Below are 72,089 nucleotides of genomic sequence, written 5' to 3'. Positions count from 1 at the left end.
TGCTATGTTCACAAGTCACAGGCTTTCGCACTCTTGTACATTATTTCAGTTCATAGGTGATAGTTTGAGTGTGGCTGCAAACAAGGAAAGTTAAAAACCAGCCGCAGAAATCCACTAAGGAGTAATTACATATGTACATATACGTATGGTGTATGTTTATCTACATAAAGAGAGAAACTTGGGCCTGTCTTCGATCTTTCTGCCATTCATGCAAGTGTTGATTGCACACACAAAACATTCTGGACTGTCCAGAATACAGACTAATGGGGGGAAAAGTCTTTGCCCTTAGACGAATTTCGTGTGTGCTTCATATGTGCAGGCTGAAGGAATTTGGTGTTTTATAATTAAGCCAGAGACATGTAAGCATACTGGTAGCTCCTTTACAAGCTGAGTAATCATTAATCTCTAAGCATGCCTTGCACTACATGATGAAGTATCATGAAGAAGAATCATATGCCTTGATTATACAATTATCAAGGCATATGTGGTGAGTATATACACTGTGAGTCAAGACTGCATAGGCTGAAGATACATACTGAATGCATTTTAAATTCATGTAGCAGATTTGGTTTATCCAAAATGTAACCAAGGATATTGTCCATTGTGTCTATTCTCTAAACTCTTCTATTCTTTTATCTTTGATACTTTTTATTGTTTTTTTTAATATTTATATTTAGATGTTTTATCAATTATACTATGTACAGAAAAAGTGGATGGCTATGCCACTATTATAGTGCTGATCATGTGTAAATGAAGAATACTGCACTGCAAAAATGATATCTTAGCAAGTAAAAATATTGAATACAGGTAAATTGATGTAATATTTCACATTATTGAATTATTATTATTAGTACTATGATTATCTAGATACCCCCTAGTGCACACATGAATGTGGAAATTGCTGGTGCTAAGGATTCCTTTAGCTGCAACTGCATAATAATAATAATAATAATAATAATAATAATAATAATAAGTAGAAGAGGAAGAATATTGATATTGATAAAGAAGTAAATAAACCTAAATGATTTGTCCATCATTTGGCTGTCATAGCATGTCACATATACACCAATCAGCCCTAACATTAAAACCACTGAAGTGAATAACATTGATTATCTCGTTATAATGGCACCTGTCAATGGGTGGGATATACAGTGGAGGAAATAAGTATTGGACGCATCAACATTTTTTTCAGTAAATATATTTCTAATGAGCCTATTCACATGAAATGTTCACCAGACATCAGTATTAACTCAAGAAATCTGGAAATATAAAGAATTCACAACATTAAAGTCCATAAATAATGTTATGTGTAATAAAGTGAAATGACACTGGAAAAAAAGTATTGAACACGCTAACTGAAATTTATTTAATACTTAGTGACGAAGCCTTTGTTTGTAATATGATCCCGTAGAAGAGCTACTATGGCACAAATTGCTGAAAAAGTTAATGCTGGCTATGTGCTCACTTGTGGGACTTCATACATCTATTTGCAATCCCACTAATCCATTTAAATAAACCCGACATTTTCCTGTTTAGTGTGAAGTCTCACTTTTAATCTCTGCCAGTGAAGATTCTGAGCCTTTTTATTTGTTTGATTTTCTGGTTTTTACTTATTATATATAGTTTCCAAGTTTTTCCTAAACTAGTGTAATCTCTGTGTGCTTCAATCCCTTAAGTTGTCTGCTTGATCTTAAACTTGTTAATTAACAATTTAACTAATTTACCGTTAAAACCCTATGGAGATTAAATCTCCTCACTCAGTCTGCCCAAGAGTCAGGATATAACAACAGCTAGCTGCCATCCACATTATTTTAGATGAGCTATCTTGCCGATTACAACAACTAACTCCCCTTCTTCATCTTCATTGTCTTCATTTAGTCGCCCTTTTTCTGTAGCCACTCAGGTCTCAACAACCTGATATACTTAGCTATTTGTTTGGACAAACTGTTAAAGGAGTGGAGATAAAGTGCTTCACTGCCTAACCTGCCTCACCATGATGAGAACCTGGAACCCATGCCGATTGGAGATTCTCAACTCACCCCCACAGAAAAAGAACACTCTTTGTAAGTGGATTTTGAGGGGACACTTATTCTTCTGTTAAGATTCCACTCCCTATACATCAGTACCCTAATCATCCTCTGCCTGTTCCCCAACATCTATGCATATGAACAGCCATAGCATTTGAAATTATAGAATTAATGTTTCAATGTCTTCAGATATTTTGGAATTCCTAAGGACACAAATTTACATTAGGGTTGTCACGATACTATAAACATATCTTATGATACTATACCAGCTGAAGTATCACAATACCGATTAGTATCATGATACCATGCAATATTGTGTTCATTCATAATTCAAATCTACAAAATGAACCATATTTATAGAATTACAGAGACATAAATGAAAACAGCCAAACTGGATTTCCCTCTGAATACTTTATTAATGAGAATAAATAACTGGCTATTGGACAAACTCAAGAACAATCATACAATCGGCAAGCAACTAATTCAATGTGTCACATAATTCATCTGTTGTTCCCTAGAGCAATGAAATAATGCAAATGGAAATTGTCCTCAGAGTACTAAAAATGAATTTAGAAATGAACTTCCAAAAAAATCATAAAATTGGGAATGTTAGCTCCCTTACTATCAAACGCGGGTAATTTTATTATTTACATATAGCAGTTATCATAACGTTAGCTCACTTTGGCTAATTTTAGTATTTACACACAGCGGTTAGCGTAATGTTAGCTCGCTTACTAGTAAACAGGAAATCTTTAAAGATTAAGGTAAAGAATTTAGGTTACTGTATATGAAGTATGAACAGTGAGATGTGTTGTTTTAGTGAAAATAGTATTAACTGACACACATACAATACAGTACTACAGTATTGATGATGCTACATTTTAAAAAATACAACGTCATTGGCGGTATTTAGGAGGTTAGTATAGTGTGAAAAACAACAAAAAGTCAAGAATTTGTAATAACAAAGTCCTAATTTAAGTAATTCAGGAAGAGGTAGGTCTTAAGTCATCATTTGAAGAAAGCCAGCTGTTTGGTTTTCTAGGCAAAGTTCATTATACTACCAAATACAGGAGGTCAGCAGCCAAAATGTCCCTTACCGCCATAGGGACCGCCGCCACCACAGCACACACAAATACAGGCCTACACGTGAATCTTGTTTGGAAAAACAAAGGGACGTGCCACTTGTAAAGATTTTGTTTTTATTAAACCAAAATTAGAGCTGTACATCAATGCATGTGTATCAGTGCGGGGGCGCATTTGTTTGCATTTTTGTTCTGTGATTTCACCAGATTCGAGAACAGCTGAGAAGTGCAGCACGTGAGCTCTGTGCATGTCTGCACGAGAAAGAATGTTGCCTGCACTGCTGATGACCACAGTGAACACAGCAAAACATTTAAAATGTTTAGAATGTTATAAATGATATTAAAATTATGCTTTTTTTAAAGACCTTAAAAATCTGGTTTTAAATTCATGTGGCTTGTGTGTAAACAAATTATATTTTCTGTATTAAAGAATCCCATTACTGCTGCCATCACACAAGAGGAAAAAAATTGGTTTTGCAGAAACCCAAGTGTTTGGTTGTCATGGAATTAAGAAATGAGTGGATTTCAATTATTCTTAAATTTTTCTCTAAACAAAATATTACATGTGACTTTTTATGCTTGGCAATAGACAGTGCTGTGTAAAAGTATTTCCTAAATCCTGATTTTTTCTGGTTTTGTGTATATCTCATACTAAATAGTTTTAGATCGAAACGAAATACAACATAAAACAAAGGCAACCTGAGTAAACACACTCTACAGGGTTTTACACAAAATACAGGGATAACAAAAGTTATCCAACACCTATCACCAATGGGAAAAACTAATTGCTCCATTAAAATCTGGTTATGCCACCTTTAGCAGCAATAACTGCAACCAAATGCTTCTGATAACTGGATATCAGTCTTTCATTTACTTCTAGAACTAGGATTTATTCCTATTCTGTAGATCATTATCTTGCTGAATAATCCAGTTGTGATTGAGTTTCAGTTTACGGACTGAAGACCGGATATTCTCCAGTATAATTCATGTTTCCCTCAATTATTGCAAGTAGCCCAGACACTGAAGCAGCAAAGCATCCCCACACCATCACACTGCCAGGTTTGAGGGTCATCAAGTTGGCAAAAGTCAGATGAGCTTTAATGTTCTTCTGGGTTAGCAGTGGTTTTCACCTCGCCACTCTTCCATGGATGCCATTTTTTGTCCAGAGTCTTTCTGATAGTGGAGTCATGAACAGTGACCTTTATTGATGCAAGAGACGCCTGTATTTCCTTTGATATTGTCCCTGGCTCTTTTGTGACTTGCAGGATGAGTAGTTGCTGGGCTCTTGGAGTAATTTTGGAAGGTCAGCCTCTTCTGGGAAGGTTCACTACTGTGCCGGGTTTGTCCATTTTGAGATGATGGCGCTCAGTGTGGTTCTTTGGAGTCCCAGATTCTTTGAAATAGCTTTGTAACCCTTCCCAGACTGATGTATTTCAATCACCTTCTTCCTCATCATTTCTGGAATTTCTTTCAACTTTGGCATAGAGTGTTACTGTAAGACCTTTTAACCAAATTCATACTGTTGAAAAAGTTCTATTTAAGTGATGAATTGATTGAACAGGGTTTGCAGTAATCAGGCCTGGTTGTGTCTAGTCCAGCTGAACGCAATTATGAATTCAGTTTCATAAATTTGGGGAATTAGTAACTATACAAATATATTTTCACACAGGCCCAGTTGTAAAAAGCGCTATACAAATAAAATTGAATTGAATTGAATTGAATTGGGATTGGGTAACTTTTTTTGCTTCAATAAATGACAGTATCTTTTAGAAACTGTATTTTGTGTTTACTCAGGTTGCCTTTATTTTATCTTCGATTTTGTTTTCATTTCTGAAACAATTTAGTATGAGATATACACACACAAAAAAGAAGAAATCTGGCGAATACTTTTTCACAGCACTGTATTTGAGCTTATACATTAATAACAGTTTGAGTTTTAGACAATCTACTCTGTTTATTCCTGAAATGTTCTTATTTCTTAAAGAGGGGGGAGGGGGTGGTTGGTGTGTGATTGTGCCCTGCGATGCTTGACACCCTGACTAGAGTGTCCCCTGCCTTATGCCCCAAGTTCCCTGGAATAGGCTCCAGGCTCCCTGTGTAGGATAAGTGGTACAGAAAATGGATGGATGGATGGTTAAAAATGCAGGTGCCTGTGGGCAACAGCTTTCCTTGGGGAGTGTAAGAACTCGATGCACTTTCGGTCAGCGTTGGTCATGTGGAGGAATCTCTGGAAAACTGTCTTCAATATAAAGTGCCTTAGGGTCATGGGCAATGCAGATTTGCCCCTCAAACCATCCCAGTTGCTGGTCGATACCCACTCTTTATACTGCTGCTCTGGTAAAATAGCATGGAACAGCAAGCAACCATATTGATCCAGCCGTCCCCGACTCCACATCATTAGGACAAGAAAGCTGGAATTCGGGATGGCAACTTCCAGCTGGTGTTATTGGCATTAGTCCCATGGTGACAACAGAAGATGATGTTTGTCTATTGTCTGCAATCTGTAATCTTTTTGTATAGGCATTTAGAATTTTTACCTTCTTTGTGTTCCTCATCCTGCCACCATTTGTGGTGTTCATTTTCACTTCACTGAAATGGTACAGGTACCCTTTAGTTTTATTAATAATATAGAATTAATAATCAGTCCATACAGGATTTCACAGAGTTTTGTTGTGAACCCGAAATCATGGAGGGACTGAGTAATGTGGCATGCGCCACTCTTATGTACTGTAGGTCTAGGCATTTATTGTTTATGAAAGTTTATATTATTATGAATGTGTTTGATGACTTATGTTGGTGTTTTATTGAGCATTTTTTAACATTATAAACAGTGTTGATATCAGCAGTTATCAGTGTTTTTAACATACTGTAAGTATATTTTGTCTTGTGCTGGCAGAGGGTTTTTTTTTTCCACCAAGACCTAGAAATGTCAGACATCAGTTTCTGTGTCAGCATTTTCTTCAAGATCAAGATACCATTGTTTGTTAAAGCTCTTGATGATCTAATGAATGAGGATGATGAACAGTCTGCTAGAAATATTCAGAGTGAGTTCAGTCCCGATTGCAATTGCAAGTCTCAACCAGCACCATAAATCAACTTGGGAAGACATATGACAAAGCCCAGTGAGCAGAACATTACTGTGCAATGCAGCTTATAGATTTAATTTCTGTGTTTACAAATACTAAATCTTTTATCTTGTAGGATAGACGCTATGATCAGTGACAACAACAAGGCCCTGCATCTTACCCAAGTTCAGCAATGGATGGCTGGCAAAGAGACCTTTGACTTTGACTTTGACCTTTGCCTTGAATTTGATGCAAGCTGCTACAGGAAGCCAGTGGGGGGAGATGAAGAAAGGTATGACCTCTTAAATACTGCGTTTGTGAATGTGTGTGTGTATGTGATTGAGTGCAGGTGTCCGCAATCAGAATTCCGGAGAATGTGAGTGTGTGTGTTTCTGGGAAGTGTAGTCCTCGTCGGCCATGTTTGTAGTTCACATTGCACTCTGGGAACTGTAGGCACGAGTTCGCTGCAACGTGGCAGAGCCCCCCCGAAGGGCTCACTAGGGAGCCGAATCCCTTCGAGGCCTCCCTCTCCTCCACGGTCCTGGTTATGCTGGGTGAGTGGCATGAAAGTCCCTACACAGGCTTGGGTCCAGAATGTCCTAGGATGGGATCCAGCACTGCTCCTCTGGGCCATATCCTTCCCAATCCACCAGGTACTTTAGTATACCTCTCCAACGAATGGAATTTAGGATGGTCCGGACGCGGTAGGCTGGTTGGCCATCGATTTCTAACGGCTCTTGTGGAGAGTCACCTGGCACCACCATGGCTAATGGACCCGGTATAACTGGTTTAAGGAGAGAGACATGGAATGACGGGGCGATGCGGCTATACTTGAGCAATTCCAGTCAGTACATGACCTCATTAACTTGTTCCTTGATTCGGAAGGGGCCGATATACCTGTGGCTCTCATGGAGAGCCACACTCTGTCCCCAGGCTGGTAGTTGGGATGGTTCCTCCGTTGACGATCCGCCTTTCATTTGGCGGTGCGTGAGGCCTGCACTAGATGTTGGTGTGTGCGTTCCCAAACCTGCTCACTCCGGTGGAACCACTCATCAACCGTGGGCGAGTTAGTAGGGTTGGCGTTCCAGGGGAATAAAGGTGGCTGGTAGCCCAAGACACACCGGAAAGGGGTGAGCTGTGTTGCCGAGTGTCGCAGGGAGTTCTGTGCATACTCCGACCATGGGCGGAATTGGCCCCAATCCTCCGGGTTCGTGGCACGAAAGGTTCAGAGGAATCTAGCGACTTCTTGGTTTGCCCACTCTACCTGTCCATTAGCCTGGGGGTGGTAACATGAGGTAGGGCTAACGGCGATGCCCATCTTCTCCATGAAGCTGGCCCAGACACTTGACATGAATTGTGGACCCCTATCACTCACGATCTCTTCTGGGATCCCGAAGTACCTGAACACATGTTGGAATAGCAGCTCGGCCCTGGCAAAGGCAGACGGGATGGTGGGCAGTGGGATGAGACACAGGGACTTTGAAAAGCGATCAATGATAGGCTCGTGGTGTTCCCCTGTGACTCCGGCAAGTCGGTGATGAAGTCTAGGGCCAGGTGGGACCATGGGCATGCCAGGATGGGTAAGGGCTAAAGCTTACTGTCTGGCAGTGTACGCGGTACCTTAGCCTGGGCGCATGTAGAGCACGAGGACACTATGCGTTGTTCCTCCCTAGACATATTGAGCCACCAGTACTTGTTGGCCAATAATCGGTAGGTGCGATGTATCCCCGTTGCTAGTGCCGTGTGGGCCCAGGTGGTGAGTTCCAGTCGGTGTCGCTTCGGGACAAATTAATTGCCGGGTGGGCATGCTGCCAGGATTTGCGACCTGGGGAGGCTTGCTAGGGCCTGGTCCATAGTCCACTCAATGACTCTGACAATGCAGGAGGGGGCAGGATATAATCTCCATGGTCCGCTCGGCTTTTGAGGCAGTGGATTCGTGACAGGGCGTTGGCCTTAGTGTTCTTCGCTCCTGGCCTATATGACAAGGTAAACTGGAACCTGGAGAAGAACAGGGACCAGCGTGAGATGTTTGGCCATCCTCAGATACTCGAGGTTCTTATGGTTGGTATAGATAACAAACAGGTGCGTGGCACCCTCCAGCCAGTGCCTCCACTCCTCCAGGGCCAGTTTGACTGCCAGGAGCTCTCGGTTCCCCACATCATAATTGTGTTCTGCTGAAGATAACTTGCGGGAGAAGAACACCACGGGGTGGAACTTGGGTTAATCTCTGAGCCTCTGTGAGAGAATGGCCCCTACCCCTGCTTCCGAAGCATCAACCTCCACGATGAAGGGTCTGGAGGGATCAGGGTGCCTGAGGATGGGGGCAGTGCTGAAGGCCCTCTTGAGCTTGTCCATTGCCTCCTGGGCAGCTGGAGTCTAAATGAGCCGCCTTGGCTTGCCATGTAGGAGGGACATCAGGGGGTGTGCTATGGTACTGAAACCTCGAATGAACCGTCGGTAAAAGTTTGCAAAGCCAAGGAACCGTTGCAACTCCTTGACGGTTCGGGGCATGGGCCATTCTACCACCGCTTGAACCTTACATTGGTCCATGGTGACCCCTTTCTGGCTGATGACATATCCCAGGAAGGAGATCGTGTGTTGGTGGGATTCACACTTTTCGGCCTTTACGTAAAGCTGATGTTGCAGGAGGCAGCGCAACATCTGCCAGACGTGGCTGATATGCTCCTCTAGGGACGCAGAATACACCAGGATGTCATCGATGTATGTAATGACACTCCTCCCCAACATGTCTTTCAGGACGTCATTAATTAGACACTGGAACACCAAGGGGGCGTTAGTAAGCCCATAAGGCATGACCAAGTACTCGTAGTGCCCGGAGGTGGTGCTAAATGCCATCTTCCACTCATCCCCCTCCTGGTTTCGGAACAGGTTGTATGCATTACGCAGGTCCAGCTTCGTAAAAATGGTCGCGGATCTTAGCTGTTCAAGGGCTGCAGGTGCTAGGGGCAGGGGATACCGGTATTTGACTGAAACTTGGTTTAGGCCCCAGTAATCGATACAAGGTCGTAGGCCCTCTCCTTTTTTCTCAACGAAGAAGAATCCGGCGGATGCGGGGGACGTGGAAGGTCTAATGTATCCCTGTTGGAGTGTCTCCTGAATATATTCCTCCATGGCTCTATGTTCAGCTTGGGAGAGAGGGCATACAGGACCTCGAGGTGGGCTGGTTCCAGGAAGGAGCTCGATTGCGCAGTCATAGGGGCAGTGGGGTGGTAATCCGCTTGCTCTCTCCTTGCTGAATACCTCATTGAGGTCCCAATATTCAGGAGGAACTGAGACTGGGACAAGAATCATGGGGCTCTCTACTGTCGTGGCAGCCAATGGGACCGTGGGAAAGTTCAGGCAGTTACTAAGGCAGTACAGGGACCACTGGGTAACCTGCTTGTCTGCCCAAGAAAACTTGGGGTTGTGGCGCTCCAGCCAAGGTAGGCCTAGAATGACGGGGTGCCGGGCAGAGACAGTGATGTACAGGAATATGGGTTTGTGGTGGAGGGCACTAACTTGGAGTACGAGAGGTGCTGTACAGTGGGAGATGATTCCCCCTTATGGGAGACCCATCAATGGACTGAATCTGATGTGGCTGGAGCAGGGGGCGAATGGGAAGGCCGAGGTCCGGCACAGTTTTCTGGTCTATGAAGTTGCCGACACCCCCTTGAGTTGATCAGCACTGAAAGCACAATATACAGCCCTGAGTGTTCTATTTTGACAGGTAACACGGATACATGTGACCTGTGTGCTTGGGGTGGACTCACCGTTTGAAAACGGGGTCGGCTGTCCGCACTGCCCTCGGCTGGTCGCGGCCTCTTGTGGGGGCACTGACGGACGAGGTGGTTGCCTGCGCTGCAATAGAAGCAGCGGGACTCACGACGTTGCCTCTCCCTCTCCTCCTCGCAAAGCTGGGCCTGGCCTAGCTGCATGGGCTCCGCTACGGCTGTCCATGTGGGGGCCCCACAGCGAGGGGCGGTTGGTACGGAACAGCCAGATCACAAGGTCAATGAGCGCATCAACGGTGAGCTGTTCATCCCGACATGCCAACTCCCTCACCAACTCAGCATTTAGCCCCTAACGTAACGCAGTCTTGAGGGCCAGCTCGTTCCACCCACTCCTTGCCACAATGGTGCGGAACTTCAGGGCGTACTCCACCACGTCACACGAGCCTTGCGTGATCTTCATGAGCTCCTGGCCGGTCTCTCGTCTGTCAGGGGAATGATCCAAGGCATGCTGGAAGCGGGAAAGGAAGTCCACGAGCGAGGGGTGAGCGCCACCCCCTCATTCCCACTCGGCCGTAGCCCAGAGCAAAGCACGTCCTGTTAGGAACTCCATGAAGTACATGATCTTCTGAACCTCCGGCATGTCAGGGTAACTATCAAAAAACAATGAACAGTGGAGTAAGAAACCCTTACATCGCTCCGGCTCCCCTGTGTACCTCTCCAGCATGGGAAGTGGTGGAAAGTGCGCAGCTGGCGGTGGCTGAACATGCGCCGGCGCTGGTGATGGAATGTGCGCAGGCGGCGGTAGTGGAATGTGCGCAGGCGGCGCAACTGGGTGTGTGGGCTGACCCATGCGCATCAATTGCTCCGTTAAGCGTGATATCTGTTCCTGCTGCACATTTATCGGTCGGTTCTATTCGAAAATGTAGTGTTGCTATTCCGGGGTGCCCGCTGCCTCCATAGTGAGGCGAGGTAATCTGTTACGGTACCATGTTAGGAAGCAAGTGCGGGTGGTGCAGAAACAGGAAGGCGAGGAACAGTCTGAAGGCGAATACAGAAGACAGAAGAAGGTCAGGTATATATATATATATATATATATATATATATATATATAGAGAGAGAGAGAGAGAGAGAGAAAATTCTAAAACTTCACAAACTTTCAATTACCACTGTATACAGTATATACTCTACCAGTCAAATGTTTGAGGTCACTTAGAAATTCCTTTTATTTTAAAACAAAAACAATCTTTATTTCAATTTAAATAACATTTAATTAATTAAATTGACATTTTACACATTGGTAGAAACATTAGATTTTTCACATTAGATGGAAACTGATGATTATAATGGAATATCTACATAGGCGTAAAGAGAGTTTTTTTCAGCAACCATCACTCCTATGTTCGTATGTATAGCACATTATGATAGCTAATCCAGGTTTATAATTTTAAAAGGCTAATTTATAATTAGAAAACCCTTTTGCAATTATGTTAACGTAGTTGAAAACCATTGTGCTGTTTATAGAAGCAATAAAAATTGCCTTTTTTAGGCTAGTTGAGTATCTGGAGCATCAGCATTTGTAGGTTCAATTATAGATTCAAAATGACCAGAAAAAAAACAACTCTTTTCTGAAACTTGTCAATCTATTATTGTTCTAAAAAAGGAAGGCTATTCCATGTGACAAATTGTCAAGAAACTGAAGATTTAATACAACATGTGTGTATTCATCTCAAACTGGCTCTAAGCTGGATAGGAAGAAATGTAGGAGGCCATGGTGTACAACTGAACAAGAGGACAAGTACATCGGAGTCTCTCGTTGGAAAAACAGACATCTCACGGGACCTCAACTGGCAGTTTCATTGAATGGTACAAACAAAACACTAGTCACAACCTCAGCAATCAAGCAGCGACTCCAGGATGCTGGCCTTCTTGGCAGAGTTGCAAAGAAATCCATATCTGTGACTGGCTAATAAAAGGAAGAAATTAAGATGAGGTCAAGAACATAGACATTGGACGGAGGAAGATTGGGGGGGAAACGTCGTATGACAAATCCAAGTTTGAGATGAAGTCAAAGAAGAACATTTGTGAGGTGCAGAAAAAATTAAAAGATGCTGGAGTTATTGATGACATCTGTCAAGCATGGTGGAGGAAAGGTGATGGTCTAGGGGTGCTTCGGTGGTGCTAAAGCTGGTGATTTATACATGATAAAAGGGATCTTGAACAAGGAAGGCTATCACTCCATTTTGCAACATCATTCCATGCATACCCTGTGGACGGCAGTTGATTGGAGCCAATTTACTCCTATAACATGACAATGACCCAGAGCACAGCTCCAAACTAAGCAAGAACTGTTTAGATAAGAAGCAGTCATCTGGTTTTCTATCTGTAATGGACTGGTCTGGGCAGTTCCCAACTCTTAAACCTGTTGAGCTGTTGTGGGAGCAGCTTGACCTTATGGTTCATAAAAAAAATTCCCCTCACACCAATCCACCTTCTTAGAGGTGCTTCAAGAAGCATGGGGTGAAATTTCACCAGACTACCTCAACAAATTGATCGTTAGAATACCAAAGGTAATTGCTGCAAAGCGAGGATTCTTTGATGAATTTTCAAGCAAAAATCATTATTTCTTATTTCAAGCAAAAATCATTATTTCTAACCTTGTCAATGTCTTGACTACACTTTCTATTCATTTTACAGCTCATTGGTGAATAAAACTGAGTATTCCTGGAAAACGTGAATGTACACCCTTGGCCTCAGAAGCTAGTATTGCAGAAATAACTTCTTGTAGGCGTTTTGCATAATTGTCCACCTGGCTTGCTGGAATTTCTGATCACTCTTCCATGTAATATTTTTTCAGCTGCAAGATATTTGAGGGTTTTCTTGCATGTACTGCCCATTTCAAATCCCGCCACAACATTTCAATTCAAATCTGGGCTTTCACTAGGCCATTCCATAACCCTCCATTTCTTCTTTTTGAGCCATTCCTTGGTGTATATGTTAGTGTGCTTAGGATCATTATCCTGTTGATCCTTTCGGTTCAACTTTAACATTTGAACAGATGGCCTCACGGTATCTTTGTTATCTACTTTGATATGATGCAGAATTCATAGATGAATCAATGAATGCAAGCTGTCCACCACCATGTTTCACAGTTTGCATGAGGTGCTTCTCCTGAAAAGCAGTCTTTGGTCTGCGCAAAACATGTCTGCTGTTACTGTGGCCAAACAACTCTATCTTTGATTTCTCTGTCCAAAGCACATTATTCCACAAGGTCTGGCCTTGCCTATGTGCTCATTGGCAAACTGTAGGCTTGCAAAGGCTTTCTCCTGGCACCCTTTCCATGCAGGTCAAGCTTGTGCAATCTCTTTCTGATTGTAGCACCATGTATTTTGACACCAACCGTTGCAAGACTCACTAGCAAATATTGTGATGAAATTTTGGGGTTCTTGGAGACTTCTTTTTGCATCAGAAAGTGTATTCTTATGTTTTTCACATGACCGCGTGTGTATGTATATATTATATGTATGTGTGTGTATATATATATATATATATATATATATATATATATATATATATATATCATATATTGTATGTACTCTCACTCTCACAGACTTTTATAAATAAAATTCCCCACGTGTTCACCCGAAGCAGCCTCCTGTGTGTCTGTGTTCTGCCCACCGCTGACTAAATTCCCTACCATATATAAATATATATATATATATATATTTATATATATATATATATATATATATATACTGTATATATAACCTGACTCTGTGTGTGTGTGTGTGTGTGTGTGTGTGTGTGTGTGTATGTATATATATATATATATTTATATTTATGTGTATGATTTGTTATTTGTAATCTGTAAAATTACCCGATTTACTTCAAAATGGCTTACTTTTCTCCCATAGATAGCACTCTGGTCTTCATGTTTGTTAATCCTTTTCATCCTTTGTATTGTGCATGAATTTGGTTTAAATTTCTTTCCCTAAGGTTCTATCCCCTTCCACTTTCCTCTTAGTTTCCTGCTGCCCACTCAAGTGGGGATGCGTTTGTTTTATTCAGGGGAATGCACTCTGCAGTGCTCTCTGTGATTTTCCTACCCTGCTCTTTCCATTATTCAGGTGCCAATGCTGTTAAGAGTCAGATCCCCAAAGTGGCTTTGCTTCTGCTTCATAGAGTTTTTCCAGACTCCCTGCAACCACCACCATCACTACCTCATGACTCTCTCTGTAAAAACATGCATGTAAAAATACACCAAGCTCCCCCAAGATCAGTTTACATGCAAAATTTGTATTGTTTCTGTGCTTTTTTATTCATATTGCTAGAACAGGAATCACTTGGAGGTCATTTGAACCAAGATGTTTTGACAAATGTATTGACTGTGTCATATATATAGTATGTGGTAGAGCATACAGTCATTCTGAACTGTTTTTAGTAACCATGTTCAAGAAATGTGGACATTTGTATAAACCGTCTTCCCATGAATCAGCTGGAAATCAAATAGACTGTTCTACATAAGCCAGATAACAAAAACAACACTATGATAGTTGGAGGAACAGGTGTTCAGCCCCTTCAGTGATTGGTCATCAGTGATTATTTCTTTAGATCGAGTCCATTTATTTTAGATATGATTTTTAACCATTATGTACCTATAGGACCTTGTAGCCCTGCAGCCTTACATATTGCAAGTTACGAGGTAGATGCTATAGGGTGGTTCTTTTTTCTTATAAATGCTGTTCAATATCATTTACCAGAGAGGCAGTTACATCTCAATGTGTGGCTTGTGAATGATCAGGATTTAGGCACTAAATTACATGAAATGTGGGCTAAGATTAAATTATTGAGATTATGTATTTATAGCCATGTATTTAGAGCAGCTGTATATATTTTATGTGTGTATTATACAGATATGAATGATGTTTGAACTGTGGATGTCTCCTATGCTCATGCTATTCTATATTATTTACAATATGGGATTATTTTGATAAATAACGTTTGCCTGCAGAACTACCTAGAGGCCAGCCCTTTTTTTTAAGGAAGACTGGATTTTTGTCACTGATATTGGATTTCCCAATTATTCCTAGAATTTGAATTTATGTTTTATTATTATTATTATTAGAGGGGAAAAATGCATCTTTTTTTCTGTCTAAAAAGAGCCACTTGGGGGTAACATAACCTAGTAATATAAGCAAATTAATAAGCAGCACAAGTAGCAACATTACGTGATAAATAGAGTCCCCTCTGAAAGTATTGGAACAGCAAGGCCATTTACATTGTTTTCGCTACACATCGAAACATTTGGGTTTGAAATCAAAAGATGAATATGAGATGATAGATCAGAATTTCATGTAGATGTGGTAATTAACTTAGAACATGGCACCTTTTGGTTGACCCAGACATCTAACAGGTCAGCCAAAGAAACAGAAACATTGTGAGTACTGTGAAGAGAAATCCAAAAACAACAGTGACTTCTCCAGCAACCTCCACAGGACAGGGGTGAAGGCATCACTAGCCACCATTCAAAGAAGACTTCAAGTGCAGAAGTGCAGGGTTGTCGGTCATGTAGAACTATATACATATATATATTGGGAAGATCTTCATCATGCAGCAAGGCATGCTAAAGAGGAGACTGAAGGAAGAACCCCCCCCCCCCCCCCCCCCCCCCAAAAAAAAAAAAAAAAAATTTAAAAAAAACAACAACTGAAAGAAGCTGCTGTAAGATCCTGGAAAAGCAACACCAAAAAAAGCAACAGTTTGGTGATGTCAGTGGGTCACCAGCTTGATAAAGTTATTGCTAGCAAGGGATATGCAACCAAATATTAAGTGTTATTTACTTTAAAACGATCTGCTCCTATACTTTTTTCTCACCTAAACACTGGATGGTCTGCCACCAAAGGTGCCATGGTTTAAGTTGTTTAACATGCCCGGATGTAAATATCAGGAAATGAAAGCTGAAATTCTGATCTATCATCTCATATTCATATTTTGATCTCAAACTCAGTATTTTCAAGCACTGAGGACTGAATACAATCATATTGACACACACACACACACACACACACACACACACACACACATATATATATATATATATATATATATATATATATATATATATACACACACACACATATATATATATAATGTACACACCATAAAATAACTCATCTGTTACACCCTGTTTTGTCTCCATTACTCTCCTGTAATACCAATTAGTGCATTTTTAAAAATTTGTTGCACCAGGAAATTTATGAAATGTGAGAAACTGCCAAAACTGTATAATCCAACAACAATATACAATACATATTTTTCTTGCTATATTTTAACATAAATAAGATGAATAAGCCTTTGAAATATGACTTTATCATCAGGACACTTTTTTTCTATCATGACTAGTTTAGCCACTGTATGGTTGGCTATTTTCAGCAGTCATTGGTAATTTTGTACCAGTTCAAATCCAAAGCTACAATTACTCTGCACAAGGCTGCTCTCATTATCCAAAATTCCTGTGATTAGGATTCAGAGTTAACATCAGTAGTCCTCAAGCCCTTAAAATATCTTGCCTCTATGCCTGGTACTAAATTATAATTTTTTTAATTAAAAAAAAAAAAAGAAAACATAAAGCCAGGCACATAGTACTTCTGATCATTGATTTAATCATCAGTTTCATCACAAAGTCTGGCCTCTGTAAACAGAAGCTGTATGCTTATCTTACCTTGATTTTGCATCCTGCACTAGCAGAATGGTTATTTAAAAAGGGTTATGATTATTTACTATAAGTTTGAAGAGAAAAGCCCTTAGGAAAGAGGTTGTTCCACCTGATGGATCAAAATCTATATTACAATATGCAGTAATAGCTTTTCAGAAATTCTTCCTTCCCATTCACATTTTAACTTAACAGTAGAGTTTTCAGAGTACTGTAAGATGACGTAAATGTGAAATGTTTTAGCATATACAAGTTGTGCAATTGATCGTTTAATTTTTCTATGTTCAAATATTTTATCCCAGCAACACAAAATTCCTAACAATTTCACTGTGTTAACTTTTGTATTAGTTTTTTGTATTCTGATATTGGACAGTTAGATCACATTGTACATCCATCAAATGTACAATGTGACATCCATCAAACATCCAGGAAATTATTTGGAGAGAGAGAGAGAGAGAGAGAGAGAGAGAGAGAGATGATAGGGTCAAAGCTTGGTTGGATGAGTAGATTGGTTGGATGAGCATTCTTAACACCACTGCAGCTGTACCTCTGTTTCTCTCTCCTGCTCTTTGTCAGAGAACAATTGTATACAAAAAAAAAACATTTCTTTTTCAAGGTATGTATTAATTTTGTGTTGCATGAATTAATTGAGTGTTGTATGGAATACATGTAGCTCGATTCAGTGAAGTAAGCAGCTGGAAGTCAGTTCTTCTCCATCCTGTTTCTTTGTGTGTCGGGGTGAAATAACCACTTTCCATTGAACCCATTACTTACATTTTGTGATAGTGGGATCTTTTTTTGTTTTGTTTTGATTACTTTTGTGTTACCTATAAAATAACTTACCACTTGGATTTGCACTCCTTAAGTCAGCTGATGAGTGAACACCTTTCGCCTTTTGGAAATAATAAGCTTTTTGTGCAGTTTTGTCTATTCTTGAGTAATATATCAAGGGGTTTCTAGTACTTAATCAGAATATCTTAGTATGATATAGTATCAGGGCAGTGAGCAGCTAATTTGCTGCAGCAACTGACAACAGTGGATGGCAAAGTTGAGCATGCCGCAGCCCCACACTATGTATATAGCACACAAAGAATTTCAGGAGCACCAGGTTAGCCTGGTTAAAGCTAGCCTTTCAGTCAAATGTTTGTGAGATGGGTATGACCTGTATGAGGAAGCTGTTACTATTTCCAGGCTCAGCCAAAGAGAACATGCTACAATACTTCTTGCCGACCTTTCCCCAGACCCCAGATCAGATAGCAAACATCATTCATGAGGTTTACTCACCTGACAGCCATTATGCCAGAGCATCCGAACCCTGCCATGAGCAATGTCCTGCTACTATTCTCCAGAGCACCCATTATTCTCCAGTCCACATGTGGTGGATGACAACCACCTGCAATGTACTTCCAGTCCTGCTTCATGGAGATTCAGTGAGATGAACCCTACCAACAGACACATTGTACAGGATCAGCCACACAATCATACTCTCAGCTCATCCACTGGATCACATGATTCACAGACTGACAGCACAGTATTAGCTATCTTTCATGCTTATGTTGGAATCATTTGAAGTATCTGCTAAATTACTCTTTTGTGCTTGCTTGCTCAGTTAATGGAAAAATACCCCTACCACCATTTTCACACCAATTTGGTCACCTGCCAATTCTCACTCGCCAGACAGCTATCCCCTATCAAATGACAGCTATAAAAATGTGTTTCCTCAGAGACACATGAAGCCAGATAACTGCATCCTTTCAAGTTACTGTTCATGTTGCATAACAGCTTTAACACACTCAGGAAAACATTATCTATCCTCTTCCACATACATAATTTCACAAATGTCTACAATTACTAGTCCCTGTGATTGAAATAGGAGAGAGAATATCACCCCTCCCATCCATAGAGCATGACAAGTTTTCCTCCTTTGGCTCCAGGCCATGGATGGCTGTGGCACTGTCACAATTTGAACTTGTGATCTCCCAGAAATAGGGTGAACACTTTTCTGTTGCGCCAAATGGGAGCACACCAACATGACTTTCATGTTGTCAGAGGAGGCCACCATTCAGTCACAGGGATGGAGTTTCCTGAAAAATACCATGCCCTTCTTGATACCTCTAACAAAACTGGCTTTCCATTGAAAACATGCCCAGATTATGTGGATAATGTTTTCATGATCCTTTAATGATCATTTGTGGCTTCTAAAAGATGTTTTCTCTCAATTTCAAGCTAAATCCTGAAAAGAGTTGTCTAGGCAAAGATCTTGTCTAATTCCTATATGTTATGTTGTTTCTGAAGATGGAATTCAGTCAGATCCCTGTAATGAGTGTGAATATATTGGTCAACACCACAGAAGTCAGAGCATTCCTAGGACTTTGTTTTTACTTCATTAAATTCATTAAGAACTCCATGCACATCATGCTGCCCCTCTCCATGAACTCACTGAAAAGAATGTGGCATTCCAGTGGACTTGACAGTGTCAGGATTCATTAATTTACCTAAAGCAATCCCTCTTATATCCCCCAGTTGTTGCATTACCTGATTTTTCACTAACATTCTGTCTCTATACTGACGTTTCTTGCTATGGAGCTGTACTGTCTCCGAAAAGTGGAAGTCATGAACCTGTGATTGTATATGCTAATCACAAAGGCAGAAAGTGGTCAACTTATGACAGACAACACTGTGCCATCAGGTGGAGATTTCTCTTCACGATCAACTATTCCATCTATAGTAGCAACCAGTAATGATAATAGTCAGTAATTGCCACTGACCACAAACCTTTATTAGGCCTGCAAAAATCCCCATTGGATATGACAGAACTGGTTATGCAGGCTGGGTGCTTGAACTCAGTTCTTTTGAGTGGAAAATAGTCTATAGGGAAGGACACATTCACATTAGTTCATATATATATACAGTGGGGGAAAAAAGTATTTGATCCCCTGCTGATTTTGTACGTTTGCCCACTGACAAAGAAATGATCAGTCTATAATTTTAATGGTAGGTTTATTTGAATAGTGAGAGACAGAATAACAACAAAAAAATCCAGAAAAATGCATGTCAAAAATTTTATAAATTAATTTGCATTTTAATGAGGGAAAAAAGTATTTGACCCCCTCTCAATCAGAAAGATTTCTGGCTCCCAGGTGTCTTTTATACAGGTAACGAGCTGAGATTAGGAGCACACTCTTAAAGGGAGTGCTCCTAATATCAGTTTGTTACCTGTCTAAAAGACACCTGTCCACAGAAGCAATCAATCAATCAGATTCCAAACTCTCCACCATGGCCAAGACCAAAGAGCTCTCCAAGGATGTCAGGGACAAGACTGTAGACCTACACAAGTCTGGAATGGGCTACAAGACCATTGCCAAGCAGCTTGGTGAGAAGGGGACAACAGTTGGTGCGATTATTCGCAAATGGAAGAAGCACAAAAGAACTGTCAATCTCCCTCGGCCTGGGGCTCCATGTAAGATCTCACCTCGTGGAGTTGCATTGATCATGAGAACAGTGAGGAATCAGCCCAGAACTACACGGGAGGATCTTGTCAATGATCTCAAGGCAGCTGGGACCATAGTCACCAAGAAAACAATTGGTAACACACTACGCCGTGAAGGACTGAAATCCTGCAGCGCGCGCAAGGTCCGCTGCTCAAGAAAGCACATATACATGCCCGTCTGAAGTTTGCCAGTGAACATCTGAATGATTCAGCGGATAACTGGGTGAAAGTGTTGAGGTCAGATGAGACCAAAATGGAGCTCTTTGGCATCAACTCAACTCGCCGTGTTTGGAGGAGGAGGAATGCTGCCTATGACCCCTGGAACACCATCCCCACCGTCAAACATGGAGGTGGAAACATTATGCTTTGGGGGTTTTTTTCTGCTAAGGGGACAGGACAACTTCACCGTATCAAAGGGACGATGGACGGGGCCATGTACCGTCAAATCTTGGGTGAAAACCTCCTTCCCTCAGACAGGGCATTGAAAATGGGTCGTGGATGGGTATTCCAGCATGACAATGACCCAAAACGCACGGCCAAGTCAACAAAGGAGTGGCTCAAGAAGAAGCACATTAAGGTCCTGGAGTGACCTAGGCAGTCTCCAGACCTAAATCCCATAGAAAATCTGTGGAGAGAGCTGAAGGTTCGAGTTGCCAAACGTCAGCCTCGAAACCTTAATGATTTGGAGAAGATCTGCAAAGAGGAGTGGGACAAAATCCCTCCTGAGATGTGTGCAAACCTGGTGGCCAACTACAAGAAACGTCTGACCTCTGTGATTGCCAACAAGGGTTTTTAAACCAAGTACTAAGTCATGTTTTGCAGAGGGGTCAAATACTTATTTCCCTCATTAAAATGCAAATCAATTTATAACATTTTTGACGTGCGTTTTTCTGGATTTTTTTGTTGTTATTCTGTCTCTCACTGTTCAAATAAATCTACCATTAAAATTATAGACTGATCATTTCTTTGTCAGTGGGCAAAAGTACAAAATCAGCAGGGGATCAAATACTTTTTTCCCCCACTGTACCTCAAAGAGATCGTCAGTAGTCAGTGCTGCAGATTACAATCCACACTGAGCTAATTCGGACTGATATATATATATATATATATATATATATATATATATATATAACACATATACACAATACCGGTCAAAAGTTTGGAGCCACTTGACTGAAATGTTTGTCATGATCTTAAAAATCTTTTGATCTGAAGGTGTATGATTAAATGTTTGAAATCGGTGTTGTATATACATACACGTGCATCTCAAAAGATTTTAATAGTTCCATTTATTCCTCTCTCAAAACTAATTACGGTGATTACGGCAAACTATAACTGTTGAATATTGCCTAAATTAATCAACTAGGATTATGTGCTCTGTGCTGTAGTGCCACTAATGCTGATAGACAGTGGCTTGAATGGTCTGTGGAGCAGCATGATTTAGGACTGACATTGTTGAGCCATATGTCCAGCTGACTGGACCTGTTTAGTTCCAAGGCACTATACTATATTTTCCGGTTTAGCTGTGGCCAACATTTAATAGCAAATTTTTACATTTACTTTGTACATACTGTTTATCTCCATAACCTCTGGTGATATACTGACTGCTTTTAAGATCCAATTGTTCTATCTATTCAGGTGAAGTTAAAAAAAAAAGACACATTGGACATTAGCAACTAGTTGCAAGCATCACTTTCCTTCCACTTTAAAATGATGCTGTCAACAAGGATCCTAAATCGAGAGATACGGGCTATTTAATAATAAGCTTCATGCTGCTACAGTGTCGTACAGTACAGTACAAGTATTTGCCCCGTCTTGATTTCTTCTGTTTTTGTGTACATCTCATACTAAATAGTTTTAATAATAATAGTTTAAAAATATAATAGTTTTCTTCCAACAAAATATAACATAAATCAAAGGCAACCTGAGTAAACACACAATACAGTTAAAAAAAAACAACAACAACTTTTTATTGATTTAAAAAAAAGTTATCCAACACCTATCACCCATGTGGAAAAACTAACTGGCCCCTTAAACGTAAAATCTGGTTGTGCCACCTTTAGCTGCAATAACTGCAACCAAACGCTTCCGATCAGTCTTTCACAGCACTGTGGTGGAATTTTGGCCCACTCTTCTTTTCAGAACTGCTTTAGTTCAGCCCCACTGGAGAGTTTTAGGGCATGAACTGCCCATTTAAGGTCCTGCCACAGCATCTCAATTGGTTCAAGTCAGGACTTTGACTAGGCCACTCCAAAACTTTAGTTTTGCTTTTTTGAGCCATACATAGGTGGACTTACTCCTGTGCTTTGGATCATTGTCTTGCTACATAATCCAGTTGTGCTTGAGTTTCAATTTATGAACTGAAAACCGGACATTCTCCTTTAGGATTTTCTGGTAGAGAGCAGAATTCTTGTTTCCCTCAATTATTGCTAATTGCCCAGGCCCTGAAGCAGCAAACCATCACACCTCCACCACCATGCTTAGCCGTATGTATGATGTTCTTTTTGTGGAAATCTGTGTTTGGTTTACGCCAGATGTAATGGGACCCCTGTCTTCCAAACAGTTCCACTCATCCACTTGACTCATCTATCCAAAGAACATTCTCCCAAAAGATTGAGGATCAATCTGTGTGTGTGTTTGGCAAAATTCATCCAACCATCCAAGCATTATCTTTACTGCTTATCCTATAGGGTTGGTCCTAACCTGGAGCCTATCCCAGGGAGCATGGGCCACAAGGCAGGGTACACCCTGGACGGGGTGCCAATCCATCGCAGGGCACAATCACATACACACACCCATTCATACACTATGGACACTTTGGACATGCCAATCAGCCTACCATTTATGCCTTTGGTCTGGGGGAGGAAACCGGAGTACCTTTATTGATGCAAGTGAGGCCTGAAGGTCCTTTGATGTTGACTTGAATTTTGGAAGGTCTGCCACTTCTGGGAAGGTTCACTAATGTGCTGAGTTTTTCCAATTGGAAATAAAGGCTCTCACTGTGGTCCTTTGGAGTCCCAGAGCCTTTGAAATAGCTTTGTAACCCTTCACAGACTATTTCAATCACCTTCTTCCACATCATATCTGGAATTTCTTTCAATTTTTCAACTGGTCACGTATGTTGGTGGTTTATGACCCGCTTGGATGGAAGCTCACATCAGATTCATCTTCTCCTTCCCTCTCTCAGATACTCATACACTTGAATGTCAGCAAGGCTAAGATGCAGTATATTCCTGCAGATTTGTTCCCACATCAAGATCTTATGTCTCTGGAGGACTCTCTAATCACACCATCTAATGCACAAGCCATTTGTGTCATTCCGAGCAATTAACTATCATTCTCTGTTAATGGTGTTAATCTGACTTGGTCAAGTAGTTTCCTGCTTTAAAAATTCTGGAGCATCTGTCTATGTCTATCTATGAAGTCTTCCCAGGTGCTTCATTTTAAAATCGGAGCAATGCAACGTGCTCATGCAGGTCTTCCCCTGAAAGAATGCAGGCTGTCAGGCTGTGTTTTCAGTTATCCCAAGTACTATTAAATCACCTCATTATTAAGTTTCCTCCTCTGCCTTTCTATGACTACCTGCATCATATTTAAAACAGTGCTCGCCACACACAAAATGCACGAGCCCCTACCTAATTGAAGACACAATTGGGCACACCCTTATCTGTACCTTGTTAGTTTCATGCCACAAGCATGGCTCAAGTCATACTATGTTGTTGTTGTTTTTCTAAATTAATAATTGATTCATACTATGTGTTTTTGTTTTTAAACCAAGTCAGCTATAACAAGTCACCTATAATAGTCGCCTATTTGTACTAGTCTAAGGGTATAAAGCACTTCTGCAATGCATTTTAATAATAATTTGTAATAATGTATTTCTGGAGGCTGAGTGAACTTGGGCTGTGTTGCTCCTTCCATTTGAAATGCCATGACTATACTATAGAAGGTTATTTTAAATTTGGTGTCACTGTTTTATTAAAAATCAATTTTACAGTTGAGGCCAAAAGTTTACATACACATAGGCTAAAGATATATCATCTAATTCTTCTTTCATGTAACATCATACATTTCATTTGACCATACATTTCTTTTAGCAAATAAATTAGGCCATCAGAGTTAATTTTAAAATAACTGATTTGACACAGACTTATTTCAGCTTTAATTCACCATATCAGAAATCCGATGTTTAAAAGTTTGCATACACTAAGTTATCTTTTTCTTTAAATAGGCTGGACAATTCCAGAAATTGATGTAATACCTTTTAGAAATTTTAATAGGCCAGTTTTCATAATTAGGAGTTAATTGGGAATGCACCTGTGCATTTAAAGACAAGACCTCAGAAGAAAAAAAAAGTGGAGCGCCATAAGTCTGGTTCCTCCTTTGGAACAATTTCCCCCCAAAAAATGAAGGTACTATAAACAACTGTACAAACAATTGTATGCAAATATAAACATCTGGGGATCAGACAGACACTACATTGATCAGGAAAGGGGCACAAAGTAAAACCCAGGAATGTACAAATTTTGCTCAGAAAGGTTTAATTGAACCTCAAGAAAACAAAAAAGGAACTGGTGAAGGAGTTGGAAGCATCAGGTACCAATGTATGTACATCCACCATTGAGAAAGACCAGCATAAAAATCCAGACTGAAGTTTGCAGGTGATCACCAGTCACTGTGAGGAGTGTTCACTTGTCAGATGAGACAAAAATTTAACTGTTTGGCCATAGTGATCAGTATTATATATGGAGGAAAAAGCATGAGTTTTTTAATCTGAAGAACACCATCCCAACTGTGAAGCATAGGGGTGGCAGCATCATGTTGTGGGGCGGTGTGGGGGTGTTGCTGGGAAAGGGACTGATGCACTTCAGAAAATAGATGTCATCATTAGGAAGGAAGATTATCTAGAAATAGTGAAGCAATACTGAGAAAGGAGGCCCACAGTCTGTGTGACTGAGTTACACCACTTCTGTTGGTTAAAAAAAAAATAATTCCAGCAAAGCATTGTGAGAAGTTTGTGGATACTTCCACAAGTGTTTGATTCAAGTTAAAGCAATTAAGAGCCACTGCCGCCAAATACTAACAAAGTGTATGTAAAATTTTTATCCGCTGAAAGTCTGATGAAGTAAATAAAAAATATATTTTTTTAAAAATTCTGTCTCTTAGCTATTATTTTGAAATGACCTCTTATGGAAGTAAAGTAGATACCTAAATTGTGTCTAGGAATAGTCTAGGAATATGTCAACTTTTGGCCTCAACTGTACTTAAAGTGAAATGTCTGATTCTGTTCCATGTTCTTTTTCAAATGTAAATGTAACACTCATATCATGGTATAATGGTAACTATGCTGTCAGGCTTTAGCTCACTTCATCTAAACACTTGTTAGCATATATAGTACTGAATAGATTGTTTGTAATAAATCCAAAGCTATCAAATATTCTATTGTTTGGGAAGTTGAGGTGAAATGGGTTCGTTATTGCACAAAAAACAAATGAAAGTAGGTAAAAATCACTTTGAGGAAATAATGCACAGCCTTTACTAGTTGTACCTCAGCACATCATTGGTCAAATGGTTTTTCCTTTTGCCCTAAAAAGCTTTCAGTCCGTTACTGAGGGTTTAATTTGGTCAATATTGTTCTATGGACTGAGTATTTGTATACCTACAATGTGCAAGTACATGGTGAGTTTACCTGAGAAAATGTACACTAAAGCTAGGTACAAGTTAGGTGTACTTAATAATCAAGCAAATAAGTGGAGACCCCAGTTCAGCAGAGGAGTAGGGAATATGTACAGAAATAGTTACCTGATAGATTCACTTTCCTGTAAACTCACTGAGTAAGCTGTACTTAATTTTTGCATGAACACTGTTTGATGGACGGCCTTGAGGACGGCTCCCTCTGCTGGTTGTGATGTGAAATGCTCTTGTGATGATTGTGCCTCGTCAAATGAGGCCAAAATTGAAGAAAACAGAGCAAAGTGGTATCTTAGCAAGTGAAGATATTTTGAATAGTTATCTTGTATTAAGTTTTGAAATATTGGGCTTATATTGGGCTCTATATTCTAGCTATTTCTACATACTAACATATAATTTTTGCAGTGAATCAGCAGTCCTTCTGTAAGGATAGAGTACAAGTACATTTTTCAAAAATTGCACCTTAAAAATCTGCACAAACCATATGAATATTAGGACACCTGAACTTTATTCCAATACATTTTCCATTTAATTAATGTAAACCCCCCCCCCCCCCCCCAAAAAAAAAAAAAAAAAAAAAACCAGAAACAAATATATATATATATATATATATATATATATATATATATATATATATATATATATATAATTTAAGACAACACTGTATATAGTACTAGATGTACTATATAATTATACTATATATAATTTTGGCATATTGGAGGTTTGTACATTAGTGTATTTTATGTATATTTAAATATTCACTTTTTATGTATATAGATTTTACATTTTGTAAAGTCATTTATTCTAGTGTTATGGGTAGACCTATATTCCATTTTTTAAGACATTATAAAAATTAAAATATCTGCAATCATATTTCTAAACAATAGGCCTGAATAGATGGTAATGCAATTCAAACACACATATAATTCACACAACCCTCTCATGCATGGGTTTTGTTGGAGCATTGTGTTTGGTGTAACAGTGCAGTATTATTCTAGGCTTTGTACGACCATGCATTGTTCCTATGGCCTCTTTTGTTGGAGTAGCGGTGATGAGGCTGCATCCTCTCTTTATGCTGACACAAGCTTGCATGAATGACACGAGCCTGATATGGCCAGATGACTGAGCTAGAGAGAGGGAGCAAGCAAGAGATACAGAGAAAGAGAGAGGAACAGTATCAGGAGCTCAGGAGGGCAGAGAGAAGAGATGGACTGAGGAGTCTTGGGAAGCAAATGAACATTTATATACGCACTGCTCAAGTACAGAACCCCAAGCCCAGGGCTGAGCGCAGATATGCAGGAGTCACCAGGTTCCATAGGTGTGGATGGAGGCTATGCCAACAATGTGCCGGCGTTCCTCACTAAGCTGTGGACGCTGGTGGAAGACCCAGAGACCAACCATCTTATCTGTTGGAGCACTGTGAGTCAGACCTTATGGTTCCTATTGAACAAAGAATAAATTTAATTAGCAAAGCTAAATCTTTGTGAATTATAACACATTTTGTAGTTCAGCTTCTTATTTAGAGAATGAACACCTGGTATAGGCATTGGTTGGATCTAGATATTGGTTTTACATGTGATGATTTAAGAGAAACTACATACATCATACATTCCAATATCACTGTTGAGTTATGATAAGTGTCTGCTTACAACTTTTAATAATAACACAGTGGCAGAAAAAGTATGTGCATTAAATTATCAGCAGCAAAAATTATTTGCTAAGGGAAGAGTTTTCACAATTTACGTATACAACGCGCCCTGAAAACAAAGTTATTTTACTTTTATAACAAAGAACATGTTTGATGGTGGCTTAGTGGTTAGCACATTCGCCTCACACCTCCAGGGTCTGTGGTTTGATTCCTGCCGGGGCCGTGTGTGTGAAGTTTGCATGTTATCCCCATCATGCGGGGGTTTCCTCTGGGTACGCTGGTCCTGAAGAAGGAGTAAGCGGTAGAAGATGGATGGATGTGTGTGTGTATAAAATCTTGTCACATTAAATATAGATTTAATGTGTCATCAAATATGTAATATGCAGAACAATATCATTATAAATGTTAATAAAGTGGTTGACATAGGTTTAGTAATGAATTTGTTTATTTTATGCTTCTAAATTGAGGAAATACTCTGAGGTTCTATGTTTATGTCATCTGAATTTTTATATTTCTGTGGGACTTTTAATTTTATCAAGATTTCTGCCTTGGAAACAAAGTTGAAACCCATGACCTTGAAAAAATATTACTTTACATTGCTTTAAATATACATAGATTTTTATGAGGATGTTGAGTGATGTACTATGAATAATATACATTTTTACAGGAATATTCAAAAGTGGTCAATAAAAGAGTGTGTGTAGATCTTCTATAATAAATAAGCAGTCAGCAATACAAACCTGAGCATCTAAGAGATGACACATTTTCAGGTAATAATGCCATCTTGTCTCATACTGACATGCACCAAAAAGATAGATATTAACACCAAACATTAAAAGAGGCTAAATGCAAATTAATATGGAATTAATATTAACCAAGGTGTGGATGAAATACTTAAATGGTTGACCAGTGGTAGATGTGAGTGTATGTATAATGATTTAAGAGAAAGGACACTCTTAAAGAAAAGAAGAGAGTATTGGGTTATTACTTGCTGACCTGAAGGTCACCTTTCATTATTTGGGCTGATAATGAAACCAGGGAGAAAGGGAACATGGTTGAGACTCTTTAGCAAACTGGAAAAGTATTGGGTTTTTTTTTTATGGTTCACTTTTTATTCCTAATACATTCCTCTTTTTTCACTGCGTCCTTTGCTCATATTTTAAATATGCTTTTAGTCTAATAATTTCCAGGATCATTAACAAGCATAATCAAAGACCTGTTCATTCCTTTTGGAAATATTTGAGTTTTTATATACTTTATACATAATTCATTTGAACATAAATAATCCTGTGAATTCTGTAAATCTGTTTGCCACTTTATGTAATTATTCAACTTATATATATATATATATATATATATATATATATATATATATATATATATATATATATATATATATATATATATATATATATACACACACATATACAACCCCAATTCCAAAAAGTGAAAGCTGGGACAGTATGGAAAAATGCAAAAAAAACAAGAAGAGTCATCTGAAAATTCAGTTCACCCTGTATGATATTGAAAACACATTATTTGATGTTTTACTTTGTGAATTTAATTTATTTTTGAAAATATACACTCATTTCAAATCTGATGACTGCAACACACTTCAAAAAAGTTGGGACAGTCGACTGTTTACCACTCTGTAATATTACTTTTTCTTTTAATAACACTTATTAAGCGTTTAGTCACTGAAGTCACAAGTTGGTTAAGTTTAACAAGTGGAATTTCTCCCATTCCTCCATTATGCATTTCTTCAGCTGTGCAACTGTAAGGGCCAACGTTGCCTTATTTTGCACTTCATAATGCACCACACATTGTCAATCAGAGACAGGTCAGGACTGCAGGCAGGTCATGCTAACACCCGCCCTCTCTGCTTACGCAATCATGCGCAGAATGTGGTTTGGCCTTGTTCTGCTCTGGATTTTCAGCATATGTTGCTCCAAAATGTGTACATATCTTTCTGCATTAATGGTGCCCTCACAGATGTGCCAGTTACCCATGCCATGGGCACTGACACACCCCCATACCATGACAGACGTTGGCTTTTGGACCCAACGCTGATAACAGCTTGGGTGATCCTTTTCCTCTTTGGCCTGGAGAACACGACAGCTGTTTTGTCCAAAAACTATTTGAAATGCTGACTCTGTCTGACCACAAAACACAATTCCACTGTGCAATTGTCCATCCCAGATAAGACCAAGCCCAGAGAAGTCAGCAACGCATCTGGACAGTGTTGATGTATGACTTCTGCTTTGCATAGTAAAGCCTTAACTTGCATCTGTGGATGCAGCGGTGTATGGTGTTGCATGACAAAGGATTAACAAAGTATTCCCGAGCCCATATCAGGATATCCATTACAGGCTCATGACGGATTTTAAGACAGTGACGTCTGAGAGATCATACGCATTTAGAAGTAGTTTTCGGCCTTGCCGAGATTTGACCGGATTCCTTGAATATTTTAATTATTTTGTGCACTGTAGAAGGTGAAATGCCCAAAATCCTACCGATTTGTCTTTGGGGAATGTTGTTCTCAAAGTGTTGGATTATTCGCTGATGCATCTGTTGGCAGACTGGCGAACCTCGACCCATCCTTGCTCTTGAAGCACTAGGCCTTATTTGGAGGCTCCTTATGTACTACGATTAGACGATTGCCTTACCTGTTTCACATCACCTTCTTATTTTAACTTGTCACATCGCTATTAGTCCTAAATTGCCCCTGTCCCAACTAAAACAATGCAGTTGATTAGGTAAAACATCAAATACCTTGTCTTCATAGGTTTTTTGTTTAAATAAAAGTCAAAGTACATTTACAAATCACTCCTCTTTGTTTTTATTAGAATTTTCCATACTGTCCCAATATATATTTATATATGCAGTTGCAATCAAAATTATTCAACCCCCATTGCAACATGAGAAATCATTATAAGTTGCATTTTCAGTTGAATTTGGGGAAACCACTTGAAGCATTTGTTGTGCTGAATTATTACAATTGTTTTTGTTTGATATGTTCATTGCAAACAGCTGAAAGTCTGTAAATTTTGACAATAAACCTGATTTACAATGGGGGTTGAATAATTTTGATTGCAACTGTTTGTATAAATCTATTTCATCCATGGTTAAGTTTACCTAGGAGATATGACATATCAAGACTAGGTTTGTTCATAGATATATGATAGAAAAATAACATGGCATTTGCCTACATAAATGTAACTAGAATATTTGATATTCCATTAATACACAGACTTTTTTTCTTGGATTTTTGTGTCTAGACTGGTACCAGCTTCCATGTGTTTGACCAAGGCAGGTTTGCCAAAGAGGTTCTGCCCAAATACTTCAAACACAACAACATGGCCAGCTTTGTGCGCCAACTCAACATGTGTATGTACTTTTACACAGCATAGCAGAAATCAAGCTATTTGTCACTTGACAGGTCGGGTTGCATTTAGCTATAATTATAACCCTGATGCAATGTTAAAACAATAATTATAACAACTGAAAACTGTACAGTCAAGTATTCGGACAGTGAGTCAATTTTTTGTCATTTTGCCTCTGTACACCACCACAGTGGATTTGAAATCAAGCAATCAAGATGAGATTTAAGTGTAGACTTTCAGCTTTAATGCAATGGGTTTAACAAAAAATATTGCATTAACTGCTTAGGAATTACAGCCATTTTTTCAGAGGCCCTCCATTTTCACAGGCTCAAAAGTAACTGGACAAACTAACATGATCATTTATATTAGGATTATTTTTGCAAATCCTTTGTAGTCAGTGACTGCCTGAATTCTTGTATCCATAGACATGACTAAATGCTGAGTTTTCTTCCTTGAGATGCTTTGCCAGGCCTTTAATGCATCAATGCCTTCAGTTGTTACTTGTTTGTCTGTCTTTCTGACTTCAGTTTTGTCTTCAGTAAGTGAAAACATGCTCAATTGTGTTGAGGTCATCTGACATTTAAGAACATTTAATTTATTTGCCTTTAGAAGCTATTGGGTGGCTTTCGCAGTCATTATCCATCTGTACTGTGAAGCACCATCCTATCAGTTTTGCAGCATTTGGCTGAATCTGAGCAGAAAGTATAGCTTTATACACTTCAGAAATCATTCTGTTACTTCTATCAGCAGTCACAACATTAATAAGCACCAGTCACCCAGTTCCACTGGCAGATATACATGCCCATGCCATAATACTGCTCTACCATGTTTGACAAATAATGTGGTATGATTTGGATCATTAGCTTTTTATTTCCTTCCCCAAACTCTTCTCTTCCCATCATTCTGGTAAAAGTTAATCTTGCATTAGAATTAGTAAGGACTTTTTTTTAAAAGAGTTTTTTAAAAATCTAATCTGGCCTTTCTGTTCTTGAGTGTTACCAGTGGTTTGAATGTTGAGGTAAACTGTTTGTATTTACATTAATGAAGGTGTCTCTTGATTGTAGACTTTGACAATGATATGCCTACCTCCCTGAGCAACAAATCATTCACTTTAGTTGACTTCCGTGGTTTTCCAGGCCTTTTGGTGTTTTTTTGAGCGCGCCATTGCATTCTTTCTTTTTAAGAATGTCCAAATGGTTGATTTGGCCACTCCTAAAGTTCTGCTATCTCTCTGATAGGTCTGTTCTGTTTTTTTTCAGCCTAATGCTGGCCTCCTTCACTTGTATCAACACCGCCATGGACCGCATATTAGGAATTCCCATGAACAGCTACCAAATGCAAATTCAACACTTGAAATCAACTTCAGACCTTTTATCTCCTTAATTTGTAATGAAATAATGAGGAAACAGGCCACACCTGGCCATGAAACTGCTTATTAGTCAATTGTCCAATTTCGTTTGAACCTGTAAATATAGCAGGATTCTGTAAAAAATGACTATAATTCCTAAACGGTTAATACAATATTTTTGTTAAACCCCTTGAATTAAAGGAAAAGTCTACACTTCAATCAAATCTTGATTACTTCATTTCAAATCCACTGAGGACAGAGAAAATTGTCCTTGTTGTATTACTTATGGACTTGACTGTACATCCTTCCTATTTTATAAAATGTGGGAATCTTTCTATATATTTCCTGTTATGAATTTTAAACAGCAGCTCCTGATATAAGTATTGTATCACTAATTGGGCTGTAATAAATACATTTACATTTACATTTATTAATTTAGCAGACGCTTTTTATCCAAAGCGCCTTACAAATGAGGAGCATTCTTTCAGCATTAGCATTCTTCATAGCATCACCTCAGTGTGGTTACAATAAAACTTTACTATAACCTAGTAACTTTTCTCTCTATAGTAGCTTTTTTTTTTTTTTTTTTACACAAGCTGTAGCATAGATGTTACTCAAACCTATAATTAAACTAATAATAACATGTATGTATCATGCACAGCCACATGTGTATGTATCTATCATATCATATTGTTTCAGATGGCTTCAGGAAGGTGGTGAATATTGAACAGAGTGGGCTTGTGAAGCCGGAGAGAGATGATACAGAGTTTCAGCACCTGTACTTCCTCCAAGGCCATGAGCATCTTCTAGAACATATCAAGCGCAAGGTATGACTAATGCATGAATATACACATACACAATTTAGTGTTACACATAGTCACAATGGTTTTATTGGCACGCATGACATGCTGATTCACCAAACTGTTTCTTTTTGTATGTGTTCTCTATCAGGTGTCTATAGTAAAAAGTGAGGAAACTAAATTCAGGCAGGAGGACTTAAGCAAGCTCTTGTATGAAGTACAGGTGCTTCGCAGCCAACAAGAGAACATGGAGTGCCAGATGCAAGATATGAAACAGTGAGAGCCCAACTTTTTGACACATATTTTGTACTTGATTAGAATTTGCTATTATTTGCGGTCTGTAGTGGTGAAGCAGGAGCTCAGTCAAAGCTCTCATTGGTCAATCTACAGCCCTGTCCTCACCTATGGTCATGAGATATGGGTAGTGACTGAAAGAATAAGGTCACAAATACAGGCAACAGAAATTAGGTTCCTTTGCAGGTTTTCTGTGATTACTCTCTGTGATAGGGTGAGGAGCTCGGCAATCCCGGGATATTCCAATGGACTGAGCCCTTGGGGAAGACCGAGGAGCCACTGGAGAGATTATATCTTTCAGTTAGATAGTGGACACTCTGTGGATCGCCTAGGAGGAGCTGGAGTGTGTGGACAGGGATAGAGAAGTTTGCGCTCACCTTCTCAGCTTGTTGGTGCTGCGACCCCCCCAGCAGGAAAAGTGAAAGAAAAATTAATGAATGAACGGATGCTTTTTTTTTTGGATAGCTGTCTCTGGACATTCATTCTTTATCTGATGTGACAGTTTTTAACAAATGTGATCAATTTAGTAGTAACTAATTTAGCCTATGAAAGATTATATGGGTATGAAGGTTTCTACAGTTTAAATGAGTTAGTGTTTGTGCTCCCCTCTATAATAACAAACAGAACGCATTCTCACCCTAAAAGGATTTGACCCTTTACCTACATTCACTCTCATTCTTCACCTACATTTGGTCTCTATTCATTGAGCCTGTGGCTTTGTGCATGCTGTTTGAATAGAACTCTCCTGACCTTTTAGTGGGTTACAGTGAAGGTCATGTGCCTTGCTCATGTACTGGACCCTCAGGTAGATCAATGGGCTTGTGTGTCAACAGTGACAATAGACTGTGCTAAAGCTGTGATGAAACTGAATTCATTTAAGCTTTAACAGGATATCTTTCTATTTGTGTAGGCAGAACGAAGTATTGTGGAGGGAGGTGGTGTCACTGAGACAAAACCACACACAGCAGCAGAAAGTTATGAACAAGGTAAAAAAAAAAACAAAAAAAAAAAAACAGTATATATGTAGACAGTTTGGTGTTTGAAACAGTTTAGTAATGCTGAATCACTCTCTGGCTTTGTTATTAGCTGATTCAGTTCCTGTTCAGCCAGATGCAGGCGAGCCCCCCCAGCACGGTCGGAATGAAGAGAAAATTGTGAGTACACATACTGACTTCAGACTGATACCTACCCACGCTAGGATGATGCAGCTGTGCTTGGATTATCACACCCACACATATTCACAAAAAAGGCAACAAAAAAAGAAATGCAAATCAACATATACGGGCCAAATAAACACAGCTGTGCGAATGGCCAACTCAGCTGGATTTGGTCAGGTGATACAATTCATTGGTTCGGCTACCCTGAATGGAGCTGAATGCTGAATCTGCTGAGCTCTATGGCACACACACATGCGCACACACATGCGTGCTCACACACACACACACCAACCCACTGAACCACAGCGCATGACCCTCTACCCTCTATGAAGAAGTGCACTGTCAGCTAGGGAGACCTGTGAAAATGAATCAGGTGAGAGAGAGGACAAGGTCTAGTAATACACTGCACAATAATACAACTTTTTTTCAGCACATGCAAGTAAATTCAAGCTGACCTAAAACTAACATTTAAGAAACACTTTATCCTGAACATGCCAAGGAAGAAAAATCTCTGACTATATTTTACAGCCTATAATAGCATTAAGTGAATCGCAGGTTTGAATGTTGTGTGTTGTTCATGACTTCCCTCCTATTACTCAGGCCCCTGATGTTAGATGATGGCGCCACCACTCCTCCTACCTCCAAACTCAGTCACAGCCACTCCATGGAGTCCATACAAGAGGCCTTCTACATTCAATCGGTAATATAGGATACAAGTATGAGCAGTAGAGAATATTCAAATGGTTTACTGATGTGTAATGTCAATGTCAGTCAGCAAACATGATAAAGTCTAAAAATATGACGAATGTTTAAAAAGTAAATAAATAATTACAATATCATTGCGGCAGAATAAGGACCATAATACAAAATAATAATAATTTCATTGCAAGGAAGACAGTTTAAAAGAATCCACAGTGTAATTTTGGGTTGTAAAGTTTCTAAGCAACAAGCTTTTTGGAAGGGTTGCAGAAAAGATGCCCTAACAGTAATACAATGCCTACAATGTGTCCTTCTTTTGCAATGGCCTCGGAGTCCACATGTACAAACCGAGGAATAAAAGCTTGAGACATGGAGGAATATCCAATAGCCTCTCCAAGTGTACTTCGCTATTTTAGACATTACAGGCAGAGGGTAGCAAAGAAGTCTTTTGCAAAAATATTTGGACTATTTGTTTGAAAAATATATTCTCTTCAAATAATATTAAAGAGTGTCCGCATACGTTTCTGCTTGAAATATCACTCATTAAATGTTATTTCATTTTTTTTTTCTAATTTGGTCATTGTTAATGTTAATTTTCCTAATGGTTCCAATAGTGGCTGTGGTGACATGGATCTATGTCTGGCCAACAAACAGTTACAAACAAAAAAATCTGGTAGATATTATAGATCACTACAATATTAGATCACTATAACTGTAGTATTTTAAAGTATAATTTAGACTTAGTAAGTACTGCAAAATCCTGTCACCCTATGATGACAGAATAAAATAATTTGTCACATATTATAAGTCAGCAAGTGGCTTTGTTTCTCTTACAAAGCTCTCATCTCATTCCTTTACTCTTACTGTCAGCCATCCACAGAGGCTGCCTCCTGTTCCACTAGCAACACAATGACAGTAGGACCGATCATCGCTGATGTTACTGACATGTCACAGCCTAGTGCAATGGCTATTCAAATGGAGGAAGCACGGTATACATATTTGCACGTTTTGAATAAAAAAAAAATCTTATGAAAAGGAATTCAAGTATGTATAAATTTAATATAAACATTATTTAAGAAATGTTAATTTTATGTGGCTAACCTATGGATAATACTTCACATATTATAGTATTTGACATCCTATGTTCACATGTTGTATTAAATAAATAGTATGTTCTTATACTTTGCAATATGGCCTATTCATATAGGGAAAGGTGTCCAATGATTATTAAAGAAGAGCCAGTGAGTCCAGGTGTGCACAGATGGAGTGAGGACATGTCTTGTGGTGTGTGTACGGAACCCCCGGTTCTCCCCTTGGCCATGGTACAGTCCGTCCTAGAGGGCCGAGGGTCAGGTCCTGGAGAGAGGAGGGCCAAGAGAACCATAGACAAGTTAGTGTGTAATAGATTGATACGTTTGATTTGAATTATATTGTATTCATAAGTATGATTTAATATTGTGTGTGTGTGTGTGTGTGTGTGTGTGTGTGTGTTAGGCCAGAACCTTCTGAAGCTGTTGAAAATGTGGACATGAGCTTTGAGGAACTACAGCTGCTCCTGAGAAACCACCAGCAAAGTATAGAGTCCAGCTCTGCCAATGTGGATGTAGGTACAACAGATAACCACATAAATACTTGGATAAAAAAGAAAGCACCACTTAAAGGGCCATTGAATTTCTTACCGGTAAATACTGCCTTGCCTGGCTCATTACATACTCATTCTTTGGGAACAAAACACTTTAAGTCTCTAGGCAATATATATACACCACAGTGCTGATGAATTCTCAATTCTGTTTGGCTGACAGGTGTTTTGAGGAGTGCAATTATTTTTCAATAAATGCACAGCTAAAGTAGTTCCAGTCAGGTCTTCACCGCATTACAGTTCCATATCTCTTCGCCAAGTTAACTGAAATAACTTTAAAGTTAGCCTACTGTCCACCACAGCCCATACATTTAACAAAATAAGTAAGATATAATTGGCAACGGGCCACTGAATTATTAGAACAATAATGCACACCCGAGGTGGTAATGTGGCCATGAGGTGAAGTGGAGGTTTGGGCCATTGATGAAGTTATTGGGGGGAGAGAGAGAGAGAGAGAGAGAGAGAGAGAGAAGAAAGGGAGAGTGTGAGAGCATGTGTGATTGCTATATTGATATTTATCTGTTCCATTTTTATATTAGCAGTATGAAACAAAAAAACACAAAAAAAATCACATGAACACACTCTCTCTCTCTCTCTCTCTCTCTCTCTCTCTCTCATACCTGCATATCAATGGCTCAAGCTTCCATTACTAGCTATAAAATTATGTTTTGGAATTAGCAACAGGCTTGAGATGGTATGTGTCATAAATTAGTTCCACACACAAGAGTGTTTTAAGGACAAAACCTGACATATGTCAAAGGTCTTGAGGTGTGGTAACTGTGATATAAGCGGAATTATTGATCCCGGTCCGTTACACATGCATTGCAATTCTATATTTGAATTACACACACACACACACACACACACACACACACACACACACACACATATATATATATAATATATATATATATTCAAGTCTAGTGTTATTTTAATATATGATGCTGGCTATTCACTAATGTTAACTGGTTAACTTATCTTGCTAGCTATTCATGGATATGAGACGATAGATCAGAATTTCAGCTTATATCACTTTTAGTGGCAGACCACACAATTTGTGGATGAGCAAAAGTATTGGAACTGATAGTCTTAAAGGAAATTTAAATAAATGACACTTAATATTTGGTTGCATATCCATTGCTTTCAATAAGCCGGTGACCCACTGACATCACCAAACTGCTGCATTCTTATTTTATGAACTTTTCCAGGGTTATACCACACCTTCTTTCAGTTGTTGTTTGTTCAGTCTCCTCTTCAGGAAGTAAAATGCTGCTCAGTTGGGTTAAGGTCTGATGATTGACTTTGACAGTCTAAAACCTTCCACTTTTTTCCCTTAATAAAGTCCATTGTTGTTTTTGGAAGTGTGTTTTGGGTCATTGCTACATGATGAAGTACCTCCCAATTAGATTGGATGCATTTCTTTGTAAATTGGCAGACAGATTGTTTTGGAAGGCTTCTGAACTCATTCTGCTGCTACCATCATTTATATTTTTGAGTTACATCATCAATAAAGATTAGTGAGCCTGTTCCAGAACCAGCCATGCAAGCCCAAGCCATGACACTATTTCCACTGTGCTTGAATGATGAGCTTGTATGTTTTGAATCATGAGCAGATCCTTTCTTTCTCTACACTTTTGCCTTTCCATCACTTCGGTAGAGGTTAATTTTTGTTCCAGAACTTTTCTCTGTTTTTTTTTTGCGAATTTCAATTTGGCCTTCTGATACTTACTGCTGATGAGTGGTTTGCATCTTGTGGTACACTCTATATTTCTGTTCTCTATGACTACGTTTACACAGACAGCAATAATCTAATTATTGACCTTATTCTGAATAAGACAATATTGTGATTAAGGTGTTTACATGAATCGCTTTTAGAATATTCCTTTCATGTTGCTGTTTTACATGTTATAGATCATAGATCAATTAACGGCACACATCATTACGTCCCCACACCATGCCGTCTGACGTCCCTCCAGAATTTCACGTATCAACATACAGTTCATCTCCGTTATGGTACCGTATACAGTTTTGGGTGTTTCATTTTTAATTTTATGAAAGCTTCAAGTGCAGTTGATTACTAGTCATGCTTTACGTGCAAATAGACGGCTGCTTGAAGCCGTGGGCTGCGTCCCAAACCGCGTACTTACCGACTATATAGTAGCTAAGATACATGTATTTGTATATACTACTATATAGCAGGTAAGTACGCGGTTTCGGACACAGCCGTGCTCTCTTGTTTGCCATCAAACGGTTGAGCACTGCCGTGTGTGTATGTGTCCTGTCGCAAAATGCAGTGAAATCTCAGACACAGTGTTAATAGTGTGATTAAGGTGTGTACATGTCTGTAACACATGTCAATAATGCGACTAAAACAGGAGTACTCCACATATCTTAATTCGATTTGTGTTTACTTCGAGTATGATTTTAGTCGGATTAAGGTAATTAAAAATTGTTGTTTACATGCTAGTTTCTTAATCAGAGTATTGTCTTAATCGGGTTAATATTGGATTATTGTTGTCCATATAAACGTACTGGATAAGCCTTCTTTGAATGGTGGATTGTGATACCTTCACCCCTGCCCTGTGGAGGTTGTTAGTGAAATCACTGACTGTTGTTTTTGGCTTTTTCTTCACAGTTATCACAATGTTTGTCATCAACTGCTGTTTTCCTTGGCTGACCTGTTTGATGTCTGGTTGTTAGTACACCAGTGGTTTCTTTCTTTTTCAGGACATTCCAAATTGTTTTATTGGCTAATCTCAATGCTTGTGCATTAGCTCTGACTTATTTTCCCTCTTTTCTCAGCTTCAAAGCGGCTTGCTTTTCTCCCATAGACAGCTTCCTGGTCTTCATGTTAATTTATCCTTTTTAACAACAAATGCAGTCTACACAAACAAAACCCAGGGTTTAAGCCAAGAGTAGACATTCATTGCTATCAATTGTGTAAATAGTTCATTTAACAGGGCACACCTTGGCAACAAGAAACACCTGTCAATCACATGTTCCAATATTTTGATAACTTGAAAAATGGGTAGGGTCAAACAAAAGGTGCCATGTTCTAACTTATTTTATTTATCTAGATGTAAATATCAGGAAATGAAAGTTGAAATTCTGATCTAATATATCATATTAATCTTTTGATATCAAAGTCAAATGTCTTCAGTGTATAGCAAAAACAAAATAACTGGTCTTGCTGTTCCAATACTTTTGGAGGAGAGTGTAAATTACTTGCTTATAGTTAGAAATGGCCTAGCTCACTTGCTTATTCTCTCGCTCTCTCTCCTAATTGGCTGCAGTCTCCCTTTTGCCACATTGTAGTCTGAGTGCTTTTGTGCCTAAAGTTGGGTCGCGATGACACTTGCTGTATTCATGCATACAAATTTCCAGCCAACTCGGATCTGACACCACTGACAAAGTGCTGACTGTGAGTTACTATTGCAGGATTGTCAGGGTGACTCAGGAACAACATAGAGTGAGCTTTTTTGTCCAGTGACTCAGTAATTATGGGTGTGTGTGTGTGTGTTTCCCCCCCCATTTTTGCAAAAGAACCCTACATACTACACCTTTAAAAAAGCAAAGAAAGTCTAATGTGTCAGACTTTACATCACTGAAACACATGCTGTGTTTTTTATGCACCTAATATGCAATACATAATAAGCCCTTATTTTATTCCCAATGTATTGTAATTTCAATTTCTGTTTGCTACATTATCATCATTTGCTACAATGATGTTTACATACATCATTACTTTTTTACTGTGGAATCTAAATAAATTTCTTAATCATGAACTCCCTTTGCTCTCTTAAAGGCATTCACTTTTAGCATGCCCATCAATGAGTGGAACTTCACAGAGATGGACCCAAATCTCAAATCAGTGAGTGACTTACTCTGAATTAGATCATCTTAAAGACATTATCCATCACCACTGAATGATATACAGTACTATCATCTTAATTATCTGGTCATACTGAATTCAGCTAGTTAGTTGGTACCATCTTGTCTATCTGTGTATTGTATGTGTAGGAGTTGTCCAACATCCTTGTCCCTGCTGCTATGTCTCAGTACATGTTCCAGTGCCAGGAGGGTGAAGTGTGCAATGCTAATGGCTGTGAGGAACAGTAAGATCCTGACAGTGCATCTGGCACAAGTTCCTCCTCCCAGAACATCAGGTATCACCTGCTATTCAATCCATTTTATTTTGGATAGCTTTAATTGTAGCTGCCAGCATTGTCTGGATATGCTGCAACACTGAGCTAAAATAAGCTGCTCTGGTTTGGGGAAGGGAGGATCTGCTAAATGTAAAGCATTTAAATCTAGTGTGTAAAATAACCATAGTGACATGATGGGGCTGAATTTACTGGAGTAAATAAAGTATTTTTCATGGTATTCCCAGTAGCTGGTAGAATTCAAGATGCCTATTTTGTGCAGTTCTAATTCCTTACATTCCAGGCTGCCAGGGCAGTTTCCTTCTGGAGTTTTTCTGACCAATTTTGTGGTATATCAACCCAAGCCAATGGCTGGATTATTCCACAGTGTACTACTTTCATAATTGTTTTGCAAATTCTTTTAGGAATAATGGCAGATGCAGATGACTGGTGGCGTCGATAGTAGTACAATAGGTTGAAGCATTGTGGGCAAATCCAAATAGAAAATAACTAACTCTCTCTCTCTCTCTCTCTCTCTCTCTCTCCTCTCTCTCGATTGTGGGGAAAGTATACACTTTTATTTTTGGTTTATTATATTTCAAGTGCATATATCCACTTCAATTTTACACACAAAATATATTTAGACTTTGTATGAAAACATATGCATTGATAAGTATACACTGAGATACATTTCATGATTATCACACCTATATGAGCTGTTTGCACATCCCATTCCAAAACCATGGGCATTCATATGGAGTTGGCCCTGATTTACTGCTATAACTCATGTGGGAAAGCTTTCCGCAAGATTTTGGTGTGTGTCTGTGGGAATGTTTGCCCATTCAGTCAAAAGAGCATTCGTAACGTCAGGCATTGATTGGACAAGAATCAATGTTCCAGTTGATCCCACAGGTGTTCATTGGGGTTGAGGTCACTTTCACCAAACTGTTGCCCCAAATTGGAAGCATACTAAAATGTATAAAATGCCTTTGTATGCTGTAGTATTAGCATTACCCTTCCCTGGATCTAAGGGTCCCATACCCTTAAAACCACCAAACATTACTGTTGGCACTATGCATTCTGGTAGGTCCATCAGACAGCCAGATAGTGAAGCATGATTCATCACTCCAGAGAACATGTTTCCACTGAGTCCAGTGCTGGTGTGCTATACACCATTCCTAGCTTCCATTTCACAATAATAGCAGTCATAGTTGACAGGTGCAGATCTAGCAGAGCAGACATTTCACAAACTGACTTGAGGCAGAGATGGCATCCTATGACAGAGGCACATTTGAGGTAACTGAGCTCTTCAGTACAATCCATTCTACTGCCAATGTTTTTGCATAAATATTGCATGGCTATGTATTTGATTCTATGCACCTGTTAGAGATGGGTGTGGCTGAAACACCCGAACTCAATAATTAGGAGGGGTATCCACACACTTTTAGCCATATAGTGTATGCTTAAAAAAAAAAAAAAAAAAGATAGACAAAAAGGTATTTGGATACAAGAAAAATAACAACATTAGTAATTTGTCGCAAAGTCATTGCTGGCAATTACAGCTTTGAGACCTCTGTGGTAAGTATTAATTATTATTTTTTTCACTTTTGGCAAATTGTCTTCAAATGTCCAAGTTAATGAGAATCCCACTTATGCACTCACAATTTCATGATCCTACATAAATAAAGTCTCGGCTAGGCCATGCAAGCATCTTCACAGTGTCATTTTGGCTGTAAGTTCGAGGTCATTGTCTTGTTGAAAGGTCCATCTTCTCTCCAAATTCAGATTCTTGGCAAATGTGTTCTGATTTGACTACATGCTTGTGTGCAAATCTTAGATGCACATCTTTGTGCTTCTTTTTTAGCAGAGGAGTTTTAAGTGGGGTGTAGGAACGGAGATGATTGCGGTGCCGTTCATTGCTTATTGGTCTCTGTGTAACTGTTGTTTCTGCTGCTTTCAGGTCATCCTTCAAATCTTATCGAGTGACTACTGGCTTCTCTTGTACCTTCCTTATCATTAGTGAGAGAACATGTTGTGAAATCTTATATGGCGCACCTATCCGGGGATGATTAGTTGTGGTTTCAAAAACTTTTGACCTGCATTTTATTGAACCAGTTGTACTGACTGGATGTTTAAGATCTTTGCTATAGCTCTGTAGATTTTTCCATTTAAGTGCTGCGGTCCCATTAAGAAGCTCCTTAACCTTCACCATGATTGCTACTTCTTGTGTGAATGGCAACATTTATTTATAATGACACCCAGTACAATTTGCATGAGAACTTTTTTTGCAGCAGCAGTAGCAGCAGCATTTATATTTATTTTAATGTAACCTTTATATATATATATATATATATATATTATACAGAATACTGTCAGAAGACTTTTTCCCCTGTCAATTTATTTTTAAACTTTGTTTATGCTTATGAATACATACATTTTTGTTCATATTTCTAAGTATAAAGGGTGTGTACATTTGAACTGGATATATGTACTGAAAGTATATTAAATAACAAAAAAAGTGTCTGAATACATATTTCCCCTCACTGTAAAAAGCAATAATTCACCGGTGCATTTCTCAAGGATTAATTCCTTGGTGTTGAATGGCAAATTGCCCCACATACATTGATAACACAAAGCCAAAAGCAATCAGAAAATTTTTACCCTCATCTTGAAAATACATAATCAGTAGTGGATTGCAAAAGAACATGTGGAATCCATAGGCAAAGCTGTATTTTAGGGAGAAGTGAAATTCCATAATCCCAAATCCTTTCCTAAGTGTTGGGACCTATTTTTTGCTGAGGTAACCACATTTCTGCCAGTGAGGGTATATGCATTATTGTACAAGTATGTGAATGCACTTTACTATATGTTGGAGTTACTGCTTGTGGAGCTGGGTCCCCCCAAATAATTCTTAACTGTAAATATAAATGTATATATTTTTTGATTGAGCATACTATATTTGTATTTAATTATATATTTATAGAATTATAACAGTTAAATCTTTCTGTCTATATTAATGTGAGAGGTCTAGGGACCTTCATTGTGGACCTCACATTTGGGGAGAATGAGGGATGGAAGCATGCACTGCTATTTTTGCACAATTCTGTGTCTCTACTCAGTAGCAAACTATAGATCTGAAATTGATACAGAGGCATCATTGTCTATGATATACAGTATTCTCTATTTCAGTATTTATGGTACATGTCAATGTTAGTTTTGGAAACTAAAGTGATATAGCATACTCTACTTTAGCTTGAAGCTAATATTTAAAAAACAAAACAACTCAGTATACTATATTATGAAAATCTATTTATTTGCTGCCAATTTTGCAGATGAATGTGTCACTTTATTTTTGCCACTTTGTAAGTTATTAATCTTAAAGCTTCACGTGTAAAGAAAAGAGTATTTAAGATCTGATTTCATTTCCTATTTGTACAAAATTACAATTTTCTTAAACTCATTGTATTTAGTCGCCTAGTACACAAATCCAGTTGCTCAACTGCGAGAAGATGAATGCTTTGGAGTAGTCTCTCAACAACTTATTCTGTATGGGTTCATCTCCATACAGACTTAATAGGAGAAAGAAAGTCAAAGGAGTCAGAATAGCACAAGAAAAGTGCAATCCCACATGCTTATTAAAGGGACCATAATAATGACAGCTACAGTTATGACCATATGTGATACAATCACAATCTGGCAGAAACGTGTTTAGCTGCCAACTGGACACAAAAAAGTTATTATAGCAACCAACCAGTAAAACTAATCCCATCTCCACCGGGCTAAAGTGAAAATGTGTTTGCTACTGATCTGCTGAGAAAAAGAACTTTATCTTTCTGTGGAAGCCCTATTAATCAGAAAACACCCTAGATCTCTTACAATCTTTTTTTTTTTTTTTAAATAATTTATTAATAATATACATTTTTTTTTCCTGAAAAGTGCAATATGTAATAGTGATTTATATCATTCCCAAAGACACAATACATATGTAACCATTGGAATGTATGCACTGTAGTCCAGCTATACTATATACAAAAACCTTTGTGTGAACACTTGTTGAAAACATGCTGGCATAATAATAATTGCACTAAGATTGTTTACTGTATTAGAAATAGCAAGGATTGTTTTCATGTTTTATTACAGCTGTTCTACTGTAAGAGGCTTTTATAATTTGTTTTGGAGAGGAAATTTTTCTTTATTCTCTGAAGGTTTTTTCAAACATTTTCTTTCTATCAGCTGTTGATTTTTTCCCCCTTTCTTTTTCATTTGATGAATTGCACTTTAATTAATTGGTAAATGTATCCTAATGCAATGCAATGAAATGGTTAAAAAAAAACAAAAAAAAAAAACATGCTTACTGAATTTATATATGCACTTTTTCCAGATTCATTAATGGAAAGGCTGTCAAAAAAAATAAATAAAAAATCAATGCTGCTATACTTTCACACTGCACTTTTTCTGTCCATAATTACCATCAGCAAAGTGTGTTGTGTTTAAACATTTGAACCATGTACAAATAATACACGGAAACTAGAATACCTACAAAAAAGAAACATGTTTTCGGCTCAAAGTGTCATGGTATTCTTGAAATAAAACATTTCTGGCACAGTATCTTGTGAATGCATTATTTTGACACCACTCAAAAAGCTCAATAATTTTTAATCCAATGTAAAATGTCAATAAAATGTCAATAAATACAATCCAGAATGTCAATCAGACAGAATTGTCTGTGACAGAAAGCAGTGAGACTCGAACAGTAAATTGTCTGGGATATATAAAGGGATTTGTGTGGTTAGGAACAAGTGTTCATAACTTTATAAATGGGGCCATGAACAGGGATAATGGTCATCTCGGCCAGATTGCTTGAAAAACGTGACACAAGCTTCACATGGCAAACACCACCTTTTAAACATTCCTAGCCCTTTCTATTTATTTATTTCTTTTTGTCTGAGCATCATGAGTCATTCAGAGCTTCATAAATAAAGGCTGTTACTTTCTGCACATGTTGCATGCCATTTTTGATTAACATTGGTTAGCTTTGAGTAACTTTAATGCAGTGACGAATGTGGAGTTGGATTGATCTATGAATTCTAATCTGTTCAGGCTGAGATTGCATTTTAGTACCACATATGAATGTGGCCCAAATGCAGTGAGTTTTGCTGTTCACACTGTTATGGAAAAGGAAAAATGTGTGTCACATACAGTGCATCCGGAAAGTATTCACAGCGCTTCACTTTTTCCACATTTTACATGTTACAGCCTTATTCCAAAATGGATTAAATTCATTATTTTCCTCAAAATTCTACAAACAATACCCCATAATGACAACGTGAAAAGAAGTTTGTTTGAAATCCTTGCAAATTTATTTAAAAAAAAAAAAAAAAAAAAGCTCATGCACATAAGTATTCACAGCCTTTCTCAATACTTTTTGAAGTACCTTTGGGACCAATTACAGCCTCAAGTCTTTTTGAGTATGATGCTACAAGCTTGTACAAGAGTGACCATCTGGCTTTTGGTCACCTCCCTGACTAAGGCCCTTCTCCCCCAATCGTTCAGTTTGGCCGGACGACCAGCTCTAGGAAGAGTCCTGGTGGTTCCAAACATCTTCCATTTACGGATGATGGAGGCCACTGTGCTCATTGGGACCTTCAATGCTGCAGAAACGTTTCTGTACCCTTCCCCAGATCTGTGCCTCGATACCATCCTGTCTCGGAGGTCTACAGACAATTCCTTGGACTTCATGGCTTGGTTTGTGCTCTGACATGCATTGTTAACTGTGGGACCTTATATAGACAGGTGTGTGCCTTTCCTAATCATGTCCAATCAACTGAATTTACCACAGGTGGACTCCAATCGAGTTGTAGAAACAGGATGCAACTAAGCTCAATTTTGAATGTCATGGCAAAGGCTGTGAATACTTATGTTCATGTGCTTTTTTTTTTTTGCATTTGTTGTTTTTTATTTTTAATAAATTTGCAAAGATTGCAAACAAACTTCCTTTGTCATTATGGGGTATTGTTTGTAGAATTTTGAGGAAAATAATGAATTGAATCCATTTTGGAATAAGGCTGTAACACAACAAAATGTGGGAAAAGTGAAGCGGTGTGAATACTTTCCGGATGCACTGTATGAGGAAAATGAACAGATTTGACCCCATGTTTTGCCTGCAGTGTGAACATCACAAAGGCAAAGGAACACTTTCTGTAATGAAATTTTAGAGAAGAGGTGATTAACAGGAATGATGCTCCTCCTGTTCTAAAGATTTCTCACAGATTTCCAACGTCCAAACTAAAAAAAAAAAAAAAAAAAAAAGTCCAGACTAATATAGGACTTTAATGAAAGAAAAGCTTTGATTTGTTATTTTTGTTTGATCCGATTGCAGTGCATGTTTTTTCAGGTAAGAGTAGTATATTCTTTGCCTGAGGTATTGAAACTACCTGTATTTAACCCCAGACTTTATGACCAATTTTTCTTAGCTTCCCTCTAGATTTTATAAAGTGGCCAAAAAAAAAAATCAATAACTATATCCGGCCAATTTTTCCCCACATCCTTTCACCAAATACTAGAAGACTAAGGAAAATATATTATAACTTATTGTAACAAATGTGTTATGTAAAACTGCAGCACAAAATTTGTTTTGGCCATCATTCTGCTTCCTCAGGGTGCAATCATTTGTGCTCTAATCCTGTAAAGCTTTGCTAAATGTGTCTAAGTCACAGAACTGACAGTTTAAGCACATTCATTGCTGTATTATACCCCCAGCTAGAGAAATGATTAGGTCAATATCATTTAGCCAAAGGATGCTCAAAGAATCCTAGCATAAATACATCTCAATCTTATGCGGTTGGTGTGCATGTGCTCTATGCGAGAATCGATTACTGCCAAAATTAAAATATGCAAAGCAGTGCTAATGGTAACCCTTAAATCGAATTAATTTATAAGATGTTATATAATGCTTAATCAAATTCAGAATATACAGTGAAAAAGTATTTGTTTTTTCTTGTTTTTGTGACATACTAAATTGTTCCAGAAATGAAAATAAAATCTAAGATGAAACAAAGGTAACCAGAGTAAACACAAAATACAGTTTTCAAATGATAGTTATTTATTGAAGACTATTGAAAACATTATCCAATACCAACTGGGCCTGTCTGAAAATTTATTTGTCTCTGTCGTTACTAATTGAACTAAATCAAGTGCATTCATAATGGGGTTCAGCTGGACAAGACGCAACCAGGCCTGATTACTGCAAACCCTGTTCAATCAAATCAACACTTAAATAATAATAAATAGATGTGCGGCAAAAGGTTGTTGAATTTCACAAAATGGGAAGTGGCTGTAAGAAAATAGCACAAGCATTAAAAATGCCCATTTCCACCATCAGGGCAATAATTAATTAATTAAAAATGTTATGAATCAACCTGGAAGAGAATGTGTGTCTGTATTGTCTCAATGCACTGTGAAGAGGATGGTTCGAGTGGCCAAAAAATCTCCAAGGATCACAGCTGGAGAATTGCAGAAGTTAGTTGCGTCTTGGGGTCAGAAAGTCTCCAAAACTACAATCCAAAGTCACCGACATCACCACAAGTTGTTTAGAAGGGTTTCAAGAAAAAAGCCTCTACTCTCATCCAAAAACAAACTCAAGCATCTTCAGTTTGCCAGACAATACTGGAACTTCAAATGGGATCGGGTTCTATGGTCAGATGAAACTAAAATAGAGCTGTTTGGCAATAAACACCGGGGGTGGTAGCCATATGGAAACACACACAGAGAGGTAGCCATATGGAAAAGTACCTCATGCCCACGGTTAAATATGGTGGTGGCTCTTTAATGTTTTGGGGCTGTTTTTCTGCCAAAGGACCTGGACATTTTGTTAGGATACATGGCATCATGGACTCCATCAAATATCAACAGATATTAAATGAAAACCTGACTGCCTCTGCCAGAAAGCTTCAAATGGGCCGTGGTTGGATCTTCCAGCAGGACAATGATCTAAACATACATCAAAATCAACACAAAAATGGTTTACTGACCACAAAATCAATGTCCTGCCATGGCCATTCCAGTCCCCTGAATTCAAACCCATAGAAAACCTGTGGGGTGAACTGAAGAGCAGAGTCCACCAGCACGGACCTCGAAATGTGAAGGATCTGGAGAGATTCTGTATGGAGGAATGGTCTCAGATCCCTTGCCATGTATTCTCCAACCTCATCAGGCATTACAGGAGAAGACTCAGCTGTTATCTTAGCAAAGAGAGGTAGCACAAAGTATTGACTAAAAGGGTGCCAATAATTGTTGCACACCTATACTTAACAAAGATTTTTTTTTATAAACCTGCGTTATCCTTGCAATTGTTTGATATCCTTGAGAGCAGAGTATTTTTTGTGAATATTTTGAAAAGAACAAAATGTTAAACAATGAAGACAATTTTTCACAGCCTTCTTTGCTCATATTTACCAAGGGTGCCAATATTAGTGGAGGGCACTGTGAACACATAAACCAGATAAAAATGTGTTACAAAAACTTAAGCTATCTAACCAACTATCAACTTCCAAACAGCATGACTAATAGGTAAAGCAAATCAAATGCTTGATTTTGGTTTTAAAATGTCAATTCTTTCAAAGTGTTTTAGTATTTTTTTTCCCTCAAATAGCATTGTCTGCCATTTTGCAAATAGTAAATGAAATCACAGATTGCAATAATTTATGTGCTAGTTCTACTCCTGCACTCTACATTTATAGCTACTTGTTTCCTCATCCCTTCAGCAGGTCACCTAACAAACTCTACTTGAGCTAACAGTGTAATGGAATGGTCCTTAAGGTGGCATTGAGGATTCTCCCAAGGGGAGAATCCTTGGGAGCCGACAAAGGCATGTTAAAGAGTATAAAATCAGGGGACCAGTAATGATTCACACTTTTAGAAGTGTTAGATTTTTTGCAAGCCACATGTAGTAGGAAGAAAATATTAATAAATATACATTATTAAATAAAATATGAAGAGAACACAAACCCTAATTTTGAGTCACACATCAAAAAATCCAATGAATCGATCAATCTTACGATGGCAGTTTATTATAAAAAAAAAAAAAAGTAACAAAGTCAAAGTTTAAAAAAAAAAATCCTGAATCACATTTGAGCATTGTATACACGCTTTACTGAAAATAAAACATAGCTATTTAGGTAAATGAATATGTAATTTAACACTAAAATCTAAAATTACAATGCAGTTGGGAAGAAGACAAAACCTAAATGCACAAAAACATGCACATGAAAAATTACAAGAAATTTCAAAACAACAGTGGACTATAGCCAGTTCTCCTCTGGTTACACGTCAGAGAAAGTTGCCACTTTCTCCAGTCCATTTATTTTCTCTCAGGTTCTGACTGCACTCACAGAGACAGCCTTACGGACTGTGTGCCCCTCAGTTGTAGATGAAGTTAAATCTGTTTAGGAGGGAAAACAGTTGTAGGTATTAGCAATGTCCTGTCTGATCTGATTATGCATGCTCGTCATTTTCAGAGACTTTTGCCATTTTTTACCCAACAGCGTGGTACAACATGGTATGGTTTTAAGTGAGATTACAGAACTATTCATCTCTGTTGGAGTATTTAAGTTGGTTTCCAATCTCTTTTTACAATTGCATGTGTAAGTAAAGGGGTGATGACTACTAATGGCACAGAGTGGTCAACTAATGAAATACTTATTGGGTAACCATGTAATTCATTAATACAATATTAGTTGAAATTGGTGAATTGATTTTCTTTGACATTGACTTATTATACATTAAAATGTGTGTGATGCTACTACCTCATAGGGCTTCTACCTAGCACAAGACATAGCAAGTTTGGAGTAATGATGGTGAGTGACCCGAACCAATGTGGCACTATTTTAATCTTAATGGGAAACAGAATGCTGAGTGCAAAGTTAATACTATTATGAAAAGTGTGATGAGCATTTTGTTCTTTAAGAATTTGGTGTTCTTTAGGTGTTTGAGGAACCAGCTTATTTAATCACTAAGTCTTCCGGTAGACTGTGCTCTTGACTTTTCCTGAGTATAGAATGAGATTACAGTGTATTAGCTCTCATTACCAGATCTGCCAACCTTCACACATTTTGTGTAAGTTAAAATTTGAATAAGAAGGGGGGGGGGGGGGGGGGACACAAAATGGTGTGGAAAAAAAATTATATATATTAAATAGGCCAACAACAAAGTGTAAACAGGCATCTGGTGCATGTACTACAATGCCATTAGGTTGTACCATATATGTAGTGAGCATACATAGTGAATAGGAAGCCATTTGCAGTTCAGCCTAATCTGAGTCGCAGCAAAAAAAATCAAGATAAATATAAGGCTGGGCGATAAATCGATATTGATATCAGAAAAATAGCTCTATGATATCGATAAACTTTTTGTGCAATTTTTGATATTTAGCCTTTGTTCACAATAAATAGTACACACTTGCACACACAGTTTTTCATGATCCACAGAGCTGTTGCGTCCGCGGTGGACGCAAGTCTTTCGTGGACCTAATGACACTACAGCTGAAAGGTGACACATGTTCCAAAACCAGGACGAAGAGTTTTCGGAAACTTAGAAACGAGTAGCCGTGAGGAGAGTCAAATGGCTGCTGAAGACGATGAATTTGTATCAAAACGAGGCCTCTCAAATTCTGCGATATGGAAGTGGCTTCAGTTTCAAAAGCTGGATATAGAGCAGAACGACGTTTATTGTAGAATATGTAGGCGACATGTGCAAATGAAGACGGGAAACACAACAAACCTTTTCTACCACTTGAGAAGTTCTCATCCTATTGAGTATACAGGGAGCCAAAGTCTGAGGGCCAAGACTGCTAGCACTAGCATCTCAACTCTTAAACAAGCCTCTTCTGCTAGCCTGACAGTGAATCCCCTGCAGCAGTCGCTCGTAACCACCGTTTCAATGATTACTCCATATGAGAGGAGTTCAAAAAGAAACAAAGACATAAGCACAATTTCATATTTTATAGCGAAAGACATGCTTCCAGTTAGAACAATGGAAAAACCAGGGTTCAAAAGGCTAACGAAAGTGCTTGATCCCAGGTATGAAGTCACTGGATGAAAACATTTTTGGTTTCATTTTTGTTTTATACAATTTATTTATGTAGCACATAAAAATAAATACAACCATATGGCAGTATCAGTCTGCAACAGCCATAATGTGTATGTTGAACTTTTGCGTTATGCTTTTCTAAAAGCATTTTTGTCATTGCCTTGAGGCGTAAATGTTTTGGCCATGTTGGTTGTGGAACGTACCAACTTAAAAAATAAAAAAATTTACAAATGTTCAGAACCAGACCAAACCTGTTGTGATTTATGTAGGATTAAAATGAGTATTCTTCTTGAACTTCAAATTAAAGGGTAGCTTATCCTATAGAGTTTACTTGTAAACAAACAAACAAATTTTACATTAACATTAATTCTTGAGCATAACAAACATGTGGAATGTATTTCCTTCCACATTAATGGTATGAAATTAATATTTCCTAGATAAATATCACCAGACACACAGAAAGACAGACATTCCTGTGAGTAAAATAAATCAAAATGAATCCAAAACATTCGATTTTCTGACACAATTGTGACATTAGCGCCTCAAGTACAAGAAACTGACATTTGAAAAGTAAAAGAAACACTGGCAGGCAATCACTGCACTACTGTTGAAGGTGTCTGGCGTACTGTCTGGAAGAAAAACAATTCAGGCTTTTATTTCCAAAATAGCAGTTGTATGTCTGAGTAACAAATCTAGGTCAATTGTTTTTTGACCGCTCAGTGTGCTGCATTATTTCTAGCTTCACCCTTATGTACCTGGTCAGTTGTGTTGGTACTCCAGTTGGGTAACCAAATTCAATGTTAACCTAATGGAAAATAATGACAAAAATGGATTTGTTTTGGCACTGTCCAGTGGAAAAGTGCTATTTCATACAGCCAGTTTTGCTAGTACTAAATTGCAACTGTGCATGAAGCCAAAAGGAATTAAGCTAACAATCCCAAAAAATAGGCATGACTACATTCTTATTTAGAAGCTACATAACTGACAATAAATAAAGTGTTATGCAAGGTAAACATAGGTTAGGTTGGAGCAAATCCTACTAGGTGGAGTCCTTAGTCACTACAGAGCATTATAAATTTTTAAAAATCAGGCAACAACATATGCTCGTTGGAGTGGACTCTTGTAGATTGATAAGTATTACTAATTAGTACACATTATTTTCCAGTTATTTCTATTTGAGATCTACTTACTAAACTATAGAGCTCTGATATTCATACTGACAATGACATACTACAACACAGTCATTTGAACCTTTATGGGCTCTCACCTGCTGAGTAACTGAGGGAGGCTGGATATAATAGGCCCGTATCCAGGAGCATTGTCGTAAAGCTCGAACAAGGGGGCAGCCACCAACTTGTAGTTTTTTGGCACAGCAAACAATGCTGGAATACAACCGCAAGTTAAGCACAATGGTCACGTCTACATATACAGGGGAGTACAAAGAACAATATCCATGTTAGGTCTTACCTTTCTCTTGTAACTGGACCAAGAAAAGCTTCTTATGTTCCTTGGGCTTAGTGATGTGTGCTGGAATGTAGGGGTACTGAAGACGTCCAGCATAGGTGTAATTAATAACAAAGGATAGTCTTAATTCATGAGTGTTTATTTTGCATTAAATTAACTATATTACATTTCTATGTATTCCAGTATGGGACATACAGAAGACATGGGGGACAGATCACTAACCTGTGGTGGTTCAAAGTTGGGTCTCCACCAGTTTCCAATGCAGTCATCAATCACCCAGTCCTGCTTCACACCATCCTGACGACCCAAGATCTAACCAAAGCACAAGTCCTCATCAGTGAAGCTTCATAGCTAAATGGGACATGTCCTATGTATCGTTGTTGCAGCAATTGTTCTCAGACTGCACTGTGTTCTGCTATGCAGGTTTTAATGCAGGCAAACACCACATTCCTTTAAAGGACTTAAGAATGTGATTCTGTGTTGACTATTTGTGAGTTACCATTGATGTGTAATTTTATATGCATTAAGAGTACTCATTTAAAATGCAGAATATAAAATTAGAAAAAATAAGGTAAAAGAGATAGTGCTTCTAGTGTATCAATAGTGTATCAATAGTCCACTCAATATTTAGATGTTTTTTATGCCACATTTCTGCCTCCTTAAAATGTTTATCCATGCTATGTTATGTTATATTATATATATATATATATATATATATATATATATATATATATATATATATATATATATATATGGAACAGTCCTTAAGGCACTAACAGTTTACAGGCGGTAGGCAATTAAGGTCACAGTTACAATAACTTGGGACACTAAAGAGACCTTTCTACTGATTCTGAAAAACACCAGAAGAAAGATGTCTAGGGTTCCTGCTCACCTGCATGAACATGCCATAGGCCTGCTGCAGGGAGGCATGAGGACTGCAGATGAGGCCAAAGCAATAAACTGTAATGTCTGTAATGTAAGACGCCTGAGACAGTGCTACAGGGAGACAGGAAGGACAGCTGATCGTCTTTGCAGTGGAAAATTACCATGAGTCCCCCCCAGATGTGATCGATAACTTGCAAATGCCTTGGTGGAAGAGTGGAGTAACATCTCACAGCAAGAACTGACAAATCTGGTGCGGTCCATGAGGATGAGATGTACTGTAGCACTTAAAGCAGCTGGTGGCCACCAGATACTGGCTGTTACTTTTGAGATTGACAACCCCCACCCCTTTGTTCAGGGACTCATTATTCCATTTCTGTCCACCAAATGTCTGTGAAACTTGTTCAGTGTTTGTCTCAGTTGCTGAATGTTTATGTTAATACAAAATTTACAAGTTAAGAAATTTGCTGGAAATAAAAGCAGTTGAATGTGAGAGGACGTTTTTGTTGTTGAGTACATATGTATAGAATTTTTTAAGCGCTACAATAGTCAAAACAAAGTACACTGCTTACAGCCATTGTTTAAACAGAGTGGATAATAGACAATAAAGCATTCAAAAATAAAATGACTGATTCACAAGGCCACTTCAAAGACAATTCTATAGGCCTTGCCCCAGTGATGTAACATAATTTATCATATCCAATTTAACAAAAACAAAAGATCCAGAAAGAGAAAATAACATTTCCCTCTTTCTTTACATCAAATGTAGGCTCAAATGCATCAATACCATTACAAGATAAGATTGACATGAAGAGAAAACAAAAACAATACCTCCGTCATCAGCCGCTTTAAGCCCTCTACCTCATCCTCTCCTGGGTTTAACTCTCCACCAGGGCTGAAAGCACATGTGATTTTCACATAAATATATTAGATTAGAAATGTAGATGTACATGAAATGTATTTCAGTGTAATTAGAATTAAACCTTTAAATGCAATGATAGAACTTGTGAATGAGATGCATGTAAAAGATATATATTTATTTGAGGTCAGGGAAACTTGTAGACTTCAGAACTATATAAAGCAGATGTCCAAATTTGACCATGTGAAGGTTTTTCACAGATGGTCACACATATGATTTGTGTCTGTGTAGGATTACAGTATGGCTTGTGAATGTGATATTTAGTCAGAAATTCAATTCATTTTCTCAGTGCGTACATTTTGGGTAACACTCCACTCTCTGTCATTTTTAAAGACATCTCTTCTTCTATTCCTGTCCTGACCCCGAGGATGTGGACACCAGACCATCATACACATTTGTGCTTGTTGTACACAAATCGTATTCTAGATTTAGTTCCCCTTTGTTGTTACACTAACCTCCACTCTTCTGAGAAGGCACTCGGTTCATCCTCAAGGTGTTTAATGGGGTTGAGGTTGGGGGTTTCTGTGCAGGCCACTCTTGTTGTTCTACACCAACCTTGGCAAACCATGTCTCACTTTGTTCACAGGGACATTGTCATGCTGTAATATGTTTGGGCCCCTTACTTCCAGTGTATGGAAATTGTAATGATATAGCACACAAAGACATTCCTGACCAGTGGTCACCAACCCTCTTCCTCTTCAAAATCTAGCAAGCCTGTTTTAGTTGATCAAGAACCTCTTAAGGCAAAGCTTAGATCAGGGGTGGGCAATCTTATCCGGAAAGGGCCGGTGTGGGTGCAGGTTTTCATTACAACCAAGCAGAAGCCACACCTGATTCTATTGAAAGCCAAGATCAACTGATTAAACAGGTGGAATCAGGTGTGCCCCTTTCCGGATAATATTGCCCACCCCTGGCTTAGATGGTCAGGTGGGCAGCATTATGGCTGGAGCTAAACTCTTCGGGATGATAGATATCCTGGAACATGGTTGGTGACAACTGATCTAGGCAGTTATGTGCTTCAAAGCTTGTGGCAACAGTTTAGGAAAGTTCCACAAACTGGTATGATGGTCAGGTGTCCACATACTTTTGGCCATGTAGTGTGGATTAAATGGTATTCATTGGCCAAATTACTGCATACAATATGACAGGACACTAGGCAAGTCTGTGACTTACAGTTTGAAAAAGGTGGTTCCCAGCTGCAGCAGCAGGACATGAGGCAGTCTGTGCTCGTGTACAATCAGCACTCCCTCCACCGTGCGCCTCATCCCGATCTTCTCAAACTCCTCGCGCATGCGCTGAAACCTGGCGGCCACCGAACTGTCCTTCTCATACAGTGGCTCTTTTGTGCCAAAAGTGTAGTTGGTCAAAGGATATCTAGAGCAGAACACCGACACATTAAACATTACCACAGGCACTATCGGCTAAGTAGCCGTTCTGCTAATAGCTTAGCCTTCCTGCTGCCTTCACAGTGTTAGCTAACTAATCTTTAGACACTTCTCTATAGCAGCGTGCCCTTATAGCTAATGTACATTGTCATTTACTGCATAGGTGCAACTTTAATAAAAGTAGCATTTGTTTTGTTTTTTTGTAAAGCGACTCACAGGTTGATGGTCCTCTCCAGGGTTAAGGGTTTAGCCGGTGGGCTAATGTATTTGTTTCCGAACTGATTAACTCCGCGCGGCCAGCCGGTAGACGAGCGATTTGGAGGAACAACTGACATGCTTTCTTAAACAACTAAAGTGTGTACTTTAAAAATCGACGTTATCGTGCACTAACTGTTTTATTACTATTAAAATTAACAAAATGAATAGGGGTGCTCAACGAAACTGTTTGTATTAGGCACAAAACGGAAACACGGCACTTTGCCGTAAAACCACATCCGGCGTTGGTATGTCAGTTCCTGGTTTACGACATGTTTTACGTTAGCACCATGGAAACAGACGGGACAAACGCTAGAGTCAGAAAACAAGTTGAAGTGACCAAATGCTATTTAAGATATTAAATAGAATATATACTCTGCAAAAAAATAAAAATAAATAAACGTACTTTCACATTCAACTGCTTTTATTTCCAGCACATTTCTTAAGATTTGTAAATATTTATATGAACATAAAAAGATTCAACAACTGGGGCAATATTAAAAGTAACAGTCAGTATGTGGTGTATCCTCCAGCTGCTTTAAGTACTACAGTGCATCTACTACTGCTTTAAGTACTACGGGGGGGGGGGGGGTGTTTGGGGGGGTGTTTGGGGGGGACTCATGGAATTTTTCCACTGCAAGGACGATCAGCTGTCCTTCCTGTCTCCCTGTAGCACTGTCTCGGGCGTCTTACATTACAGAAATGACAGTTTATTGCTTTGGCCTCATCTGCAGTCCTCATGCCTCCCTGCAGCAGGCCTATGGCATGTTCATGCAGGTGAGCAGGAACCCTAGACATCTTTCTTCTGGTGTTTTTCAGAGTCAGTAGAAAGGTCTCTTTAGTGTCCCAAGTTATTGTAACTGTGACCTTAATTGCCTACCGCATGTAAACTGTTAGTGTCTTAAGGATGGTTCTACAGGTGCATGTGCAATAATTGTTTATGGTTCATTGAATAAGCATGAAAAACATTGTTTAAACCCTTTCAAATAAAATATCATTTAATTACTACTTTGAGATAGGATTTATGTATATTAAAGCTTGCACAACTCATTTATGTTTTTCTATTAAGTAGTTACCAAAGTAGCTAGTGAATTAGCAAGCCAGTAAGTAGAGACTCTTTGGGCCATATCAGACACATAAACGACATCACCATCTTACAATTTTCTTAAATTCCGGTACACTGTCCAGATTTTGTATGTAAGAATCATTGACACCTCAAAAATAATAAAACAAAGAATCACTTATCATATGTGAAAACAGATTTTTCAAACCTAGTGTTTATTTAATGTGGGACATTATGCAGGACTTGGTTATAGCAAAAGCTTTCTCTGTCCACAGCTACTGGGTTTAAGCAGTTTAAGCTGCTGTTAGTGCTTATCCTTTATTTTATCTAAGTTCTTAGCTGATATTTTTTATATTTGGCAGTCGGTAGCAAGCTAAGATTGGTTTGTGGAACTGAAGTGGGCTTGAGGCAAGGTCTGTTGCATTAACTTTATCCAGTAGGTTAAATATGCTGTAGTAAATGTAGTGTTAATAATATATGAAGCTTATCCTTTATGATCTTGTGTTATTGCTGATTCATTTTATGCGAATTCTCTGAGGACTCGCAGATTTTTATCTTTACAGACAAATCTAACCATTCCAATACAGTTTTTACACACCTTCATCAAATTCATTACCCTGCATTCACACTAGCAAATAACAAGTCAAACTCAGACAGCTTGCAGCCAGTGTTGCCAACTCTGTTCAGGGGAAAGTAGCTCAACGTATCTAATACATGCTCAAAAAAGCCACTAGAAGTCACCAGATGGTGTCAGAGACTAATTTGCTTTTCAGTGGTTTTGTCATGAACATTTGCAAAACAAAACCTGTTACACAAAGAAGACAAATAGAATAGTGTTTTATCACAATAAAAAGTAAAGAATCAAAAAGTAAGATATTACACATGACAGAGCATGTAACTATACAAAAATAAGATTCAAGGTTTCATTTGGCATATGCAATTATATACAGTATAAAACTTGCAGTGAAATGAAATCCTGGCCTACTCCTTTTTAGACTGTGCATTAAATACTACATTTTTAAAAAAACCTGAAATTAATAAGAAATAATAAAAATAGATAAGAAATTTGAAATATATGTACAAGAATGTGCAAAAAGAGGTGTATAAAATAAGCAGGGGAAGTGCAAAAAAATTATGTACAAAATATGCAGTATGTTACATACGTGTAGTCACAATACAAAGTGCAGTGTGCGGCGTGTCAGTGGAATGCAGCGTGACTATAGAGTCCTTTTGGAGTCCTAAGGGATATGTATGGTGGACATGTCCATGTTGAGGAGGCTTGAGGGAAGAAGCTCCTCCTGAGTCTCTCAGTTTTAGCTATCAGACAATGAAAGCGCTTACCTGATTGCAGCAGGCTGAACAGACATTTATCGGGATGGATGGAGTCGCTGATGATTTTAGCAGCTCTTGGATTGCATGGTATAGATGTTGTGCACAGAGGGGAGTGCACCACTGTCTGCAGAGCTTTGCAGTACTGGATTGAGCAGTTTCTGTACCACGCTGAGATGCACTGAGTTAGTAATCTTTCTATGGCCCCAGTATAGAAAGTATTCAGGATTGCTGGGTTAGACCCTGAATTTCCTCAGCAGTCTCAGATACAACCATTGTCTGGCTTTGTTCACCTGAGCTTTAATGTGATGAGTCCAGGTCAGGTCTTCAGTACCTGAAGCTGCTCATTCTCTCCATGGGAGTCCCACCAGTGTTGAGAGGGCTGTAGTTTCTCTGCTGCCTCTTTCTGAAATCCACAACCAGTTCCTTGGATTTACTGATGTTCAGAGAGAGACTGTTAACTTGGCACCATCTCATCAAGGTAGGCGGCTTCGTTGGTGTTGGAGATGAGGCCCATAACATCTGTGTCCTAAATAGTGCTGTGTTTGTACTGCCTTTTGCAATTTGCAAGTTGTAATAACATAATTTCCCACCTCAGGATGTTCAATGTGCGAAATGGAAAAAAGAAATATGGACACCTTCATGAAAGCATGTCTTTTGTTTATTTTTGCCAGAGCATGTAAAGCTCATAAATATCTACTTTAACTGCACTTTTACTTTTGAAGTAGCCACGGGTACTGTTCTACTATCCTGAATGTCAAACGTTCATGCAACATTTTTTACTGAAATTGCAGCACAGCAACAATTGTGGACAATAGCTTAGCAACAAGTAGTCAGCGAAAAAATAGCAAGTAGCATTAACAACAAGCTAGCCGATTAACGTGTGTGATAACTCTAATGTTGATGATTACTTTCTCAAAACAGTGACTAGTAACTAGTATGGCCAATTTTATAGATTTGACCAAGTACTGTGTCCATATACTGACCTAAAGTCAATACTGCTATGAACTAATTAAAATGTACAGAAAGGACAGTTTACACTGTGCACAGAGACCATCACATGACCAAACATGCCTGTGCAGGCCAACTGTGAGTAGTGGGTTTACTGTGGGGCAGTGTGGGCAGGGCAAATCCATACAAATCCCACAGTAGTGCTGTGGGTTAGCCCACGCAGGGCCCACAGCAGTTTTGCCTGGGTTAGGCTCTGGGGTTACCAGAAAGGTCAGACTGATCATACACTGCCGCTGTTAGGCATTAACCCTCTCTGCTCCAGGGGTGCTATATCATGGCTGACCCTGTGCTCTGACCCCAAATTTATAACAAGCTGGGATATGCAATGAAAAGAATTTCATGTACTGTATATGTGATAGATAAAGGCTTCTTCTTCTTCTTAACTTATTTCTTCTTTGGGCATTGTACCATAAACTAACTATTTGCATATTTACAAAATACTTTCATTTCTGTCAAGAACGCAGACAAAAATAAGTAGTGGTAGTAAGTAATAAGGACAAAGGAAACAATTACTGATGGCATAATTAAGCTTTTATTCATTGTAAATGTAGCCAGTCTTTCCACAGTGATGATGTATCACACATATATTGTGTTTAACCAGCAACTTGGAGAATGTAGCTATAGTGCAAAGCCGTAAATATATTACATTAGGCAGATTTGTAGACCTTTTTATTTGTCATTTACAAGTTGTGACTTATTTTTCTGTTAGAGCACAATGGCAAGAGCTACACATTTGATTGTAAAATATTTGCTACTATTTCTGATTTATTATGCACTTTTTCTCTGTCATGATTCAGGTATACTTCAGGGTTTTATTTTATGTTACTGTCCAAATCCATTAGATTTTGAACTATTGCATGTTTTCTAAGCACTATTATTTTTGAGAAACTGTTTGCATTGTGTGTTCAAGAATAGCATGTTTAAGCAGGTGTCGTTTGTATTACTTAACCCTCTCTGCTCCCGGGTGCCTTTGACTGACCCTGTGCTCTGACCACTGCATATTAATGGTGATGCTCTTAATGAACTTTGCAACAACAAATCAAGAAAATTTGATAATAAAAATAGTTGCCAATGAATATTGTTATCGATAAGTTGGACAGTGTTTTGAAGCCTGCTGTGACACGATACGTTATTTCACTAAAAGAAGTGAGGAAAATGTAGGAAATTGCTGCACCCATTACAACAAACAAAGTCTCCTCTAAATTAGGGAACTTTTTACATTGCACTAAACAGTTGTCCTGATAACTGCACTCTTTCAAAACGGACATGCGTCACACTCAACCACTGGAGGCTGGTGGTTTTTACAATAGATTATCAGGTGTCAGTTATTGAAGTATATATATGTGTGTGTTCTGTTTTATCTGTTTCATCTGTTGGTCTGGCCTGCTGTTTAATTCTCAGTCTCTCCTTCATAAGACCATCAAAAGATTTTTTCCAAAATTTGGTATACAAAATTTTTGGCAGTTGAGGTATTGACTAGCAAGCTAAATTACACTGAAGAAGGTAGTGACAGCTAGATATCTAAACCTATAAATAAATACACATAACTATATACTTTTAATTTATTTACAATATTTACCAATTACAGTAACAAAATAACAGTTGTGTAAAACTGTGGATTAGGTTACTGACTGACTACTGCATCTACGAGTGAGTCTCATTCTGTTCGTCTGAGTGGTGCAGATAGGTTTAAGTTTGAGATGTATTTCACTCATTGTTTCACTGATTGACAGTTGATTGCGTGGTTAAATCCCATGAAAGGTCTGCCAGTCATTATATGGAGATGGCATATATCCGAGTAGGACTAAAAATGATGTATTAAAAGCCTTTTGTGCAATGAGGGTTAATTGTTTCTCCCATTAAAACAGAGTGTACATGAAGTTGCCATAGGAGCCCATAGAAGCTGTGCTTCACTGTAGTTCTGGATGATCCTTGGTATCTGTGCTAAAGGTTATTTTAATGTAATTTGGGTTTTTATATGATTATGAAGACATTGTACTAGGTAAATGGCCTTTCCTAACATTTATTGTTGTATGGTTTATTTTCCATATGGTTTATTCATTGTTTTGTATTGTGCTGTAAAGCAAAATGACGCACAACAGAGGTTTCAGCCACTTCCTTAATACGAGTTATCTAAGCTTTACAGCACAAAGTTACTGGAACAGGAGTTAACAGTCACGGAAACAAAGTATATACATTCTGTCCCAGAGGTAATAGGGCAGGTTTAACATTTAAGCAAAATAAAATCTATATTTTCAGAACACCAAATACAAATATGTATGATAGTGGCATTTAAATAAAAATTTGTTAATTTATTTTTAATGTACTTTTTTTTTTTTTTTTTTTTTTTTTTTACCATCATTTGGTAATGGCAAGTCTTCTTAATTCTAACCAATGAGCTAATCTGAAATTAGAAAGACAGAGGGATGGTAATGGGTGTGTCAGAAAATTATAGGGTAGTCACTAAGTTTGTTTTGAATCCTTGGACTAATAAATAGTAACATGAATTAGTCAACTTTAGATACAGAGGGGGGAAATAAGTATTGGACACGGCAATATTTTTTCAGTAAATATATTTCCAACGAGGCTATTCACATGAAATTTTCACCAGACATCAGTATTAACTCAAGAAATCTGGAAATATAAAGAATTCACAATATTAAAGTCCATAAATAAAGTTATGTATAATAAAGTGGAATGACACAGGAAAAAAGTATTGAACACGCTAAGAAAAAGCAATTCTCCAAGGCAAGTTAAGACAAGGAACCAGCTGAAATCCGTAAGTAATTATACCCCTTGTCTGTGCAAATTAATATGAGCTGGGTTAGTAAATTGATGGTCCATAAAAAGGCTTTTCGTTATCAAGGTGTCACACAAGAAGCATCTTGTGATGGGTAAAATCAAAGAGTTCTCCCAAGACCTTCGGAACCTTATTGCTGCAAAACATATTGATGGAATCAGACACAGACGTATTTCAAAACTTTTGAACCTTCAAGTACGCACCATTGGGGCCATTATGCGAAAGGGGAAGTGTCATATAATGAGGTTTAGGACGGCTGCAATCTCAGTTAAGAGCTTTATTGAAGAGCATATATTCCAGAGGGCAAGGCAAAAACAGCAACAAAGACAGGCAGAGGTCAGGCAATCAGATGAAAGGGCTAGATCAGATAAGACAGAAATCACGGTCAAGGGAACAAACAAAGTCAAAAACCAGAATAACAACATAATTACATGGCTTGATGAATGAAAGAGACACTAGCAACTGAGCATATTACTTCGCAAAGACATTGTGAATGAGCAGTCTATTTTATAGTGTGGTATGATTGTGAGTGTGATTGGAAACAGGTGTGTCTGAATAATATTCCGGAGAAGGTGAACGTGTGTGTGGGAAGTGTAGTCCATGGCGGCCATGTTTGTAGGCTGCAGTGCAGGATGGGAAATGTAGTCACTGGTTTTCTGTGACATGACAGGAAGCAACATCACTCCGTCATCAACCGGCCACCCACAAGAACTCCTTGCATGATTTCTGACCAGGAAGTCAGAAGAATTGTCAGAAGAGTAGCCCAAGAGCCAAGGACCACTGGGAAAGAGCTCCAGAACACTTGGAGGCAGCAGGTGCCATCGTCACAGAGAAAACAATAGGCAGTGCTCACGCTCACCCTGTAAGACTCCATTACTAAAGAAAAGGCATGTCAAAGCTCGTTTAAAATTTGCTACAACTAATTTGGACAAGCCTATGAAATACTGGGAGAGTGCAGTCTGGTCAGACCACAGCAAAAAAAAAAACTTTTTGGCTGTCATACTACACACCATGTTTGGAGAAGAAATGGCACTGCACATCACCCTAAAAACACTATACCAACAGTGACGGTTGGAGGTGGAAGGATCATGGTGTGGTGCTGTTTTTCATCACATGGTAATGGCAGACTTCATATAATTGAAGGAACGATGAATGGAGCCCTTTACCGGGAGATTCTTCAGAAGAAAATGCTGCCATCCAGCAGGACGATGAAGATGAGACGTGGGTGGACCTTCCAGGAGGACAACGATCCAAAGCATACAGCAAAGGAAACTCTCAATTGGTTTTCAGAGAAAATAATTTATAGATAAAAATTAGAATCCAATTGGACAAGATTTAAAGACAATTACTGCGGCCAATTAATTTCTTCATACAGGAAGTGTCTTGAAGTCATTACACACAAAGGCCTCTCCACTAAGTATTCAATAAATTTCAGTTAACATGTTCAATACTTTTTTCCTGTGTCATTCCACTTTATTACACTAGTATATCAGTTTAATATTTTTTTAAGATTTGAAGAAAAAAAATAGTTCAGCATGTTTTCTTCAACTTTTTTTTTTAAACGTGTATAAATGAAGCTATGCTTTGAAAAACAAGTTCACTCAGCAGTTTTACACCAGCAGTGTAGCTGCCTGGGTTTTATCATACCCACACAACCTTCAAGGGGAGCATCTGTGAACTCAAGTCTGAAACAAAGGGGAACAACTTTGAACTCCAGTCTGAAACAAAGGGGAACAACTGTACTTTCGAATTCCACACTGAAAAAAGTGTTTATTCTTGGCTGTGCAATTGCCTGACCATGGAGCATTTCAACTTAAGCGTTAATCAGACTTCTGAGTCTGATTTTCTCATCACCAACGGTACTGTGGGCTACAAACAGGTAGGCGCTGCTGTATTTCTAAGCATGTGCTGCTTGGTTGGATTGCCCAGCAACATTGCAGTTATCATCACCATCGCTCGTCAATGGAACAGATGTATGAGTTTCACTCTGAAGCTAATGCTAAACCTGGCTATATCTGATTCTTTGGTTCTCACTCTGGCTCCTTTTGGAGTTTCTGGTTTGCTGTATGGATGGACTTTTGGCCTTTGGTCATGCAAAATTCTGATGTATCTAGTCTACTGTGCTATGTATGCTAGTGTGTTGACTATGACTTTGATGGCTGCACATCACTACCACACAATTAAGTCAAAAGTTGCTGATCTCAGTGCACTGGAAAGACTGCAGAAGGTGCGTAGACACTTACTGTTAATTGGGCTCTGGAGTTTAGCCACAGTTTTTGCCTTGCCCATTCTTTTCATTCAAAATGTTCAATTCAAGAGGGGATCTTCAAGGTGCCAGAGGGTCATAACATCAGACTCTGGAAAGGTTACAGTTCTTGTGTTAGAGGTCCTGTTTGGATATGTCCTCCCTTTCAGCATTATAGCAGCATCTTACTGCTGGATCTGCAAGACACAGCTACAAGGAGGGAAAAATATTAGGGAAAGGAAGCAGAGAATGAGAAGGCTTGTAATCAGTATTGTCACAGCCTTCTTTCTTTTCTGGACACCTGTACATGTCATCAACATGATTGACATTGCTACTACTCTAACTAAGGCATCGTCTCCAGCTGTCTATACTCAGCTGAAATTGATTCGCAGAGCAACGGGAGATTTGAGCAAAACTGTCTGTGTACTTAACTGCTGTGTGAACCCTTTTCTGTATGCAATTGCATCAAGAAAGCGATCTTCAGGAAAAAGAGGCATCACCATGAAACAGAAAACAACACAGACATTACTTTAACAAATTGAGAAAATATAAATGTTTTTCATAATAATCTTGAAATACTGTAGGAAGATATTGTGCTGTTATTGTGAACAGTAAGTGCTGTTACATTCTGTTTGGATTTAATGCATAGATCTTTAAAGTTACAGTTACATAATTATCTTATTGTTTATAATCTACTGTCTGTTCTTATCTGTTATCCCGTTAGGGTTATCCATCATGTTACTGAGACTGTATTTTCACCTTGCAAAATACTGGATGTGTATTACCACATGATGAATAAGTGTAATAATATCATTAGTGTAGTATTTCTTTATTCTTCTTAAACTGCTGTGTTGTACTTTGTTGCTTTGTGAAGCACACTGAAAGGTGTTATATTGCATTTGGTGACTCCTGTTTGCCTGATACTGTGTATATGTAGTGGATTGCATTACTTTTAGACTGAGACTCATTTGTGTTTTTATGTCGAGGTTTGTGTTCATATTAAAAACTATTTATACTATTTCATTTTATTCATATGTTTTATTATCATTAGTATTATTATTGATAAACTGTTGTGATATATTTTGTTGCTTTGTGACACCCTAGAAAAATGCTATAGAAATAACAGCATGCTTGTTTTCAGAAAGGATCATTTTCACTTCTTTAGAACTGTTCACTTCCTTAAAACAGATTGCTTTCATTTACAAAAAATGGTTAACCAAATTGATAATAATCTGTTGGGGGCAATACTAACTTCTGAGGCCAAGGGTGTACTTACTTTTTCCACAGACAAATATCACATCTATTTATATTTCTGTTGAATAAATGATTGAAAAATCAAATTGTCCTTGTGGTTTTGTTCAAGTATATCAACTTTATTAATATGCATAGTTGCAAAGATCAAAGATTAACAAACGTTAGCTTGACCAAATATGTCAAAAAAAAAAGACAACAATTTCTATGGGGTGTATTTAATTTTATCACATGACTATATATATATATATATATATATATATATATATATATATATATATATATATATATATATATATATATATATATATAAACATTTAGGTGTAGAGCAGTTTCCTATTTTTTTTATAAGAGGGGAGGGTTCTAGTTCAGCCTGTTTTCTGGTACAATTTTTTTTTTTAACGTGTATAAGGAAGCTATGGTTTGACAGACAAGTTCACTAAGCAGTTGTACGACTGCATTGTAGCTGCCTGGGTTTTCCCATGTTCACACAACCTTCAAGGGGAACAACTGTGAACTCCACTCTGAAACAAAGTGTTTATTCTTGGCTGTACCACTGCCTGACCATGAGGTATCTTAACTTTAGCCTTAATCAGACTTCTGAGTCTGATTTTCTCATCACCAACGGTACTGTGGGCTACAAACAGGTAGGCGCTGCTGTATTTCTAAGCATGTGCTGCTTGGTTGGATTGCCCAGCAACATTGCAGTTATCATCACCATCGCTCGTCAATGGAACAGACGTATGAGTTTCACTCTGAAGCTAATGCTAAACCTGGCTATATCTGATTCTTTGGTTCTCACTCTGGCTCCTTTTGGAGTTTCTGGTTTGCTGTATGGATGGACTTTTGGCCTTTGGTCATGCAAAATTCTGATGTATCTAGTCTACTGTGCTATGTATGCTAGTGTGTTGACTGTGACTTTGATGGCTGCACATCACTACCACACAATTAAGTCAAAAGTTGCTGATCTCAGTGCACTGGAAAGACTGCAGAAGGTGCGTAGACACTTACTGTTAATTGGGCTCTGGAGTTTAGCCACAGTTTTTGCCTTGCCCATTCTTTTCATTCAAAATGTTCAATTCAAGAGGGGATCTTCAAGGTGCCAGAGGACCATAACATCACACTCTGGAAAGGTTACAGTTCTTGTGTTAGAGGTCCTGTTTGGATATGTCCTCCCTTTCAGCATTATAGCAGCATCTTACTGCTGGATCTGCAAGACACAGCTACAAGGAGGGAAAAATATTAGGGAAAGGAAGCAGAGAATGAGAAGGCTTGTAATCAGTATTGTCACAGCCTTCTTTCTTTTCTGGACACCTGTACATGTCATCAACATGATTGACATTGCTACTACTCTAACTAAGGCATCGTCTCCAGCTGTCTATACTCAGCTGAAATTGATTCGCAGAGCAACGGGAGATTTGAGCAAAACTGTCTGTGTACTTAACTGCTGTGTGAACCCTTTTCTGTATGCAATTGCATCAGGGATCTTCAGGAAAAAGAGGCATCACCATGAAACAGAAAACAACACAGACATTACTGTAACAAATTGAGTATAACTAAGTATAAATGTTTTTCATAATAATCTTGAAATACTGTTGGAAGATATTGTGCTGTTATTTGCTTGTATCATTCTCATTTGTAAGTCGTTACAGTCTGTTAAAGTCTGTTTGGATTTAATGCATAGATCTTTAAAGTTACAGTTACATAATTATCTTATTGTTTATAATTTACTGTCTGTTCTTATCTGTTATCCTGTTAGGGTTATCCATCATGTTACTGAGACTGTATTTTCACCTTGCAAAATACTGGATGTATTACTTTTAGACTGAGACTCATTTGTGATTCTCTATCTAGGTTTGTGTTCATATTAAATGGTGTTTATACTATTTTATTTTATGCAGATGTTTTATTAACATTAGTATTATTATTGTTAAACAGTTGTGTTATATTTTATTGCCTTCACTATTCTTGAGGAACCATATCCTTTGTGATTTGTGTGGTCCTTTCTTACAGTGTCTTTCACCACCAGCCATTCATTATAGGGTGTATGTGGCTATGAGGCTAAACTGTTGTGTTATATTTTATTGCTTTGTGAAACATTTTCTGAATTTATCTAGGAAAATGCTATGGAAATAACAGTGTGCTTGCTTTCGGTAAAGAAACATTTTCACTTTCTTAGAACTGTTCACTTCCTTAAAACAGACTGCTTTCATATACCAAAAGTGTTTAACCAAATGTTTGTACCATTAAAGCCATCAATAAATGGTAGAACCTTCACTATTCTTGAGGAGCCATGTCGTCTGTGTATTTATGTGGTCCATTCGTGCAGTATCTTTCACCACCAGCCATTTGGTTATTATAGAGTATCTGTTTGTAGAGCAACAGGAGAGTTGAGCAAAACTGTCTCTGTATATAACTGCTGTGTGAACCCTTTCTATATGCAATTGCATCAGGGATTTTCAAGAAAAAGAGGCATTACCAAGAAAAGGAAAACAGCACAGACATTACTGCAACAAATTGAGTACATACAGTCCCCTCCGAAACTATTGGAATGGCAAGACCAATTCATTTGTTTGTGCTATACACCAAAGACATTTGGGTTTGAGATCAAATGATGGATATGAGATGAGAGTTTAGGATTTCAGATTTATTTCCTGGTATTTACATCTAGAAGTGTTTCATCCTTTCCAGGCTTTTACCTCAGCTTCTTTCAGTTGTTAATTGTTTCGAGGCTTGTTCCCCTCATGCTCCTCTTCAGGGGGTGAAATGCATGGCTGGGTTAAGGTCTGGTGATTGACTTGGCCAGTCTAAAACCTTCCACGTTTCCCCTCCTGATGAAGTCATTGTCTTGCCGCATGATAAAATTACTCCCAATTATTTTGGTTGCATTTCTCTGTAAACCGGCAGACAAAATGTTTCTGTAAACTTCTGAATTCATTCTGCTGCTACCATCATGAGATACATCATCAGTAAAGATTAGTGAGTCTGTTACAGAAGCAGCCATGCAAGCCCAAGCCATGTCACTACCTCCACCATGTTTCACACATCATCTCAGAGCAGATCCTCTCCTTCTCCACACTTTGGCCTTTCCATCAATTTGGTAGAGGTTCATTTTGGTTCCAGAACTTTTGTGGCTCATCTCTTTATTTCTTTGCACATTCCAATCTGGCTTTCTGATTCTTACTGCTGATGAGTGGTTTGCATCTTGTGCTATGGCTTCTATATTTCTGCTGTAGAAGTCTTCTTTGAATGGTGGATTATGATACTTTCACCCCTGCTCTGTGGAGGATGTTGGTGATTTCACTGACTGTGTTTTGTTGTTGTTGTTGTTGTTGTTGTTGTTGGGGGGGGTTCAATACCGTTGGAGGATATTGTGCTGTTATTATGAACAATAAGTGCTGTTACATCCTGTTGGGATGTATAGACATTTAAGTTATAGTTATATAACTGTGTTATTGTTTATTATCTACTGTATCTTCTTATCTGTTATCCCATTAGGGTTATCCATTATGTAACTGAAACTTTCGCCTTGCAAAATATTGGATGTGTATTACCACATAATGTATAAGTGTCATAATATCATTAGTGTAGTATTTCTTTATGCTTAAATCGCTGTGTTGTATTTTATTGCTTTGTGAAACACTTATATCTAGGTTTGTGTTAATATTATGGTGTTTATGCTATTTAATGTTATGAATGTTTTATTATTATTATTGTTGTTGTTGTTGTTGTTGTTGTTGTTGTTGTTGTTGTGGTCGTTGATGTTAAACTTTTGTGTTATATTTTATTGCTGTGTGAAACACTTTGCAATGTGCTTGTTTTCGGTAAAGGAACATTTGACCTTCCTTAGAACTTTTTCACTTCCTTAAAAAAGTTGTTAAACAATTAGTTTTTACCATTAAAGCCATCAGTAGATGGTAGAACCTTCCCTATTCTTGAGGAACCATGTCCTTTCTGTTATTCTTGTGGATCCATGTCCTTTGTGTGGTCCTTTCTTACAGTATCTTTCACCACCAGCCATTTGGTTATTATAGTGTATCTTTGGCTATAAGGCTAATTTATCATGGTGGCACAGCAGGAATGCCTCTCGCTCTGGTGGAGATATCTTAGGGATCTGTGATTCCTCTGCTGTGTCTTCCTTAGTTCATTTAGGCTGTAAAATGTTGCTTAATGTACTCAAGTATTAAAAAGTAATAAAGGTTTTTAAGTGACAAAATTAAGTCATTTGATGTTTCATTGTGAGAAGTAACTTTGCTTTTGAATATGGAACTGAAACTAGATTTAATATAATATAGATCTTGGACACCAATAAAAGTATTTGAATATGAATTTTGTGTAATTGAATTATAGACATGTCACATTAGATAATAGTTTTTATTCCTGTGGTGTATTTTAAAATTGACATTATATAATTTTTCTGTCAACTTTTTGCATGGTAAAATTTCACTTTTTAAACAAAATCTGACAGGTAAAATTCCAGAATGAAAACACGTGGAGGCGGGGGCATGGCGAGTGCCAGTTTGTAAATGGAGGACGGAGCCAGAGAAGACGAGTCGTAAGGAATGCACACCTGTGGGGAATTCTCTTAATGATTGTTCTCTGTTGCAGTGACACTAGATGAGGATAAGAGGGAGATAGACACACACCTCAAGAGAGAGAGCCACCAGCACAATGCGTGTGTATGTGTGTGCATGCATGCATGAAAAACAGAATGCTGAAAAGCGGAGAAAAAAAGAAAAAAGGAGCAAAATAAAGCGAGCTAAGTTTTTTCAAGCCTGTCTCTGCCTTCCTTCTCCATGGCCAGCTTTAAAGCTTATCACATTGGTGCCGAAACCTGGGACAGAAGGAATTCGCCAGGAGTGATGGCCAAACTCCATCCGACTCCACCAGACCCAACAACAGGCCCTTCTACAGCTGCGTCATGACCAAGAGCAGCAGATTAAAGACCTGCTTGATGCCCAGACAGAGGACCGGCGAGTGCTCCAGGGCCTGGTAGAGCAGACTATTCCAGTATTCCAGTATTCCAGTCGTGACCGCCGTGGCACGCCCCACATCACCCTCGCCAAGCTGGGACTGCAGGATGACCCGGAGGCCTTCTTGGAGTTGTATGAGGGCTCTGTATTGGCGTAGGGGCTGGCCCGAGGGTCAGGTGGCCGGCCTGTTGCTGCTTCTGTCCAGCTATCCCAGTTTTCAGCCCAACAGCTACCAGTCGCCAACATGCTGGAGTACCCAGACCTGAAGTGGGCAATTTTGCAGCAGGTCAACTGAACACCAGAACAGCACCATCAGTACTTCCGGTCACTGATCTTCAGGGAGCTCAGCCGCCCACTTGCCTTCGCCCCCAGAAGCTTAAGGACACCTGCCAGAGATGGTTGCTGGCTGACGGACACGGAGCCAAGGATGTGATAGACCTTGTGGTGCTGCAGCAGTTCGTCGCCTGACTTCCAGAAGGGATGGCGGAGTGGGTCCAGTTCCACTACCCAGCATTGCTCGAC

At 38.5% G+C, this 72,089-nt stretch overlaps 3 protein-coding genes across 5 annotated transcripts; 2 read left to right on the top strand and 1 right to left on the bottom strand.

The window, feature by feature from the left end:
* The first annotated feature begins 26,656 nt into the window (after positions 1 to 26,656).
* Positions 26,657 to 53,813, top strand: hsf4 (heat shock transcription factor 4). Its single transcript, XM_047155100.2, has 13 exons — positions 26,657 to 27,214; positions 30,722 to 30,830; positions 32,874 to 33,001; positions 33,126 to 33,250; positions 34,179 to 34,254; positions 34,355 to 34,422; positions 35,026 to 35,125; positions 35,995 to 36,113; positions 36,332 to 36,514; positions 36,619 to 36,727; positions 40,569 to 40,634; positions 40,784 to 40,929; positions 53,638 to 53,813. The coding sequence occupies exons 1-12, from the start codon at positions 27,089 to 27,091 to the stop codon at positions 40,880 to 40,882; spliced, it is 1,308 nt and encodes a 435-aa protein (XP_047011056.1). The 5' UTR covers positions 26,657 to 27,088; the 3' UTR covers positions 40,883 to 40,929; positions 53,638 to 53,813.
* nudt21 (nudix hydrolase 21) lies at positions 49,952 to 57,131 on the bottom strand. 3 transcript variants are annotated; one of them, XM_017465100.3, is made up of 8 exons: positions 56,857 to 57,131; positions 56,429 to 56,629; positions 55,168 to 55,231; positions 53,677 to 53,766; positions 53,458 to 53,533; positions 53,258 to 53,372; positions 52,746 to 52,795; positions 49,952 to 50,344 (listed from the first exon to the last, which is right to left on the bottom strand). In XM_017465100.3, the coding sequence occupies exons 1-7, from the start codon at positions 56,973 to 56,975 to the stop codon at positions 52,750 to 52,752; spliced, it is 711 nt and encodes a 236-aa protein (XP_017320589.1). In that variant the 5' UTR covers positions 56,976 to 57,131; the 3' UTR covers positions 49,952 to 50,344; positions 52,746 to 52,749.
* A 9,856-nt stretch (positions 57,132 to 66,987) lies between these two features.
* Positions 66,988 to 68,884, top strand: LOC108264368 (leukotriene B4 receptor 1). The gene has a single exon (XM_017465827.3). It carries the CDS (start codon positions 67,077 to 67,079, stop codon positions 68,142 to 68,144), a length of 1,068 nt encoding a protein of 355 aa, XP_017321316.3. The 5' UTR covers positions 66,988 to 67,076; the 3' UTR covers positions 68,145 to 68,884.
* Positions 68,885 to 72,089: the final 3,205 nt, after the last annotated feature.

The sequence above is a fragment of the Ictalurus punctatus genome, chromosome 4 (genome assembly GCF_001660625.3).
Source record: "Ictalurus punctatus breed USDA103 chromosome 4, Coco_2.0, whole genome shotgun sequence".
Taxonomy (NCBI): Eukaryota; Metazoa; Chordata; class Actinopteri; order Siluriformes; family Ictaluridae; genus Ictalurus; species Ictalurus punctatus.
The sequence above is the reverse complement of the archived record's forward strand: the minus strand, read 5'-3'. Positions and strand labels throughout refer to the sequence as shown.

What these genes read in the sequence shown, in the direction of transcription:
- LOC108264368 (XM_017465827.3), top strand. Translation starts at nt 67,077, where the DNA reads ATGTTCACACAACCTTCAAGGGGAACAACTGTGAACTCCACTCTGAAA.
- hsf4 (XM_047155100.2), top strand. Translation starts at nt 27,089, where the DNA reads ATGCAGGAGTCACCAGGTTCCATAGGTGTGGATGGAGGCTATGCCAAC. An exon ending in TGTGCGCCAACTCAACATGT is followed by an intron (nt 30,831 to 32,873) that starts GTATGTACTTTT and finishes ATATTGTTTCAG; the next exon opens with ATGGCTTCAGGAAGGTGGTG. An exon ending in GCCAAGAGAACCATAGACAA is followed by an intron (nt 36,515 to 36,618) that starts GTTAGTGTGTAA and finishes TGTGTGTGTTAG; the next exon opens with GCCAGAACCTTCTGAAGCTG.
- nudt21 (XM_017465100.3), bottom strand. Translation starts at nt 56,975, where the DNA reads ATGTCAGTTGTTCCTCCAAATCGCTCGTCTACCGGCTGGCCGCGCGGA. An exon ending in CCAACTTTGAACCACCACAG is followed by an intron (nt 53,534 to 53,676) that starts GTTAGTGATCTG and finishes GGACGTCTTCAG; the next exon opens with TACCCCTACATTCCAGCACA. An exon ending in CTCCCTCAGTTACTCAGCAG is followed by an intron (nt 52,796 to 53,257) that starts GTGAGAGCCCAT and finishes ATTTTCCATTAG; the next exon opens with GTTAACATTGAATTTGGTTA.